This window comes from Theobroma cacao, chromosome 10 (assembly GCF_000208745.1).
Source record: "Theobroma cacao cultivar B97-61/B2 chromosome 10, Criollo_cocoa_genome_V2, whole genome shotgun sequence".
NCBI classification, from domain to species: Eukaryota; Viridiplantae; Streptophyta; class Magnoliopsida; order Malvales; family Malvaceae; genus Theobroma; species Theobroma cacao.
The window spans coordinates 5,580,814-5,652,902 of NC_030859.1; the positions used below are offsets into that span (position 1 = coordinate 5,580,814).

At 32.4% G+C, this 72,089-nt stretch overlaps 2 protein-coding genes across 2 annotated transcripts; both read right to left on the minus strand.

Annotated features, from left to right (window-relative positions):
- LOC18586551 (sporulation-specific protein 15) lies at positions 19,256–27,797 on the minus strand. The gene is made up of 9 exons (XM_007010016.2): positions 27,664–27,797; positions 26,356–26,553; positions 26,132–26,254; positions 25,497–25,534; positions 25,245–25,413; positions 20,781–24,641; positions 20,480–20,572; positions 20,189–20,325; positions 19,256–19,819 (listed from the first exon to the last, which is right to left on the minus strand). The coding sequence occupies exons 1-9, from the start codon at positions 27,742–27,744 to the stop codon at positions 19,582–19,584; spliced, it is 4,938 nt and encodes a 1,645-aa protein (XP_007010078.2). The 5' UTR covers positions 27,745–27,797; the 3' UTR covers positions 19,256–19,581.
- On the minus strand, positions 39,695–40,810 carry LOC18586553 (non-symbiotic hemoglobin 2). Its single transcript, XM_018129011.1, is given in 5 exon segments — positions 39,695–39,944; positions 40,049–40,119; positions 40,122–40,155; positions 40,397–40,511; positions 40,619–40,810. Coding segments are annotated over 5 exon segments (459 nt in total). The 5' UTR covers positions 40,714–40,810; the 3' UTR covers positions 39,695–39,800.

The following is a 72,089-nucleotide window of genomic DNA, read 5'->3' on the forward strand; positions in this document are numbered from 1 at the left end:
AACTTTTACCAATATTTCTTCTCCCTTTTTTTTATTATTCTTCCAATATATTAAAATAATTTATATATAATGGTCAAACTAATAATTTAATGGATAGTTAGTAATTTTTCTTTTTGAAAGAACTTTTCATTTCAAAAGTTCATTTTTTTCAAAACTAAAATATTGTAGAAAAAAAACTACCTACCCCCAATAATGATTTGGTAAGTAAATCGTAACGTATGTTAGCATATGACATTTATGTAGTCGTAACGCTTCTGAATTCATTAAATTTTGCATATTCACAGATACAAAAATAAATGACAAAATCTTAAGCATTTAAATTTAGTTTTGTTGTGTATGCCTATAAATTAAGTTGATTTCTTATTAAATCTTCAAGGGCAAGTGTGGAGTTTGTCTATGCATAAGGGATATGTTTTCCTAGATTTGGATGTTCTTCCTAGGTAAAATGTTCACTTTTGCTGATTCTTTTTCTTTCTTTTTAACTAAAGCACTTTATTGCTTTTTCGAAGAATGTTTATATAAACTTGAATAATTAAAAAGCTTTCCCAACAAACTAAAATTTAGCTTACCAGTTGTTACCTCTCCTTAAGATGGTTAAGATCCAAGATTTGAATCCCCTTCTTTCCCTTGAAGTTCCTCATATGTTCATATTTATTCTATGTGAAAACTTGTTAAAACTCAATTAAGAATTACTAATAATTCTTTTCTCCTTTTGTTTTCTCTCAAGTGATATTAAATGCTAGGAAGATGGACTTGCTTAATTTATTCTATGAATAAATATATATATATATGTATATATATATATATATACACATATATATATATATATATATATATNAATAAATAATATATATATATGTATATATATATATATATACACATATATATATATATATATATATATATTCTTCAACAATTTTGCAAGAAAGAAAATCGAATCAGTGATTTACCAGATATCGAAGATGTGATTGACGGGTAGCTTGTCACTAAGATCACTAGTGTCAAGAAAATCAAGGAGGTCAGAAAATGACAAGTCATGAAAATTAATTAATTCGTGGCTTTTTGTCCTGATTGGCACTTGTGATTTTAGTTTTATGAGGCTACTGCAGGGAATTTGCTAGCCTTTTATGTTTAACTTTTTGTATAATTTTGGTGATTTTAATATATATATATATATATATCTTATGGCTGAGAAAAAAATATATAAGTAAAATTTATTTAGCACTAAATTATGCATAAGTAATTCTTTCTTATCTCATTAAATCATTACTCCTTTTTTAATTTGTCTAATTGAAATACCAAGTCCAAACCCAATCCAACTTTCGACAATTGGGCTGTCCTCTTGGGATATTCATTTGTATGGAGACATATTAAATCGAGTTGTAACCATAGAAAAACGTTTATATACATATAGATTTTGATATAAATGTACTTTTTTTCTACTTGAAATGGCATAAATGAATTTATTTTCCACTTTTGGAAAAGAAAAATTCTAATTAAACTCTGAGTATGGAGATACATGAACTTATTATCAAATCAAATGTCCTACAAGTACCAATACTAACTTATTGTTTGATTCGCAAAATGTCTATCTGAATCTACTCGTTAAGTCACATAATAGCGTGATCAACATCCTTTCAACATCCACAGAAAGGTCATCAGTTTTCCTTTAAAGAATGAATCGAACAATTAGATTAGAGTGAAATTTCCATGCGAACAAGCCCTGCAAAAATATATAAAGATAATATAATGTGGTGTTCATGCTGAAAATCACAACCAAGCTTTGTCTAGACATGACAACAGTAAGCAACATGAAAGCACTTAGCAAAATGACATCAAAGTGCTACCTATATTAAAAATGCATTGTGCTTTAACTTCTCTTTGTCAAAGCTGACGACGACGAAGGAGCAAATGACGATGGAGAAATTAAGTATATCTATCTTTTGGGCACTGAAAGTGTAATAATATTAGGGTTTAAAGGCTTGGAGATTGGAAGGTTTAGCATTTCTTAGTGAAGAAAGGTAGGTCAAGAGGAACAATTACTGCTGATTATATGTAGTTTGAAAAACAAAATTTCGAGACTTTTTTATGCCTTGATGCTTATAGATTAGAACCCTGTCTTGTTCTTATAGCATGTTTGGTACAGGGAATAGCTTCTATTCCCATGTTTTTTTTTACCCTTGTTTGGTAAACAATTGTCTAAAGGAATAGATATTTTTTAGTATTAGCTATTCCTTAAAAATGGTTAAAACTCAAGCTTAACTAAACCCAAGCCCCTCAAGGTATTTGTTATTCCATGCATGGGGAATAACTTTCAAATTTGATAAAACTAAAATACCCCTTATAACTATGAAATTTTACAACCTTAACCATATAAATACTTTCTTTTCTTCTCATTTCCCTTTCCTTTTTTTCTCATTTCCCCTTCTTTTTTCTCTCTTTTCTCACATTCTTGCCTCTATCATTCTCTCTCTAACTTGCACTCATCACCATAAACAACCATGATAGCGACGGATGGTAGCGGCAACAACAATTCCATGAACCGAATATGGTCGAAAAAGCATCGATTTACTGCTTTCAGGCAAGATTCAACCAAGGAGTCATCGGATCTGGGATCCACAGCTTGATCTAGTTGCGAATAGCACTGGATATAGTGCTTCCCGACCAGATCCCCATAGCCAGATCTGGCAGCAAGAAGCTTCGATCTGGTGTCTTTATGGCCAAATCCAACCACATCTTGCACCAAATCGACATTTCATTACACTAGCCACATTTCTAGTGGCCAAACCATGGAGAAGAAGAAAGGAAAAAGGAAAAAAAATTTTTAAAAATAAAAAAAGTGAAAAATTTATTTATAAATTATAAAAAAATTTATATCTTAATCATAATAATGTTTGAATTATAAATAAGATATTAATATTCTAAAATATTAATGTTTACTTTTATTTAATTATTAATATATTAAATTTTTAACAAAAGTATAAATAAAAAATAAAAAATGTAAATAGACAAAAATAGAAAATTATACTAATATTTTAATAATAAACTATTAAATTTTAATTTTTAAAATTTAAATGAAAATAAAAATTAAATAATTAAAAAAAATTTTTTTATATTTGTCTTTCGATATAAATTTTACTAAATTATGTAAAGAGTATTTTGTTGTTTTAAAAAATAAATATTATTATAATAAAAAGTTTTAGTTTTTAATTATATATTATAAAAATTAATATTTTAAATTTGGAAATTAATTAAAATTATTAATATTTTAATCATAATAATATTAAATTATAAATAAAATATTAGTCTTTAAAATATTAATGATTAAATTATTTTAAAATATTAATATTTAAATTATTAATTATTAATAGTTTAATTAAATTATAAATTATTAATATTTAAAAATAAAATAAAAATAAATAATCATATATATAATAAAGAGTATTTTGCCTTTTTATTTTTCATTCCTTTCTTATTCCAAAGTTATTGTTACTAACCAAACATTGCAATAAAACATAATAATTATTTCTGTCTTAGTCCATTTGTTTTACCAAAAATCGTAATAACTATGCTATTTTATTTTCATCTCATTCTATTCCTACGTAATAACTATTCGATACCATTCTTGTCTATTCCACGAATCAAACATAACCTTAAGGTAATTATACCCCCACTGCATGCTATTGTAATTAATGGTAATATATCTCTAGGATTCAAGGAAAGCACCCAGAAAATTACAGATAGCAAATCTGGAATTTTCTCTTTTAGAGTTTCTGAGAAAAAGAGTTTTATTGAGAGAAAAGGACAGGGAAAGAATAATTTTTTTTAATCAATTAATTCTGACTTTCGATACTTATTCATAGATAAATTTATGACTATATATCAAAAGTTACCATTATTCATGGAAATATCATTGTTATTCATTAAAAGTTATCACTCTTGAGTTTTGAACTAATTAATACATTTTATCAAAAGTTATCTCTATTCATCAAAGGCTATTACATTTTAGTTTTGATTTAATATGTACCCATTTTAGTAGTCTGTGAAACCTCGACCTTCATAGACGTGTAGCGAAAGTAGACACAATGACCTGGGTTAGGGGTAGTTTTGTCATTTTCTTAGTGAGCTCCTAGAAATGGGTTTTTCTAACATTATTAAGGTCTAAGTAGGCCTAAGGAATAAATGAATGAGGTATATAATAATGAAATAAATGAAGAAAATTGAAATAATGATGATTTTTGTAGTAAGGGCAAAATAGTCATTTTGGACCTCAAGTCTAAATTTTTAAGTTTTCGTGAACTTGAGCACCTCTAATCTATTATGGACCTTTTCTTAGTGTCAAAAGAGTAAAAAGTCTAAACCAAAGGAAAAAAGAAGGCAAAGTCAATTATGTTGTAGTACCCCATATTTTGATACGGTGGCTAATAAAGTTTACGGATATCAATTGAAGTTGATTACTGCATTAAAAGGGTAATTCAGAAGTGAACCTGTGAAATCTCGATCTTCATAGACACATAACTAAAAGTATTTGTGATAATGCGAACTAGGGGTAATTTCGTAATTTTTTTGGGTAAGCTCCTACGAGTGGGTTTTTTTTTGCTATTAAGATCTAAATAGGCCTAAGGAATGAATAAGTGATGTTTATGATGGTATATAAATGAAGAAGATAAAAATAATGATAGTTTCCACGGTAGGGGCAAAATGGTCATTTTGCATCTCGGATCTAAATTTTTAAGTTTCGTGAACCTAAGTACCTTTAGACTATTATGGACTTTGTTTCGGTGTCAAAAGAGGAAAAGGGTTGCACAAAGGATGGGAGGAAAACAAAACCACCATGTTAAGGGCATTTTGGTAATTTCGGTGAAATTTTGGATTAACTTGAAGCATGAATATCTGGGCTCCAGCAGCTTCTCCTTCTTCTTCTTCCTCCCTTTTCATGTTTTTTTTATCCTCCATGGAAGCTTGCTTTGCAACTTCCATAACTTTCTCTCTCTAGCTTTAATTTTCATGCTTTTGAGCACTTCTTCATGGAACCTTTGTGCTCTTTCACTCTCCCACCTTCAAACCCTTAAAAGTCTTTGTTCAGCACTTTCTCTCACTAGTTGAAAGTTTTAGAGAGAGAAAGAGAGACTTGCCATAGTAGCTTGGAAGCTTTTGAAAAGGAATTCAACTACAAAAAACCACCAAGGTGAGTAATGAATTAGGTTAAATTTTCAAGTTGTTGATAATGGTTGATGATTAGAGTGGTGAGTTAATCTATTGTTGAGATTGTTAATCATTTTTAGAATGACTGAGTAAAGTAAACAAATAGCCACTTAATGGTAATTGGGAGCTAGTTAGGAATAATTAGCTGAACTTGAATTAGGAAATAGCTTTTGAGAGTGTATTAATGCCAATTTGGGTTGGTTGTGATGTTGTGTGTGTATAGGTTCCAACAAGGCCTCACATGTCCATTTGAAGCATTAGTTGAGGTTAGAGTCAAGCAAAAGAATCAACAAGACAGGTGAGTGAACTTGCATTTCAAATTTCTGTTGGAAAATAGAATTGTGTTGAGATAAATTATTTGCATGATTTTATCCAACTTTTCATTAAAAATGGGTGCTTGGGAACAAGCCCTTGATAAATGTTTTGATGTTGCTAAAATATGAAAAGTGCAAAAGGATGAATCCATGTGCTCCTATATTATATTGGTATGTATATATATATATGAATATATGTTGTGCATTGATGAATAATGTTGTGTGATAATATTGACCCGGCTATGTGCGAGTACGGAGTGCGCATAAGCCGATGATGATGATGACCCGGCTATGTGCGAGTAGGGAGTGCACATAAGCCGATGATGATGATGACCCGGCTATGACGATGAATGAAGTGGGGTGGTGTACTTGTTGATATATGTTTATATATGTATATGTGATAGCAAGTTTATGATTATAATATGTGATTGTTTTGAATGTTGATAACTTGATTATTGTCAATGTGTTCACTTTGATGTGCAATATGGAAGGGATGGATTTGTGGCATGTGAAAACCCCTTATTTGTCATTTACCTTGAATCTCGCTGTAGCGAGAAACTCTCAGGTGGTGGGGGAATAAACCAACCCTGTTTCTCGCTGCAGCGAGATTGAATCTCGCTACAACGAAAATAAATCTTGCTGCAGCGAGAAACTCTCAGGCTCTAATGTAGTGCTTTCACTTCGGTGAAGATTTTGACCACGTTCCCGTCCAAACTGTGGAAAAGTAGTAAACATTAAAGTGTTAGCCCTGTCTCGTAGCTTTCTAATGGTCCAAAAATCAGGTCAATTGGACTTCTGTAGCGAGAGATATGCTAGAAAAACTGAAACACATGCAAACTGACACTATTTCTCGCTGCAGCGAGAAACTTTCTATTTTAGTCGCCTGAATCTCGCAGTAGCTAGAATGAATTTCACTGCAGCGAGAAACTTGCTGCCATGCTTGCTACCTTGCTTGATTTTGACATATTTTTCACCCATTTAACTTCATGGGTTGATCTTGGGTTTTTGCAACACTATGAGGTTATTAATCAAAGTTTGAAATGAGGGTTTTTAGTAAGAAACTAAATCAATTGCATTGTTTTTGAAACAAGTGCATCATGATTTCCAAATTATTCCTATTGATTGCTTATTCCCTTGTTATGTTCACTCACTGAGTTTTATACTCATGTTTTTAAAATTCATGTTTTCATATTTGGAGGCAATTGGGACCTAGATTGAGTCGCACACATATGCTTGCCTTCTTGGTAGGTACTATAGCATCTCAATAGCTATACCTTCACCCACGGTCACTCCACTGACAGTCAAGAGTCTTATGCTTGTGTACATGTATAAGTAATGAAGACCACTAAAATTCATTTTAAAAATCAAATATGTATATTTGATTACTAAAGCCACTATGAAGTGTCAAATAAGTGATACTTTGTTAGCTTAATACAATTGTGATATTGGGTTACTATAAAATGTTATTGAAATATTTTTAGTTGAGAATTACAATATGGGTTTGAGAAAGGATGGTTTGGAATGATGATCGGGATTGCATAAATAGGCTTGTTTGGGCTTAGTGGGCTATGCCCATTGGGCTCATGTGTCGGTCATAGCTTGGAATTTGGGCTGTGACATATGTAATGGCATTTTTGTAAATAAGTGGAACTTTAGTCAACTATAGGATAAATATCTCATTTTTCCAGCACTTTCTCCTCACTTTCAGCAGCTTCTTCTTCTTTTTCCCATTTCTCTTCTCCATTTCACGTTTTCCATCTTCCATGGAAGCCTCCTTTGAAACCTCTATGATTTTCTCATGGTAACCCCAAATTTTATGTTTTTATATGCCTTGTCATAGGATTTTTCATGCTCTTTCACTTTGACACCTCAAGAACCCTCAAAAGTCTTTCCTCAATACTTTCTCTCACTAGTTGGACATTTTAGAGAGAGAGAGAGAGACTTTCCATAATAGCTTGACAAACTCTTGAAAAGGAATTCAACTACAAAATCACCAAGGTGAGTAATAAATTAGGGTTGATTTTTAAGTTGTTGATGATGGCCAGTAATTAGAGTTATGGGTTGTTTTATTGTTGAGGGTTGTTTATTTATCCTTAGTATGACTAGAGTAATGTAAACTAATGACTAGTCAAATGGTAATTGGAAACTAGTGAGGAATAACTAGTAAAGTTTGATTTAGAAAATAGCTTTTGGAATAATATTCATGTAAATTGAGTTATTGTGATGCTATTATGTGTGATAGGTTCCAACGAGACCCCACATCTCCACTTGGAGCATTAGTGGAAGTTTGAGTTGATTAAAGAATCAACAAAGACAAGTGAGTGAACTTGCATCTAAATTGTTTTGGGAAATGTATATGTGTTTGAATGAATTATTTGAAAATTTTATCTGTTTTTGCTTTAAAATATACATGGGGAACAAGCCCTTGATGAAATGTTCTTATATTGTGAAATGTGCAATGTGATTAGTTCATGTGTTCCTACATTATGTTAATGTGTATGTTATGTATTAAATGGTATTATTGTGTGATAATTATAACCGTGCGTGTGCGATGTGAGAGTGCACATGACGGTGCCAGTAGTGTGCGATGTGGGAGTGCGCATGCCGATGGTTTATGCCATGTGCGGTGTGGGAGAGCACATGATGTTGATGATGATATTGTAATGTGCGGTGTGGGAGAGCACATGATGCTGATGATGATATTGAAATGTGCGGTGTGGGAGTGCACATGATGACCTAGGTATATGCGGTGTGGGAGTGCACATGAGTTGGGGGACAGTTGGGATGATGCTGGTAGTTGTTTATATGTTTATATATGTTATATATAAAGAGGATATGGAAAATATATTATGATTGCATTGAATATTGAATGTTAAAATTTAACAAATGCTTTCCAATTGATTTTCACTGCAGCAAAAATGGATTTTCGTTGTGACAAGAATTCTTTTAATTTCATTGCCCTATTTCTCGCTACAGCGAAATTCATTCTCGTTGCAACGAGAAACTCTCGGGTGCTAAGGGCTTGACTAGCCTAGATTTTCACTGCAGCGAAAATGCATTCTCGTTGCAATGAGAAACTGTCGGGTGTTGAGTAAAATGCTTGCTCGAGTTTTCGCTGTTGCAAAATTCATTCTCGCTGCAGCGAGAAACTCTCGGGTGGTTGGTTCAAAATTTTTCCTGAAATTCGCTGCAGTAAGAATGCCTTTTCACTATAGCAAGATTCACTCTACCATGCTTGCCTTGCTTGGACTCTACCATAGTTTTCACTTTTTAACTTCATTGTTGATCATGAATCTTTAAATACTAAGGCACTAAATAATCAAAGGTTGAATTAAGGGGTTTTTCATAAGAAATTAAGCTAAATTGCATTGTTTTCAACATAAGTGCATCATGTTTTCTAAAACTTTTCGTATTGGTGCTTGTTCCCTTCTTATGTTCACTTACTGGGTTTATACTCACTCTTTTCAACTTCATGTTTTCAGATTCAGAGGCAGTTGGGACCTAGGTTGAGGTGTCCACATATATCCGTCTTTTTGGTAGGTACCATGGCATTTAGTAGCTGTACCTTCACCCAAAGTCACTCCGCTAGAAGTCAAAAGTCTTTTTGTTTGTGTATACGCATATGTGTTGTAAATCACTAAGGTTCATGTTATGAACAATACATGTATGTTTTAATTAATGATTGCCACTATGAGTTGGCAATGGGTGACATTATTTTAGGTTAATTTAAATGCAAGCATATGATTGTCATAACACACTATTAAAGTAATTATAGTTGAGCATTACGAAATATAACTTTAGGGTTGATGGATGAAATAATGGATAGGACTACATAAAGAGGCTTGCTTAGGCTTAGTGGGCTATGCCCATTGGGCCCTTGCGCCGGTCACGGCCCGAAAATTGGGCTGTGACATAGTCTCTTTCCAAATAGTTTCCAAAAGTAATTTGTTTAGTATTACATAGATAAGTATCCTCTCACCTTTCAACTTACAATTCAATAGGATTAATTAATTTCTTCAACAATTCACCACTTAGATTGTAACTTTAAAGAAAATCAAACATTTATAATATAATGCTTAGAAGAAAGATGCCTTTCGACTTGAATTTTCTTGTAGTGTAAGTAATTTAAAGTTTTGACAAAATAAATAGTATCTTAATCGATTAAAATCGTTACTCTTATTAGTAAAATTGAAATTACCACTCCCACGTTCATATAGGTAAGGTTCCTTTTTTAAACTTTTATTAATTTTAGACACGCCTTATAATTGAACCTTATTAAGAGTATGACACTCTTCATCCATCATATGTACTTTTTTAGCACTTAATGATAAAATTGAAATCTTGATGCTTCTTCCACTATCACTTATCAATAACTTGTTTTTACCAATTGAGCCTTTTAACCGATGGTAATTCTCAAGGAAAGGTTTGGAATCTGATATGGGTGACTCTAGGCAAAAGATCTTAGGCCCATCAGTAACAATGTTTTTCTTACAATGCCTTTAGTAAGTCATTTAGTCAAGGGATCTGTCAAATTATTATATATATGTTTTCACATATATAATTGTCATTACTCTATTAATAATTAATTTTTGATATATTCATGCCTCAACTTGTATGTCTAGATATTCCATTATATACTTTACCAAAAGCTCTAGACAAAGTAGATAGACTTCTATGAAACCCCATACCTTAAGTAGAGGGTAGAAAAATAATCCTACTTGGTGAGCAAGTCTAAAACGAGTTAATTGATTAAAAGATATTGAAAATTCTCCTTAGAACAACTCAGATTTCAAGATTATAAGTGTACATGCTCATAGGAAAAGGATATATGCCAAAAGGATGCTTTTCCAAAGTGAAAATTTACATTTTGGAACAGATGTATTGATACCTGATGAACAAGTATCGATACTTCCTACCCATAAGGCTTTGTAAAATGATTTTGATGAACAAGTACCGATACTTAAAACCCAAAAACCCAAGTATCAATACTTGTTGCCATTTGCCAAAAAAAAAGAGTAAAGCTGTATTTTCTCACTCAAATATTACCTTAAAAGGCATATTTTTCATCACTATACAACTTTGGTTGCCTCTCCACTATCTTCTCTCAACCCATAATAACTCTTAAACTCATTTACTCTTAAAATCACCATTTTTTAAGATTGGAAGCTTGGTTTTGGGTTTTCTAACTATCAAAGGACATGTTTTCAAACTTTAAGTATTCAACCTCCGTTTTCTAGCTCTGATTTTAGCTTTCTTAAAAAATTTTGTATTCTCTCAAGAAAGGTAAAGATTTCCAAAGGTTTCTCTCTCTAGTAGCTCACCCAAGTAAGGAATAAATTAAGATGTAAATGTTTATAACACTAGTTAGTTAAAGAACAATGGATTTAAGCTTGAAAATTAGTTTTAGATGAACTCATATAGTTTTGAATCAGCATAGGCTAAGTGATATGTGATTTATAGCCTAAGTAATGTTTGCAGTGATTGTTGAACACTTTAGGTACTGTCAAAACTCCAAGGATATTGCTAAAGTGAAGTCTTGCATATTGGTGGAGATCAAGTCTTCAAAGGTTAGTGGATACGCCTTTTCAAGTATTTTACTATATAAAGTTAAGCATGATTTACTGAGGTGTTTATCTTGCATGACTTAAATATCATTTGTATAACAATAATTTCGAAGGTTTAAATCCAAATATTTTCAAGGAAGTTTTTGAATCTACTACTTATGTAAATATCCTATTATGGATTAGTTTTAACAAAGGGGAACAAGTCCTTTCTAAATCTTTTTCTTCAAAATGTATTCAAGATAGTATGATGGTTATAAAGTGCATGTATGCTAGATGAGAAGTAGATGGATGTAGAGATTTCCACCCATAAGCCTATGATATGAATATCTGATATTGTACATGAGCTTTAAATATATGAATTTTGAGACTGGTATATTATGTAGTACCACATGTTTTGTATGAGTTTGATATGTGTATGAGCAATAGAGACCATATGTTTATGATATATTGGTGTTACCATATATGAGTATGTGAAATCATGCATGATTAGGAGGACCATATTAGTATGTGAGGCATCGTACCACACATAGTTATACATAGCCATGAGTTGGGGTGGAATCCCACTCATAGCAATCCAAGATAGTGGAGATTTGTACCCTATCCACTATGAGTCGAGGTAGACTACCAGTTAGAAATCCAAGATAGGGGGATTGTACCCTATTTGCTATGAGTTGGGATGGACTACCACTCACAGAAATCCAATATAAAGGGATCGTACCCTATCTACTTTAAGTTGAAAGGGACTACCACTCACAGTTATCGAAGTTCTAGTTGATTCTTAGAAAGAGTATAAAGGTTAGATTTTAGGAAGATTATGTATAAGTTAAGAATGAGAAAGTGATATGACGTAGTTGAGAAATTGATGGAATAGGGTTTAATCCAAATGAACCTTAGGCTACATAATTGTCCCTTAGTGTAAAAGGAATATTAGAGCTAAAAGGTGTAGAAAAATGCCCATATTTTTTAGTTTTATGAATGAAGTATTGATACTCAAAGATCAAGTATCAATACTTAAGAGACAAAATGCTCTAAGAAGAATTCATGTGTAGAAAGTATCGATACCTAGAGTTTAAAAAGCAATTTGTAGTAAATGTATCGATACCTCAGAAGTATCGATACTTCAAGTATTGAACAGTATATTCATTTCTTTTTCATAAGGTTTCCAATTGTTTTCAATTCTCATTTCATTCTAAATGTTTATGCAAGTTTAGCTTTAGTTAAAACTTCATGAAATGGATTTCAACAACATTTTTTACAAGAATTTGAAGGAAACTTATAAGATTTATAAATGTCATGATTATGCAACTTATGATTTATGCAAAACCTCTTCTCTTTGGCTTGTCTCCATTCCATATTTACTTACGGAGTCTTTGTCACTCACACGTTAGTTTCTCATGTTTTTGTAGATCAGTGATCGGTTTACCACTGTTATCACGAAGACGAGCTTTTGGTCTTCTTTTGCTAGGTTTTATAGCACTTAAAGCCTAAAGGGTCGAGTCATGTTCTACTAACAAGTCGGTCTTATTTTATGTTAAATGCTTATGGATGTTTCTTTTATGACAATGTAGCCAAGAGTGGCACTACGTCTTACATGTTTTAACAGATTAATGTTTATGTTGGCTTACGAGCCTAGTTAAGCACCTAGGGTGCATTTGCATGTTTATGATGAGATACTTGCATGAGTCATTAAAAAAAATTTGATTTTAATGTTTCATAGCATTTCTACACATCATGATGTAAAATTCCACCACGTTGTGATGGTGCACAAGAAAGCATGTTTATTATGTTGAATAATTATATGTATGTATGTATGAACGGCCAGTTTATGTATGAAAGTAAGTGGCTTGCTTGGCCTTAGTAGGCCATACCCACACAGGTCCTTGCACCAGTCATATCCCTAAAAAATGGGATGTGACATTGTTCAAAACTACTAAATAATATTTATATGTACATAACATAAATGCTTTTAAAAACCATATTTGAAATCATTCAACTTGTAGCCAAATCATTTGTATTCACAAATATAACATTTGAATTCGTATAAAATAGTGAACTCAATAATCATTCTTAGTTTTATATGCAGCAAAATAATTTAAAACATTGCGTCTACCCACCTCGATCTAGTTGTTGACTTGGCACACGATTGAAACATCGAACAGTTGCTCCAACTAAATCCTTAAAGCTTCAATTGATCCTATAATAACAACCATACAATCGTAAACAAAACTTTAACTATGAATCTAGGATTTTAAGGCTAGGCTACCATTAACCCTAACCAAATCTAGTCAAATCTAGGTTTTTGACTAGTTAATCTACTATTCAAATATAAACTTACGATATGTAGGCTTAAAGCTACCATTTCCTTACCTTAGTTGAACTTGTAGAGTGAGAAAATCAAGTTGGGTACAAAACCCTTGGAGAGAGAAATGTGAATAGTCTAGAAATGTATAAATCAAAGGTTTGAAACCAAGCTTAAAGTGTTTATAAGTTGAAAACCTTACTCTTGTATTTTCTAAAAATCGAAACCGAGCTCCAATCTTCATAAATGATGTCTTCAAAAAGGGAGAGGGTAAAAGAGGGGTTGAAAGCTGCACATTTGAGAACTTTATCACTTTCAAGTGAATGTGAGTTTCTAAAACTCTTTTCAAAACACTTTATGCACCATCAAACCTTATCAACAAATATTTTTTAGCAATCTAAAGTTGAAATGTAAAAGAGAAAATGATACAAAATATTTTATAAAGGTTCAGCCTCTTTGCCTACATCTTCTCCTTTAGCAAGCTAAGGAGTTTCAAATCTACTATGAAAAATGTCTTTTTAAGATTCAAGCAAAACATTTATAAAACCTTTTTAAGGCTAAGGTTTAACCTCTCTACCTTTTCAATGGTAAAGATATAACCAAAAATCTACCTTTTAATGGTTAAGGTATAACCTCTTTTAAAATGTAACAAAAAATGATGTACAAGCTAAGATGCCTCTCTAAGGCTAGTAAGCTCAATTAATACAGAAGATTTGAGAAGAAAATGATGAGGAATAACTAAGTTTTAGCTCAATAAATACAAGGCTTTGAAGACTATAAAAGCTAGAGAGAGAATAAAGATGTATTTAATGTTTGAAGCTTTGTTCTTTTCTTGATCTTTTGTTTTTTAAAGTTTCTTACATCTTAAAAGTGGTGGGAAGCTTCTATTTATAGTGGGTGAACCTTTTAGAGTTGTTGGAGTGAATTTAATGCAAAATATAGTTGTTTGCTGCATCAGAATTATGCCCAAAGGTCACTAGGTATTAATACTTTTGCTAAGTTATCAATACTTTTGTGACGAGTTTTTCAAAAACCATACAAAAGTATCGACACTTCCATTAAAAGTATCAATATATTCAAGACAGAAGCTTTTTGTCTTGAAGGTATCAATACTTTTAGCCCATGTTTACCCCTACTTTGGATTTTTTGTTCTCGGATTGACATGTATCTATACTTTTCCCTCAATGCTTAAAATTTTTGTTTAATACTAACAAGGTATCGATACTTCATTCATCGGTAACGATACTTGTTGCTTACCAAGCATGAGGTATCGATATTGTTGGTGTATGTTCAAAATCAAAGGTTATATAACATAATGAAAAGCTATCTTAGCTCAAAGGTTATGTCACATAAAGTGACATAGTGTGAGGTATTGGATTGGAGGCAGGTTTTCATGTGAATGGTTATGTCTCCTAGTAAAATGACATCCAAAGGTTATGAGACAAATTGAAAAAAACACCATAGCTCAACGTTTAAACATGAAAAGTTATTGTTTCAAATTATAACTCAAAGATTATGTTTTATGGAATGAATAGTTGTCCTTTCATAAGATGATTATTGAAACAATATCTTTATCCAAAGCTATGTCTAGCAAAATGTAAAGATGTCTTTTAGACAAAATGGTGTCTTAATGAAAGGGTTGTGTCCTTGAAGAAGAGACACTTGCAAGCCTCTATAAAGGGCTTGTTGCCAACCATTTTGACACATCAAATAAAAAACAAAATAAGAGCAGAAAAATCAAGAGCAAGAAAAGTGTTGTGTTCTATTAACGTAAACACTTAAGTTCCCATCAACTACAAAAGCGTCCAAATTTCTTATAATCTACTTGCTGCAGAAAGTAGACTCTAAGACTGAACAACTTTACAAACCCTCGGGTGTATCTAAAGGTCTATTTTCGTAAAGTGGAAGACAAAGTTAGACGTTGGCTTCATTGTATCCCTAAGACTATTCCCATTATTCCCCTTTGCATACCGAGTGGAGGAGGCGAAATAAGTCTAAAAGATAGCGTCTATTCAAAGGCTCGCCTTGAAGTCAATTTTCGTAATTTTTAAATTCCATCTAAACCCCATTTGCATCAACAATTTTAAGACTTATTTTTATCATATGATTTTAATAAAAATTAGATGGTGAGACTTTGTTAATTTTTTATGAAAAAGAAAAAATTTTCCAATGTACAATAATTATTTAATTTTAATAGAAGTTTTTATAAAAAAAATCAAAATTCTATAGAAAGGGAAAAGAGTCGCACGCCATCACTTAAAAATTAATCATAAATGACATATGAGGGAAAAAATTTATGGTAGCAAGTTTATATCAAAGGGACCGCCACCCCCCTCCATGGATGGGTTGCCATAAGCTATTGGAAAAAAGGCAAGTGGAAAGGTGATCTTCAAATAGCTCACTTATGGGGCTTAGATTTATAAAAAGCAAAGTCCTTGCCACCCAGAATAATTGCTTGGCTTAAACCATTGATAGGAGAGTATAAGTTAAATGTTGATGGTATCTCCAAAAATAATTTTCATAATGCTGCAAAGGGAAGGATTCTGAGGGATCATACAGGTATGTTGATCTTTAGATTCTCTAAAAATCTTAGCCTGAAAAACTCTATAAAAGCGGAGCTTTTAGCCTTACATAGAGGTCTTTTTTTATGCCAACAATATAATATATCTGAAATTTGGATTGAGATGGATGTTATGGTTGCGATACATATGATTAAGGAGGCTTTCATAAGAAAATGTTTGCAACATTTTTCTTATCGAATTTCACATATTCATTGAGAAGGTAACCAGGTCGCAAATAACTTATCTAACCATGGTTAGTCACATCAAAATCTATAAGTTTTTGTTCAGGCTCAAGGTGAGTTACGTGGAATCTTACGATTGGATAAACTTAATTTACCTTATATCATATTTAAATAAATGTAAACGAGTAGTACTCTTTATTTATTGTTTAAGTTTATTTTTCTTAGAATCAGGAATTCATAAAAAATATGCAAAGAAATTAATATCCTTATTAAGTATTCTTTCCTCATTATCCCATGAAATTTTAGAGGTACGGTTTATGTCCCTCTCTCTTATGTACATTATTTTATCTATTAACAAATTTATAACAGGATAGTTGAGCCTTACGAGAATTTTCAGCGTAAAAAAAAAGCTTTATATTAAAGGAAAAGTGACCTTTTTAAAAATCATAAAAAAATATAAACATCTTTATTTTATATCAGACACCCCCACGAAAACTTAGATGACAAGAATGTGTTATTGGTTAAAACAAAGGATTATCAATATTTTATAATCAAAAGAACAAGGTCTAAATAACTTAGTGAATTAACTTGAATAAAAAATCTATAGAAATAAGAGGAAAAGAACTCGGAGAAATTTTTGTATTTGTGTGTACTTATATGCATGCACATATGACATGATCACTTAAATTATGAATTTAATTTTTTAATTATATTTATAACTTAAGTCATAGTTTTTAAGTTTTTTTTCTTTTTTGGTCCTCCAAGGGATGGTCCAAAGGTTATATGCTTTTGAGTATCAGCACCACCTAAAAAACAAATCAACTTGATATTAAATATTTGGACTGCAAATAAAAAACAGAGCATCAATACATTGGTACGATGATCAATTTCTATTTTGTTTTTAATTCATAATTTATTATTAAAGTGAAATAGTGACTATTGTTTATCGATTTTTTATTAGTCAAATACCAATTAAATGTTTACTAATCTATTATTTTTTACGCAGGAGTGTACATACTTCTAAATCTCCGATTAAAAGAGAAAGGATAAAAAGATATAAATCTCACTCATAACTCTTTTTTTATTGGTTATGACAAGTAAAATAATATCTTATGTACCTTTACAATTAATTATGATTGAATATTTAATACAATTTTTCTTTCAAAAAAAAAAGATATTAAGTTCAAATGAATTTTATTTATATTTTTTTAATTGCTCCACATCTTTTTGAGGATCTGTTTAAAAATTAATTTTGCATAATTAGTGGCTAGAAAATTAGGAGCCAAACAATATAATATTTGCATAATTAATTGACGATGTGCCCTAATCGAAGATTAAGTTTTTATTTATACAATTTTCCAATTATTCAACGAATTGAGTAATTATTGACATGTTTCAATAAAGTTGCACACACAAGTAGATAATACAATTACAACCAAATAATTGCTACAATTAAATAAATTAAATAAGTCAAAAAATAGCATATAATAGAACAAAATCTAAAGTAAAAGTGAATCAAACTCATCAAACATGACGAGACTTGAATCCGAAATTTAAAAATTTTCATGAATCTCATGCTATTTACTAAATTTTAATTGGCATTATATCGGTTTTTATATGTAAGATTTACTCTAGTTAGGCATAGAATTCATTTAGTTTTAGTGTTTTTTATAAATTAATTTCTTAACCTGGACTATCTTTCATGTCCTTATACTTTAAATGTTGACTAAATTGGGGATTGAAAATAATAATCCACAAACTTGATCATCACGATACTTATATATTAATGACTTAGGCATATTATTAGTTTAACTATATTTTTTTTGATAAATAATAATACCAAGTTATTGGTATATCAATAAGTTTGATGCTAAAGAAAAATATACATAATTTTCAAAGTTAGATTGCATACTCCCTGCTCCCTCTCGCAAGAAAATAAAATTATCTAAACATTCATGACAAAATAAAAAATTCATCCATTTGTTTTGACGAAAAATATTCTTCGGAAAAAAATTTCAAGACTTATATTTGTTTGGAAAAAAATTTTATTTTAGATGTAAAACATTTTATGAGTCAATAAAAAAAAATACCCATTGATCATGTGAAGTGTCTTACGTCCTTAAAAGGCGTAAGACATTTTTCAAAATAAAGAAACCGCTCTTATTAATATTTAACTCAAAACATTAAAAAAATTTAAAAATATTAATATTTATTTGAAAAAAATTAACTTAAAATATCAATATTTAAATTATTCAATATTATTAAATTTTAAAAAATATTTTTTAGTGAAATCATTCAATGCAAGTAATATTTTTATTTATAAATTAAATAAATCTTACTAATAATTATAATAAAAGTTATTTCAATGATTATCATTTCCTGAATACACATTTATAAATATAGGTTTTGGATGTTTTACATAATTAATGAATATTTGATATTTTTATAGTGTTATGTTAAATAAATGAGAGATGAAAATTTTTTAAAAAAATTAGAGCTTACTTTCGTTACAATATGTGGTTAAATGCTTTCGGATATATTGATTTTCTCATTTTCATTTCCATTCTAGTGTGAAAACTAAATGCTACCATTGTTTTGTAATCAACTCCTATTAATCATTTTAACACTCCAATAACTCCACTGGTGATAGTGAAAAATATTTTCCACAAAATGATCCAAATAATAAAAAATATTTTTGACAATTTATTCAAATCATAAAAAACATTAAATTTTCTTGTAAAATATTTTATATAAAATTTTTTTTCCTCATCAAATTATTTTCTAATTACCAAACGGATCCTAATAAAACTAAAAAAACACAAAATATAATTTAATTACGTCATATACTAATTATCTACACAGTATTTTTGTTTAAATTTGTTAACTATATTACCAATTTAAACCCTAATATTTTCATTATTAAAAGAGATTTAATTTTTAAATTACGATATTTACACATTACACCATTCAGGTGCGAGCACTCGTAGCAAAACCTAATTGAACCAAATACTCAAATCCTACTCAAATCGATGTTCAGCCTGCATCAAACACGCTAGAATAGAAAACCTGAAAACAATTCCCTGCTCAATCTTTAAAGAAAATAAAAATTCATGTAAAAAACACAAGGAGAAGAAAAGAATCAATTGCAAAGGTTATGAAGTGGTTGCTGAATCTGTACCATCAAGGCTTGTAGGCCTTAATACTTTTCATTTTCTAGTATACCTACGACAAATATTATTAGGATAACATTTTTATATCTTATATTACAATTAGCCTTTTCTGAACCCCAAAAATCCCCTATTCTCAGCCCATGTAGGAACAATGTTTATGTTACTACTAATTTTCTTAGTAAAAATTCTATAACACCATATAGAAAAACACAACGGTGGAAGAGAATTGGTCAGCGTTGAGGCCAGCGCCAGAGAAAGAATACGACCGAAAAGTTATATCCATGATTCATGAAAACCACCTCTTTCGACCACTAGCGGCTTTAAGCTGCATTACGAGTTGCTCCCGCTGGTCTTCTACCTCCGCATATTTGAGGCTCATTTGGAAATACCGTTCACGTAATTCTTTCAACTCCGTCTCAAGCGCTGAGGAGGCCTTGCACTCGCACCCATCCTTTCTTGCAGCCCCTTCACCTGTTGACTTCTCAGGACCAGCTGAACGGTAACTTACTTCCTTTGACAACAAACTGAACACGAACAAAAAATACAAAGATTGTTAGCATTCGTACAGAGGGTAAGAATCAGATTGTCTTATATTTATTCTAAATATTCAGATCGGTGATGCAATTTCTGTAAGAATGAGTGAAGGACAAAATCATGTATAAAACTATTCACTGAGCATATATACCTTTACTTTGACAGCACATGGTTGTCAGGACACAATTATGGTAGCATGACGCAAACCATTAAAAAAATCTAAGAAATGGAACATGGAAAATTTGTAATTGGTAATTCCTTGTTAAATCGTAAAAATTATATATCCTATTTCAGATGTTAGATTCAAGAAGACAAATAATTCAACATTGTCAATTAGGAAATCTACCACATCTACCCACCTCTTAAGCTGGTTCTTATACATGTCATTTGCCTCTAAAGCTTCGGCAAGTTCATTCTCAAGATTCTGAATCTTTGACAAATGATCCACTCCTTTATCTTGAGAAGTTTCATTATTGCAGTTTTGACTCTTATCAATCTGAAACAAAAAAGAGTAATAATATAAGGTGCTTGAGCAGTTTGTTTCTTCCCAGTCAGACATAACCTCTACAAACTGATGGCCCAATCTAAAAGATTAAGATCACCTAGCATGGATTTTTAAAAAAATAAAAAAAAAAAACGTATACATTAACCTGTGTATGATTTTCCTCTAAATGATGTTGTACTTGGTTGATTCCAGTGAACAGCTTCTCACTTGATAGCAGGTTATTGTTCTCTTCTATGCTCTGCCGTTTCAGAAGCAAAAATTACAAATCCTTAAAAAATCTTTAATGAAGTCAAGTACATAATGAGAAAGGAAAATTCTTAACTCTAACTATCTGAGAGATTCAAATTATTATTGATAGAAGTATTAACTCTAACTGTCTGAGAGATTCAAATTATTATTGATAGATGTACTTGTATACTTGGAATTAGGGTAAAAAAGAGACTCACATTCTTGGACTCGCATTGATCCTGTTTAATCTGTTTCAGTTCATCTTCAAGAGCTTGAGTTTTCTTCAGGCACTCTTCTTTCTCCTCCTCAAGGTACTTTATCTTCCTCTGGAATTGGCTGTTTTCTCTTCTAATTTGGGCTAGCTCGTTTTTCAGTGCAGCTTCTTGAGTTCCCATGGCTTCTTTTGCAGTTAAATCACCCTGTAGCCGTAAGACCTTTTCTTCAAGGGCAACTTTCCTACGTCTGCAATCCTCTAAGTCAGAAACAGCTTCCTGACTATTAGAGATTTTCTGAACAAAAAGGGTTCTTTCAACCTTAAGTTCTTCATAGTCTCTGGACAGCATTTGGAAAGAAGCTTCCAGCCTTTCATTTTCAAACTTTGTTTCACTGATTGTTTTCTTAAGAGCTAAAATTTCATCCTGAAGGAGTGCTGTTTTCTGCAATTGGACCTTAAGGCTGGAGATTTCTTCTACTAACTGTTGATTCTGGTACTCAGAAGCTTTGAGTTTTAGTTCAAGCCCTCTAACGGTGCCTTTCAGTTTGTCTTCATTGGATTTGACATCTTCCAACAAATCTAATAGCTTTTCATGGTCTGCCATCAATATTTCTTTTTTTTGCTTTGCAGCAGCTAGTTCTTCCTTAAGCCCTTGTAACTCAGTTTCACATTCCACCTGCATGGCATTGAGCTTGCTCTCAGATAATTTAAGTTTTCCTTGGGCATCTTGTAAAGCAGCTTCAAGCATTGCTTTATCTGCACGTAAATGAGAAACTTCAAGCACAGCTTCTGACGCTGTTTTCTCCTTTACATCTTGGGTTGCAGATATCTGTTCAGTGAGGTGTGCAACCTCTCTTTGGAGGTTATCAACTTCAACTGTCTTCTCCAAGTATCTCTGATTTAACAGGCTCTCTTCAAGAACAAGTTTCTCTTTCTGTTTCTTGTTCTCTTGAAGAAGTACTTCTAGTTCCAAATTAAGGGCTTTCTCTTTCGAGGCTATTTCTTCAAGCATCATGGAATACTTTTCTTCAAGAGCTTCAACTTCATTAACCATATTAGAAAAAACTTTTTCAGATTCCTTCAGTTCTGCTTCCAAGACTGCACAATGCTCATGTAACTCCATCTTTTGCTTCCGTAATTCTCCATTTGCTTTCTGAAGCATGCTACATTCTTCAATAAGATTTTCAGTAGTAGCTTGTAGTTTGGGATTCGCAATTTTTAGATACTTACACTCTTCTTGTACTTCTAACCACCGCTTTTGCATCTCTTCCATCTTCTGTCTCATATCAACCTTTTGTGCCTCCATTTCATTTTCCAGTCTTTTAATCTCTTCTTTGAAATTCATTGCTTGAGATTCTGAATTTTGTAGTTCCAGACGATGAGACTCTCTCTCATCAGTCAGATACCTTAATTGTGCTTCCAAACCACATATCCGTTCTGATAACTGTACATTTTCTTCTTCTAATTCAGACAAATGAACTTCTAGTTCCTGCTTACCACTTTCAAGCTCCGAAGATTTCTTTACAAGAATCTTGTTGGCTGAAATCTGGGAATCCATATTGCTATTAAGTAACACCATTTCAGTTCGTAAATCATCCAAGCATTTAGCAGTAACAGCACCTTCTCTGAGCATGATTTCTATATTTTCCTCCAACTGGCTTTTCTCATTCTGAACAGAAGAAACCTGAGCTTCTAACTCTTTTTGCTGATGCCTTAAAGCCTCTAGCTCATCTTCCTTCAGCAAATTCTCAGATTTAAGCTTCTCTATCTCAGATATTTTTGCTGACAATTCCTTCCCTAGATCACTATCTTCTTTGCATGGAGAATTTAATTCCCTTAATTTAAAACCCTCCAATTTATCCAGGATGTCATCAGTACTTACTGCTGAGTCTTTGGCCTCTTTATAATATTCGTCATCACTGACAGCAATTTTCTCTCTGAAGAATTGTTTTAGCTGGGCAAAATTGTTCAAGATAATCTCAACTTGCTGTTTTTGACTAACCAAATCTGTACTTTTCAAAATCTCTGAGTCATTGGAACCACAAATTCCATGAGGATTTGCATGTGACTTGAGAGTGTACAGTCGCTTTATGTCACCTAAAGAAAGTTGAATCTGTTCATCTAACTCAGCAAGCAATTTTGACATTTCAACAGCAGCAGTTGATTCAGAAATTCGGGATTCTGTAAAGGCATGAGCAGGTTGGTCCTTACTCTCAATTTCTACCTGCTGGTAATGCTTTAATTGTTGTTGCAGTGCCACAATTTCAATCTCCTGTTCTTCTGCTCTGGCATGACATTCTGAAAGTTCACCATCAAGATAAGAAGCTTTGTCCTTGAAAGCTTCCAACTGGGGCTCAAGGTCAGCACATCTATTTCCAAGAACTACAGATTGAAAATGCAAGTGATCAGCAGAATGTACTTCAGTAGGATTTTTTTTATTAAGCTCATCTTCATAGTTGCAAGAGGTTACTTCTAATTTATGTCTAGAAGGAGAGTTCTTTCCTGGATGATCAGGTAAAAGAGAATTAGAGGTGGCACTATGATCTTTGCTAGATTCTTTAAGCTTGAAAAGAAGTTCCAGATTTTCATCAGTAAGCTCATTGCAATCTCTCTCAAGTTCCTGCACCTTCAGTCTTAGAGCTTCAATTTCTCTGATTAGATTAGTATTACCTTCATTTCCAGAACCCATTTCCTTTAAACCTTGACCATCAAGAGCTTCAGACAATTTCACTTCCAAATTAGTGATTTTTTCCTCTTTTTCAGCTAATTTGCCCCTCCATTCAGCCTCACAATCCATAAGAGATTGACTCCTTAGACCTTGTTCAATCTCCATTTCATGGTTCTTTTCTTCCAGACTTTTCTTCAGAAACAGAATAGTGCTTTCCAAGTTTTTATGTGATTCCTGCAGCTGCTGAAACTGGAGCTCAAGATTCCTGTTCTCTGCATGCAAATCTCGTCTTTGGTGTTCAACAATACCACTTTCCCTATCAGAATCAGAAGATTTTCTGGTCTGGTTTGTTAAAACTTGCTTGGCGGCATTTATTTGACTACTTTCTTCAAATCCAAAGTCATCCTTTCCTAATTCTTCAAATTCAGATTTTGTTCTGGAAAGGTTATTAATCTCTACTTTCTGTTTTTCTATGGTTTCTTCCAGCTCCTGAAGAATGGAAACAAGCTCAATATTTGATTCTTGAGTTTTTTTCAACTGTAAAGCTAAATTAGCATTCTCCTCGCTCTGAAACTTTATCTCATCTTCCAACTCCTTTTGAACATTTTCAGTAGTTTTGCTCTGAAACTTCAAATTATCAGCAGCGCCCTGTTTCATCTGTGACTCCTCCAACAAGATCTTTACTTGTTCGACCTCCTGCTTCAAGCTATCACATTCTGCCTGTGATGTTGAAAGTGCCACCTCAAGACGTTTTTGGTGTTTTGACTGGTCAGATAATTCCTTCCTCAAATTTTCCAGATCAGTCATTAATTTTCGAGCATTTTGCTCCCACATCCTAGCTTCTGCCCGAAGCTCCCCAATTGTAATTTCTGCAGCTTCCAAGAGGTCTTTAGATGAACCAGCATTACGTAGTGGAGAAGAGGGAACAAGGCGTGAAACCCGATTCAAGTCTTCTCTGTGATTATGAGGATGGCTTCCAGAAGTGGAGACCTTTGGAGTATAGGATGAGTGGTTTGACCTGGAAGAATCATTCAAAGAATAAGATCCTCGAGGAAAACTGGTTTGAGAACCTGTTGAATCTTGTCTTCCAATTAGACTGTTCATAATCCCATTTTGAGGGGAGTAATTTTCCCTGTTAAAGGAACCATCCAAGGAGTCAAAGCTATTGCGGGAGTCTGATGCTGAAAAACTTGGTTCCTGCACAAACATGAGGAGGTTTCATCAGCCCCATGACAAAACAGTGCGCAGGCAGTTAACTGAAAATGCTTCAGTTTCCTTGAAAGTCTACAAGAGACAAAGGTCCTTATGCAACTCTTTGTGCACTACATGGCTACTGTTGTGTTTCTATTTCTTGTCTAGTTTCAGGTATATTAACTTCATTTTTATAAGTTTGGGTTGACACCATAGAAGCACTGGATATGCAATGTTAAGACTAACTTTAATACTATGTTTTACCATGCAATCTAGATAAATGTGTAGAAAGACGTGAGACTTCGGTGCCATGCACATCAAGTGTTCATAAAGTTCTTAAACAACAAACATGCTGTCCGTGTAAAGACATCAACAAGAAAAGAAGCCTGGTCCTTAGAGTTAAATGAACCAAGTGTCATATTATCTGGAATTATCTATAAGTCATCATAACACAATATACAGGATTTATATTAACAGTAATGCATGTTGTTCATATTACATAATATTAGCAGCGTTAAAAGACGAAACACAACTGCAGAAAGGAAAGTTGATCAAAAAAAGTCTTAACATATTTCCAAAACAACTACGTTTGAGATCAAGGGAACATACCCTACTAGAAATTTCTCCAGGATGAATGGTACCCTCTAAATGGTTACTAGATGAAGATCCAACACTCCTGGTAAATGTACTATCAGAAACATCTGATTTGTTTTCCAATTCATCATACTCCAGACTCCCATCCTCCATATACGAATCTGTATGATTCCATTCCTCATCCCTTTCAAAGATGCAGTAACTTTTTTCACAATCATATAAAAACTGAATGTCAAACAATTTAAGGTTTCACGCATGATGGCCAACCTGAGTTTTTCTCTTGGTGTCAAGCACTGAATTTTAACCTGCAGACAACCATGTGGAAGCAGATGTTAACAACGACATCAAAGAAAAGTGAAAATTTGAGTTTCTAGTCCAAATCAAAAACATGTGATTTAGAGAGAAAATAAATCAATAAATTGTCTCGCAAAAAGGAGTGCATTGACTGGCAACCATGTCTCAGGTATAAAAATTTCAAAGGCTAATGCACCGTCAAAAAAAATTATTCGAATAAGCTTAAGGGAAGATTGGATCAATTTCTATGTATTAATACCGCCATAAAAGTAACTCAATTTTAAGCTATAACTAATTTTCTCTCCATGGATAAATTTCACTTTAAGAAGCACTGATGATGTGTATTTTTCACAACTCTTTCATTAGATGTTAGTATGGAGTGGTAAGGCATCTAACATTTAGGTTATAAAAGTTCAATTTGGCAATGAAAGCAACATACAATGGCAGAAAGCAATTCCAAAGAATAAACTAGTTTATCTTGTTCCATCTATTTAAAAGAAAAAACATATTTTTAAAATTAGGAAAATATGTTTTCAAAACTCTTATGTATCAGCAAAAAAAAGTATAACTATTAGGCACGTAAAACAGGAATCATCTTTAGATCTCACCTGTAATACTGTCCCGTGGTTACATTTCTTCAATGGCAATGAAAGAGGAATAGTACTTTTTGAACTTATGTAGCTTGCAAGGTTAATTGTTGCCTCTCCAAGGAAGCCGGACCTAGATGATCCCTACAATAATATCAGTTTAAATTGATTATTTTTAACCCGGGCATAAACCAAGTCCACAAAAATAGATAAAGCCTCACACAAGATAAAGGTAAAGCTCATACCATGGCAACAACAAGCTTAAATAAGCATTCATCTATCACTTCTGAACTATCACCCCGTACAATCCAAATAGACTCCGAAAAGGCCTCTGCCCATCGACAATTTCCATTCCGGACTGACGCTTTGCTTGACTTGGTTATGGTTTTGCCAGTATCCACAGAAATGATTGACACAAAAAGCTTGTCCCATCCTTTTGGAACCTTCAAGAATTCAATTATCCAAAACTGTATCAAGAATCACCTAAGCAAAACCAACAACATAACCAGACAAGACAAGCCCTAAACTATTAAAAATTTTAAAAGAAAACATAACATAAAACTAATATCTAATACTGTTTATATAAAAAAAATCCACTAAATAGTTACATTTGCTACATGCTTTACGCTTTTGGCTTAATTCCTCAAAAAATTTTAAAACCTAAGTAGAAAAAGGAAATATAAATCTATTTTTACTAAAACTAAGCATGTAACTAAAATCTAAAACAAATTTAAACCTAACTATTTCATATAAAACTATAATCATGTATTTAGATATTCAAAAAATTAAATTTTTATTATTTTAATTATTTAAAACAACTACTTGTTTTTGTATCAAAAGGCATTATTACTTTTTTGCTTACATAGATAAATCCATAAGTTGAAACTTTTACTAATAAATTGAAAATTTTTCTCACATTTTATCTTTTTATAGGAACCATCCACATTAAATCACCATTTCTTTCGTACAAAGTTGTAGAATATTTCCAAAAATTACGCAACAAATTCTGTGATTATTTCAACTCAATGTCTTCTGGTTCATCATTACGTAGCATTTGACTAGCTCAACTTTCCAGTCCATCGCGGAAAAAAAATTAGTGCAAAAAATGAAAAGACTACATAAATCGAAACTGAAACGTCAACTGATCTGACTAGAAAGAAAATCTAAGTTAAAAGTTTACCCGTTCTTGCCAAAATGCCAATCAAAGATCTTCATATATGGAAAGTAAAATTAAATTATTTAACAAATACCAGCTATCAATCAGAAAAAAACAAAAACTTTCCACAAACTCAAAAAAATATAAAAATAAAAAAGCACCGGCCAACCGCGCCATTTCAGCCATGATAAAATAAATAAATTTGCTGCGAATTGACGGTGAAAATATGATTAAAAATGGAAATTAAAGGAAAAATCAACGGAAAATGAAATAGAAAAAGAAGAGGTTGAAGTTTGGCAATGTAACAGCGGATTCAATTTCAACATTACAATGAAGAAATAATTTAGAAAACTGAAAATACGAAAACATTAGACAAAAAACAGAGAGAAAGAGAGACCTGAAGAGCTTGGAAGCTGGAGAACTTGAAATCGAATCTCTCTCCAGATTTATCAGACTTTTGCTTATGTAATCTGAACATTTATCTTTTTCTTTGCTCAGATTTTCTTTTTCTGTTTCAGTTATTAATGGAAAAAAAAAATTTTTTGGCGTTGAAAAAACTTTAGCCAAAAATAAAAACAGTTTCAGTATTCACATGGTCTCTCAAAGAAGAAAGAGTGTGTACTTAAAAGAGAAATTCATAAGAAAGGGAAGAGGCATAGAGAGAGAGAGAGAGAAACAGAAGGACAGAGCGCGTTAGCTGTTATTTTGTTTTGAAGTTTGTTGAATGTTCTTTGGAGCTTCATTTATTTATTTTAAATTTTTCTTTGTCTTTTCAATGCTAACCTTATTCTATGCTTTATTCATGACTTCATCCCTTTAACTTTTACAATTTCGATAAATGCCCTTTATCTTTTAAATTTCATTTTATTACTATTATTTATTACTGCTTATGTTTTCTTTTTTAAAAAATTAAAAAAAAGCATCTGTATAACAAAGTACATAGTTTTTTTTTTAAATATTATCCAAAAATAATGCTTTTTTTAAAAAAAAAAATAATGCTTTTAAATAATCAAAACTTCATAAATGGAAAATAGTTATTCTTAAATGTATGTGTTTTATATTTTAATTAGATATTCATTTTTAATCAAATATATATATATGATTTTAGTTTTCGGAAATTTTCGAAAAGACAAATAATAATAAAATGAAGCATTAGATAGTGGATTGAATCAAGATTATAATATCTTATTTGAACCTATAAAATTTTATATATTTATTAATTTAAAAATTATCATCCACATTACTTTTTATAAAATATCAGTCAAAGTATATTATCTTTAATATTATTTATTAATATAAATTTACTGATATATTTGAACATTAAGTTGGTAATGAGATTGGGAGGGACTAGTTAAAAATAACGATAACATTTGTCTTGTCTTTTTTTTTAAATAGAAAATGTTAATCAGTGTTTAGTGACAGAAATTACAGTGATATTTAATAAAAAAAATTTGTTAACGCATTGTTCCTCTTAAATTTGGTTAAACTAATGTATTAAATGTAAAAATAATTAAATAATATTTTAACTATCCTTAATTAGTATTTATAGATAGTTGTTAATCAGACTGTTTTTTCATTTCACTCAGAAAATAGGTCTTCTTTTTTTTTTTTGTATGCATTAAATTGAACTATTTAGTCCATAAAAGAGGAGTCAAACCTAATATCTGAGAAAATCTCGACTTTGAATTAAGATAGCTAAATCAGGAAAGAATCTTCTCTGCTATTTATAAATAATTGAGATATCTAATACTTTTGTTATATATTAAAACATGTATCTAATTTAATTATATAAGATCACAATTTATTCATATTATTTTCCTCTTTTTAATTAATTTTTATTTATTTTCTGCTCAATTTAAAATCATTTAAATTTTATAGAAATGGCTTTGATATATTTCACATTCAAATTTAAATATATAAAATGATGTTATATGATATTTAACACCAAAAAAGTAAGAACAAAATCATAAAAATAACTTTAAAAAATATATAAAAAAAATAACTTGTGAAAACAAAAAATAGTGATGAAAATACTAAACCCTAAACCTTATATTGAAAGCTTGAAAACAAGAAATAGGGATGGGAAAACAACAAAACTAGAAGACAATGGTGGGCTTAACCTAATAAACCAATACCCCACAAGAGGATACTCTCTCCATTATTAGGAACAAAAATACTTGTCATTAAGAGAATGAGTTAATTAAATGAAATTGTGAAAAAAGTATTGAGACAGTGACATGAGTAACATAAACATGCAGTTTTCTTTATGTTTTATTTAAATTCTGAAAAGTTTCATTCGGTAAGTATAAAAGAAAGACCCACCTCCCCTCTCTGATATTACTGACAATTTCAGGGCAACAACCCCATGTGGAGGGGTCAACAACCTGTTAAAGCAAGGTGGCCTTTTTTATTAACTTTGTTAAGGAGGACAACATTGAGACTGTCATTGGTTACTAAAGGAAATGAAAATGGAATTTTAACTTCTAATAATGGGGATCATTTTTATTTAATTCAATAATTCAACCTATAACCTTTTGCTTTGGTTCCATTATTTTACAGCTGTTTATTGACTTGCTTTGGCCACAATCTAATATGATTTTTGATGTTCCAACTTCCAAGCGACCTTTTTTTTTATGAAATATTTTAAAATATTTTTTAATTCAATGCATTTGTCATCGTTCAAATTTGATTTTCCTTTTGAGTATTTAAGTTAAATCTTTTTGAATTAGTGAGAACTGCGAATTTTTTGTGAGATTGAATTCGCACAATTCATTCTAAGAGATTCTATTTAAATAATAATTGCGTGTGTCGAATATGTTGTTCAACCATAACTATTTTAATTTTTCACTTCAAGGGTTAAATTTAAATTTTTATTTTTCCCAAATTAAAAAAAAAAAAAAAACTGTTGTTGCTATCAAAGTAAAGAATTATAGGATTTAAGTGAAAATAGCGAATTTAATGTTTCAATTTTAAAAATGAGTTAAATCAAAGATAGTTACTAACATTGTTAGAGAGTACGATACATGTACTAATGTGGAATTAACATCTTAATTTTTATTGACTTGTATTAATGTAAATTTTTTAAATATTTTTTTGGATGATGTAACCTTTTAAATAAAAAAAAAAAGTTACACGTGGCTTTTTCTTTTTCCAATGTCACCATGACTAAATTTTAATAAAAAACCCACACTTAAACATTTTAACTCATTAATTGGTACATAATCTTCTATCTAAAATAATAGAATTCAAATCTTCCTTTTTCATATCTTAAATCCTAACCAAAAGCCCTAATTTTGTTCTCCTTTCTTTTTCTTAAACCTAAATTGACATAACCCTAATTAATTTAATTATTGTTTACTGAACACCAACTGGTTAAAAGAAAAAAGTTTGCATAAGAAATTTATTTAAAAAAAAGAGATATTTTTAAGTCAAATTTTATATGAAATTTAGAATAATGCTCTGTCGCTTGACGTGAAAAATGCAAGAAATGTGGGAAAATTCGTACTTTCTAAGCATCCGAGCAAAGACTGAAAAAACAAGGTATAAGCATTTGGCAGAAAGAATTTCTTGGAACGTGAAATGAATTCAAAATTTTGAAATCTTCTTAATTTTCTTAGAAACCAAACAAAGAAAGAAGAAAATTTACAAAATTTGATGTTCTCATTTAACAGGCATAACTAATTCTTTCTCTCTCTTTTTTTTTTTTTTGGAACAATAAAGGTTTCATTATGACACAATTAGTTTGCGTTCTCTTAATATAAATTTTTTTAATAAAAAATTATTTTTATGACTTTTACGCTTGAATTGTAAAAAAAAAAACACTACAAATTAATTTTTTTAATTAAATAGGAATTGTAAGAATTATCTTCAAGAAATTATATAAAGAAAAGGAGATAAGGCTTTGGGCTAAAATTCTAGGAAAATTGTCAGGTTAGAATAGAAGTTAAGAAAAAAAAAAAGGACAGCATAACTACAAGGCAAAAAACTATAAATTCAAGGTAAAATTTGTGTGTGGATAAAAATGTCCATCTGGGCAGCAGGTCAACATAATTTCGAAAAACCATATAAAAAGTTATAATATTTTATCTACAAAAGAATAAAAATAAAATAAAATAACTAAAAAAAAAAAAACACCCTAGTTGTTCGTCTCTGGCAGCGCTCGCCCCAAAACCCTTTCCACCACCAACTCGTCTTTGAGGCAACTAGCAAGTTGCGAACACATCAGGTACGTATATCAAATTATCATCTTTATCAATGGAAATTGCAATATTGTATTCTATTTTGATTATATGTAACACTTTTGATGCAAGTACTTTATGGTTTGAGTTTTCACCCTTCCCCTTTGGCCAAGCCTAAACAAAATACTTAAAAGGAAAAAATAATAATGTCATTAGATAGAAATTGTTTTACAAAACTCATAAATACAATCAATATATAGTAATTGTTAAGTGCAAAATTATGGTTGGCGTTCATTTGTTTAGTATTTATTTTTTAGTAAAATATTTTATCCAATATTATTGTTGATGGTTATTTTTTTTTAATTTATTATAAATTTTAAGTGTTACGACAACGAATGATTAATGTGTTTACAGAGATATGATCGAATTTTATTCAAGGAGACTTCATACATGTGAAGAACTAAAGTCAAGAACTTTTGCTTGTCAAGAGGGGTATGCAACATCAATAAAAAGATTCGAGAAACGATAGGTATGTGACTATTGGCTGTGACAGAGAAGGAATTTATCGAGATAGAGATAAAATTCCTATAGAAAAGAAACAAAGAGCCTCATGTACACACCTTATTAATTGTCCTTTTGCTCTTCATGTGAAGAGACAAAGTGATGGGTTTTGGGTACTTCATTTGAGGAATGCTTCTCATAATCATGAGCCTTCTAGTAATATGTCGGCACACCCTTTTTATGGTCGCTTGAAAAGGGAAGAGATTGTTGATATAGAGAAATTGAGTATATCAGGGATTCAATCACGATAAATATTTTTTTTATTTCAGTAAAAAAATCCTAACATTTTAGTAGTGTCTAAAACCATATACAATTATGAACCCAAAACCATTATGTGTATCTTATATGAATAATTAAATTTAGGTTTAAACCTTGGTATGAATTTTTCACAATTATAAGACTGTCCAACTGCCTACAAGAACATTTCAGTGAAACAAGTAAATTTGCCTTGGATTTATAGTTTTTTGCTTTGAAGTCATGCTCTCCTCGGTGTAAGATCGAGGAATAAATTATTATTAAATGAAATATTTACAACTGCATAGCCAAATACAAAAATAAATCCACATGCGTTTTGGCGTTTCAATAATTCAATATGTTGCTAGATTATGAGCTGAGAGGTCGGCTAGATTCACCCTAGCGGTAGAGAAAAAGCGCACTTCCTCTATAAAAAGACACGTGTATACCCTTGATTGAAAATCTGGAGATCTTGACGTGGCCAATGGACAAAGCCCATGAGGATTGAAGCAAGTAGTTGAGTTTTTGTATGCAAGAGGGGGTAGCTAAGATTTTCGTTTTTGCTCACGTGTCAGTTTCATAACCGGGCTTTAAGCAAGGGAAGAAATGAGAGTGAACCTATGCAATTTTTTTTTTTTGTTGAAAAGTTTTTGCAATTTCATATTAAAAATTTGGAACGACTTGGATAATAGTATTTACTTAAGTTTCTTGTCTATTTCTCTCCAAGTAAAGGAAAAAAAAGAACAAAAATTGGTTCTTAATCATCATAAAATTTTTGTATATTTGAAAAAATAAAATAAGAAAAAAATTATAAATTAAATAACAAAAATATATATTAATATACAAAATTTAATCTGAAGTTATTGAAGGATAAAAAAAATTATGTAGTAGTTTTGTAACAATAAACCTATAAGAATTAATGAAATATTAAATTATAATATTTTATTTTTATATGTATGACTACTCAATAGGTTTTACCAATTCATTAGGTTTGAATTATTCAACCGTTTAAATGATTAAATTTTACGAAATTCATCTAAATTGCACCATCTAAATTTTAACCATTTTTAAATTTTACTATCAAGTAATATTATGAATTTAATATTATTAATATATTTCATTTTACAAAATAAAGACAACTTTAATAAGTTAGACCCTTCTAAAAGCCCAGTTAGCAGTTCTTATTTATGCTATCCCTTACTTGGTTCCTTTTAAGGTCCATAATCATCAAATGATATCAAGTGGATAGTGGAAATTAATTTAATTTTTATATATTTTATAATTGAAAACTAAATGAAACTTGAAAGTGAGACGACAGTGACTATGAATCATTTGTTATATTCCTTCATGTTATGACTTTTTCCATACATACCTTTTAAATTCTTCTTTTGAATTGAAGCATGTATTCAACTGTCTGATTTCAAATATTCCACGAAATAAAAGGTTTGAGTTCTTATTCCTGCTTCAGTACCCTTTTTCTTTTCTAACAAGGGTAAATCAATTATTTCCAAGAAGGGAGTATAGCTAGGGGCGAGTAAAAGAAGATTGGACCAATGATCTAATTGAATCAAATGTGGTTTAAGTAAAATGATTCGATTCAATTGATCCATTAAATCTATTGGTTCAAAAAGTTTGATTCAATTATTTTATTTAGTGGGTTTTCGATTTTAAAATTTTTAGACCAAACCGAATAAAAGATTGAATTTTTTTTTTATTTGGAGGAAGGGGGATTCAAACCTTGCTTTTAAGCAGAGAAATCATACACCAATCAATGAGTCAAATGCTCGAGTACGATCAAACTAATATTTTATATATATTATTCTTAAATTTATATAAAATATATATTTTTATTACTAATTTTTATTTCATATTTTATAATTATGGATAAAATTTATAAGTTTTAATATTAGATTTACCTAGAGAATTTACAAACTGAAGTTGAAAGATTGAAAGTCTCAAGAAGATTGAAGATCAAATGACAGATTCAGAGGCTGGTAACAAGGAGAAAGTGTCTTGTGCATGTCATGTGACTATTTATTGTAAATAGCTCCTTTTTACTTTCTACTTTTTTTTACTGTATAGTAATTATTCAGTTAGTTAGTAGTTAAGAGTGTTGACTTTACTCTTTACTTTTAATAGATTGATATAAATAGTCTGCTTGTAATCATTTTTCTGGTTCTAATGAAGAATGAAGCATTTTTCTTCTTCCTCAATATTCTTTTATTTTCCTTAATCTATGAACAAGCTCACTCGATTTTAACATGGTATCAAAACGGGTGACCTTATAGTGATAACTGCTACCGATTTAGGCAAGCATCTTGATCTTCTTGCTTCTTGAATCGGTGTTGATTTGTTTCTATCTCCTACTCAAAGGATAGTAGAAAATTTTATTTGTTAATTTCTTGATTTTAGGATTTCTTGTTTGTTTGATTTAGAGATTTCTGGTTTATGGAAATTTGGTAACAATGACGAACACCAAAATAAATTCTTCTTCCTCATTTAAAGATTTGCCAATGGCAAATCAATTAAGCTCAAGGGCTAGTGTTTCACCAAAGAAGAATCCTCAATCACCATTTTATCTGCATCATAGTGATCATCCTAAATCGCTAGTAACAAACCCTAAGCTGACAACAAATAATTACGTGCCTTGGTGTAGATCGTTGTTACTTGCCTTTTTTGTTAGAAATAAGATTGGTTTTGTGAATGGTACTATACCTAAACTAGAGCCTATGGATCCTTTATTTGAGTCGTGGAATAAATGTAATGACCTCATTGTAGCTTGACTTTTGGACTTTGTAACCGCACCTATAGCATCAACAGTTTTTTATATGGATAATGCCAAGGAAATTTGGAATACATTGAAATAGAACTTTGCACAACCAAATGACACTAGGGTATGTCATTTACTATACACTTTAGGCAATGTAACACAAGGGACTAGGTCTATGGTACCCTTGCCTTCAAATTGTCATGCTATAGGCTATAAATGAGTATATAAAGTGACAATCAAAGTTGATAGTAGTGTGGAAAGATATAAAGCACGCTTAGTAGTAAAAGGTTACAATCAAATTAAAGGCTTTGATTATCAAAAAACATTTAGCCTTATTGCTAAACAAACAACAGTTAGAGTTTTTCTAGCTATAGTAGCAATACAAAGATGGTGTTTAATGCATATTGATGTTAACAATGCATTTCTTCATGGAGATCTTTAAGAAGAAGTTTATATGGAGATACTACCTAGTTATTCAATTTAGAGGGAGTATTCATCTAATACAAAGCTAGTTTGCAAGCTGCACAAGTCCTTATATGGACTTAAACAAGCTTCTAGGTAGTGGAAATTTACCACTTGCCTTATCAAATATGGTTTTAAGTAATCTTTGTCAAATTGTTCTTTATTCACTTTGACTGTTGAAGATGGAATTTTTGGTGCATTGCTTTGTGTATGTAGATGATATTGTTATTGGTAGTACCTTTAATCAACTAGTAAATAGTATTAAAGAGAACTTAAGTTCTCAGTTCAAGTTAAAAGATTTAAAGGATTTAGGTATAGTCAAGTACTTCTTGGGATTAGAAATTGCTAGATCCCTTAAAGGGATATCAATTTGTTAACGCAAGTATGCTTTGGATATGCTTGAAGAATGTGGTTTACTAGCTGCTAAACTAGTGTCAACTCTTATGGATTATAATTACAAACTGTAGAAATCTGCTGAGGATAACAAATTGAAAGATCCTACGATGTATAAACAACTGGTTGGGAAGTTACTGTATTTGACCTTCACAAGACTAGACATTTGTTATGTTGTTCAAGTGTTATCTCAGTTTATAGATAGGCCTTCTAATGATTATTTATTTGCTACACTTTGAGTTTTAAGGTACTTGAGAGGAGCACCAAGGCAAGGACTCTTGATGCATTCACAATCAAACTTGAAAATGCAAGCTTATTTTGATAGTGATCGGGTAAGCTGTCCTAATACTCGAAAATTAGTAACTAGATATGCTTTGTTTCTTGGGAATTCGATGGTTAATTGAAAAGCTAAGAAACAATTGTGGTTGCCAAAAGTTCAGTTGAAGCTGCATATTTTTCCATGGGAGCAACATCTTTATGAGATAGTTTGGATCAAATTCTTATTGGTAGATTTTGGAATTTGTCAAACAGATGATGTGAAGCTATATTGTGACTATTAATCTGCTATTTACATCATCAAAAATCTTGTGTTTCATGAATGTTCAAAACACATTGTGCTCAATTTTCACTTTATTAGAGAAAAAGTAATTATAGGTTTCATAAAACCAATGTATGTTTCAACAACAGATCAACTTGCAAATCTTTTTACTAAAGCTTTAAAACTTAAAGATTTTCGTAAGTTACTTAGCAAGATGAATGTGTATAATATACATAGTTCATTTTGAGGGGGAGAATTAGATATATTTGGAAAACTTTTTAATTGAATTTGAAAGATTGAAGATCAAATGACAAACTCAAAGGCTGCTAACAAAGAGAAATTGTCATGTGCATGTCATGTGACTATTTATTGTAATAGTTACTTTTTACTTTTTACCATTTTTTTACTGTATAGTAATTATTTAGTCAGTAATTAGGAGTGTTGACTTTATTCTTTACTTTTAACAGACAAATATAAATAGTTTGCTTGTAATCGTTTTTTTAATTTTAATGAAGAATAAAGTATTTTTCTTCCTCCTCAATATTCTTTCATTTTTATTAATCTGTGAACAAACTCACTCAATTTTAACATTTAATATTGTTATTTGTAAAAAAAAAAAAAGTGAATAAAATTTGATCTTTTGGTCCAAAATTGAACTAACCGAATCGATTCGATATTTAGTCCATTTGATCTTCTTTTATGTTTAAGTCGGTTCTAATCGATTTTCTAAAAATATTTGGTCTATTTAGTCCTTAGATATGATAGACCAAACCTACTAAACTATCTAATTGCTCACTCCTAAATATAGCATTTGAATGATAAAAAATTATTATTATTATTATATTATTATTGTTATTATTATTAATATTTAAATCGATTATCTTTCAACCTAAATCAAAACCCTTCTCTTGTACGATTGAGACAGTTTCCAATTTTTTTTTTGTTTTTTGGTATAATTTCTCTAATACCATGTGTATATCCAATTCCAAATGTTTTCCTTATTCTAGCTGCTAAAAACGACATGATTAGAGCATCAACGCAGTGGAATAACAAAAATTGAAATAAAATAAAAACCATATCTCCTACTTTTGGATTACTTTGGTTGTTTAATACGAAGTTAAGCACCATATAAAATTAGAAAAAGTTTTACCTTTCCAAGTGATATCGTAATTAAATGGATTCCTTTTGGTGACAAAACGTGAACACTTTTTGTATGAAAGAATCTCAGTCACTCAATCACTTGGCCTCCAATGGTGCACACACGATTGCTATGGGCAGTTAAATTGAGATAACACTTGAACAATATAACAAGTGTTCTAAGGAGAGAGCTTTATGCCACGGGCTTGTGCTAGTAAGTGGACAACGATTTGTCCTTTTTTCTTTTTTGATTTCCAACAAAGAATCAAAGGAGAGGTTTTAAAAAAAATATAATAAACTTCTCAAGAGTGGCAGCACTCAAGAGAAAAACCATTTTTTTTGTTTCCTTCCCTTTAGAAAAAAAGAATGGCTATAATGTGATATTTATATATAGGTTTAACTTATTAAAATTTACAAAATAAGTCCTTAATATTATAACAATTATAATATTTAACCAATACCTAATTAAACTCTTTTAATTGGGTCCTTAGTAGTTAAAACCTAGAATTTGGTTTAAGTCTAACTTAAATCATCACACTTTCAATTTAATTCAAATTGCAACTTTTGTGTGTTACCCATTAGGTTCTGAATATGTTGGCAATAGAATTGAATTATAATTTTATTAATTAAATAACTTAAATAAATCATATTCAATTTTAAATTAACTAATTCAATTTCATAGACCAAAATTGGCATCTAACAATGTATTATGGCCACCCAATTGTTAGGAGAGTCAAAAGATTCTTTGGCAACCTTTCAGTGTATAGTTTATCAGTGTAATTCATTCTCTCATCATATATCCCGAAGATGATAAGAGCTTGATGTAGTGTTTATTCTTATTGATCTCCATATTTGTTCTTGTAGTTAGATCATTAACTTTATAGAGACTTATGAAACTCCTTTCATAATCTCAAGTCTCCTTGGTCAAGGACTTTAATAAGCTAATATCAACCAAAAACAGTTAGGATATATCTCCTGCATCACTTGAGATAATGATTCCTATCTTAACCACTCATTTGCTTTCACATGCTTCATGCTATACCCAAAAGCATCCTATTTTGGCATCCCTGATTAGGCTCTTGTAAGGATGAAATCAAAGCATAGCACTTCACACATAAGACAACTTGGTGTCTCAAGTTTATGGAGTATTTACACAACTGACACATGAGAAGTATTGCACAGACACTTGAGTGAAATACCAAATGCACTTCTCATGGCGGGTCATGTTCAATGAACTTGCTCTCCAAGGCATGCACCTACATTCTAGTTTCAAATATCTCTATACTTCAACTTATGAGATCGATTGCTTACTTCTCAAGTAAGGAACATAGAATGTACCAGTCTTTAGGTATCATTGATGTCTAGTCTCAATGATACATTGACCAAGAATATTTTGAGATTACGCTTTGATACATAAAAATCTTATAACTGCAACCCAATATAGTTCCCTTGCAAAGCATATTAATCTCATGTACTTCATCTAATTAGACTTATAACTTGTTATAATTAATGTCTTATTGATAAAGAAAAATCTTTAATCATTTAACATGAATGATGTTGTTGCATGATTGGAATTAAGCCTTAACCAATTCCAATTAGCTGCAGGGCTCATCCCAACAGTAGCTAGGAGACATAAGACGCTTGCGGTCAAGTCGCGGGAGTCATTGACTACACTTGTACTACATTCTGAACTTGTTTACAATTAATCAGGGTCTAAGCTTGTAATTTTCTTTAACAATTTATGATTGTAATTCATTATCCAATTTTCAGTTATATGAAATTTAACAATCACGAGAACATAAATTATCTCCATAGTACAAAGTCCTTGAAAAAATGTGGTATTTGTGAAAATTCAAGTTATGTGCTGCTGGATTTAATGCTTCTCCTGATAAGGTGATACCACAACATCTGCATTCACTGATATTGTTATCAAATATATCCCTCCTATAACATGTTAAGATTTATTAGAATTCTGGCAGATGAAAGCTGTGAAGAAGCTTATCAATGGAGGAAGAAGAAGAGAGGGGTTTTGAGAAAGGGCCGGTGACAATTCAAACGATGCTTTCCCGAAACTGCACCAGCCAAAATTATGCCCATGGTACATCGAGTCTTATTCGCATATAAATGAAAAAGAACAATAATTTAGACGGCAAAATTAATCAAATTGCTGATGGATTGAATAGATTTAGACGTTAAATTAACAATTTCTTCAATAACTTTCTTAATGTGGGCACTAAACTTTTTTTTTTGGTGGATGGAAATTAAGCAGCCTCTTCCTTCATCTTAGCCTTGATAGCTGCAGCCAACTGATCATAAGCTTCACCCCAGGCACTGCTCATCTCATCACTGCATTTCTCTTCTCCAATTGCCTCTTTAATTGTTCTCAAAAGTGCCTCTTTCACCACCTGAAACAGTGAATTGAAAATAGGAAATTGATTACTTTTATGGAATATTCAACCAACAGAACACATCTATATATGCAAATATAATGTGATTTGCTAAAAGGTACCTCAAAATGGGGACCAATGACACCATTCTTGAGATGAACAGAGCCCAGATACTTGAGAGTTGTGTCAGCCACCCGTTCACTCTAAGTTGAACGGCTGCCTCGCATGTCTTGTTTGAAGGATAACGTCAAATTAAGTATGTCGAATACATTAGATAATGTACCTATACGACAACTTGTTTATCAATTTTAGTTCAAAATTCTTATACCAATACTAGCAGGTCTGTTATATTTTTCCTTTTACCTGTCCATTGAGCTGAATATACTTTCAGTTGTTAATTTAATGTCAAAATGCTTAAATCAATAATTAGTATGAAGAAGACAAATTTGGAAATGGCAGACAGGGCTCACCATCTTGAAAACCTTGACAGCATGAGCCTTGAGCTTGGGATTATTCTGCGGTATCTCCTCTGAGTCTCTCAGAAAAGAAAACATACTCTTTGCAGCCGGTGCAATCTCTAAAATTCTACAAAACAAATAGCATTACACAAACTAAAAATTTCTGCAAAGTACCAAACAGTTTCTCTCAGAGAAATGGTTAAGAATAAACAAATTTAGTTATACATTACTTACAGTGTAAAGAAACGCAAGCTCAGTTCAGGAATTTTCTGCTTCAAAAGCTCCCATGATTCCTTCACCAACGCTTCTTGCTTCTCAGTGAAAGCCATCTCTCTCCCAATACTAAATAATTCTTCCCCTTTTGTTTCTTAAAGGTACGGAGGGAGTGGAGCTCTCTATGTATATAGATAGCTAGCTAGAGATATATCTACCTAGGGCAGTGTTTTTTTTTTTTTACATGCAAGGTAATATATATTAATTGAATTAGCTGTTATAAAAAGGAGTGGTGGTGGATATTTACATGAGAATGATATTTTATATTAGCAATTAATGCCGAATTCAGATATGACTTCATTTGCTATTAATAATATCCACATACAGCTAACCTTTTATTTGTCTTTGTTTGGATATCTTAGACGTGCATAGATAGATGAAAGATCATCTGACTGAAAATCTGTCCAAATAGTTGGCTACCGTCCCGATATCTCACTGATTTTCTGCCTGAATATATACATTTATTATTTATTTATTTATTTAACATATATACATCAATGATTCATGATATTGGAGTGGTTAAGGGATGCCACTTAACCCCTTTGAGAGAGAAACATGTAGCAACTTTATTTGATGGTCTTTTGAAGATATATTTGAGCCAACGATACTCCACCAATCAAGGCATAAACCATGACTTATTATTAAAAAAATGGTACAATATATATTATGTACAATTTTTTTATTCTTTTCAAATTCGAGGAAGAGAAACTTTGAATCAACTTATTTTAGTAGAGAAATATATATATCGAATGCATGTATAAAGTTGTGAAATACTAGGTTTGGGGCATAGAACCTTTTAAATCTTGGGCTTCTTAGATGGGCCAAAATTGTGTCAGTACAGTCTTGGATGTTGGATTTGCATTTGAATTGGGTTTGAGTTTTAAGCCTTCTTCTATATTTCTGTTGGTTTGGATCTTCAACTTGGACCAGCCACCTTAATTTAGAAAAGAAATATATATATATATATATATATATATATTATTATATTGNTATATATATATATATATATATATATATTTATATTGAAATTAAAGTAAAAAATTTGATCCTAGTGTCAATGAGAGATCTTGTTTCAATGGTAAGGTAGAATTGTGGAAATACTAAAATTATTAGATGTCAAGTTAAAGTTTTACTTCGTGGGAGTTTGGTCCAGCTCTATATATAGTTATATAATTTGTTTAGGTAATTCATTAATTATACTTATTTTGGACGTAATAATTAGATCATAAATGTTGAAGAATTGTTGGAATAAGATTACAATATTTACTCATGAATGTAACTCTTAGCCAAATGGTCTTACCACTATTAATTATTGGGGGTATTATAGAAGTCACCGGTCTAGTTGCTAGGCTGATATGACTTCCTTGATTTCTACTTTACCATCAAACAAAGAAGACAACGTTTGAAAATCTTTCAATATCATATTGAATAAAATTATGACAATTATATGTGGATAACACTTACATCATCTCTAATTAAGATCCTAAAACCATTATTATAAGAAGATTGCACTATACAAATAACATTATAACAAAGTTCACCTGTCTCAAAGTTGTTCTATGATTGAGAATATGGTGATGTTCATGAGGATTAAGAGGTTGCAATTAAGAAGATAAACAAGTACCAGCTATAGATCATCAAAAGCTTGAAACTAACAGTACCTTAATAATGTGTAGATAAATATGTAAATAACTAACGTTTTTTGTTAGATTTCTTTATTCTTGTTGATGGAATTTGTATCGGTAGGTAACAGTTTTCTTTCCCATTCTAGATGCTTCAGCTAGCAACCCATGTATATAAAATGGGGTACTGTACATATGACCTGTAATGAATGAAAAATACGATTCGTTCTCTCAATTATTCCTTATGTCTTCGTACCTAGCGGTCATCATTTGTCTTCTTACCCAACAACCATCATGGTATTAGAGCAAGTTGAGCAAGGGTTTATTCATTGAAATCCTCTCACAATAGTTTGCAAATTCATCAACAGATTTTGTATTCCTTTTTCCCTTTTTCCATATTGTTTGATCCTGTTCAAATTACTAGTGATTAAATAATTCTAGAAATCATAAGAACAGTGGAAGAAGATGAAGAAGTTTTGACTGAAAACAGAGCAAAAACCTTATTTTGGAACTCTACACAATCTCTTTATATTTCAGACTTTGTATAAAGAATTTGAAAAGTCCAAATCTATAGATCCTAAGATGTAGCCTTGATTGAAGTAAAAATGAAACTAACTTGAAGCTTAGCATAGGATTCAATATGAAAACCAGTGCAAAGCAACGATATAACAGACTGGAAAAACAACCTTGGCTTAAAGCCTTACAAAAAGAAATAAATGATACTGTATGAGTAAAGATTAAGTAACAATCAAAGAAAAACGACACATTTTCACAATGTTTTATAACAACAAATTAGTAAAGTAAAAAACAACTCCTGCTTGTTGTGTTTTATCACCAATGGCTACGTTATATCTTCAAACCACCATTATAGCCTGCCTTCTGGTTTGTTCCTTTTTTAACAACCATCTCAGCTTCACAATCACCTAGTAAAGATCACTTTTCTAACACACCTCCTTAATCTTTAGCTTTGCAAACACCCAAACCAGATCTTAAAATCTCAAATCTTTCACAGCTAAGTCCCTTGGTAAAAATATCAGCAAGCTGATCTTCAGTTGAGCAATACTTCAAATCAACCTCATTTTTCTTCACAACATCTCTCAATGCAAGAAATTTAACTCGGATGTGTTTAGTCTTGCCATGATGCATCGAATTCTTGGTAATAGCTATGGCAGACTGATTATCAATATTAAGCAGAATTCCTTTAGTCAGAACCATTCTCAAATTAGATAAAACTTTTCTTAACCACTGAGCTTGATTTGCAGCTACTGCAGTGGCTATATACTTAGCCTCAGTAGAAGATTGAGCCACAATTTCTTGTTTTTTTGAATTCCATGAGAACACAACACTAGCAAATGAATAACAATAACCACTTGTATTCTTAGAGTCATCTACTAAACCTGCCCAGTCACTATCACTATACCTAACAACTTCATAACTTTCATTCTTCAAATATTTGAGACCAAAATTAACAGTTCCTTTCACATATCTGATAACTCTCTTTGCTGCCTTAAAGTGATCTTGTGATGGAGATTAACCTTGAAAAAAGACAAGTTGCATACATGATATCTGGTCTAATAACAGATAAGTATAACAATGAGCTTATCAAGCTTCTATCTAGCAGGCTATCTGCATCACGAGAACTATCACATTTACTGAATTTAACTCATATAATGAGTGGTGTAGAAATAGACTTGCATTCACTCATATTGAACTTCTTCAATAAGTCTTTAGCATACTTGGCCTTATGTAGAAAAATTTTACCATTACTTTATTGAACCTCCATACTTAGAAAATTGGTCATTAGTCCCAGATTTGTCATTTCAAAAGCAAACATCATTTGAGCCTTGAAACCCTTCAAATACTTTTCATCTAGACCAGTTATTAATAGGTTATCAATATATAAAGCTACTATCAACTTAATTAAATCATCAACCTTCTTCACATACAAGGTTGATTCTATCAAGCTTCTGTTAAACCCTAAACCCCTAAAATGTTGATCAACTTTGTCATACCAAACTTATGGAGCTTGTTTAAGACCATATAAGGCCTTTACTAGCTTAAAACTTTAGTTTCTGAGCCTTTTACAACATAACCTTTTGGCTATTCCATAAAATGTCCTTTGTCAATATGCCATTCAAGAATGTAGACTTCACATCAAGATGACTAATCTTCCAACCTTGTTTAGCTAACAATGTTACAAGTAATCTTATTGTGTCAAGCCTGACAACAGGTGCAAATGTCTTGAAATAATCAATGCCATAAGTTTATGCAAACCCTTTCACAACTAGCCTAGCTTTGTACTTATTCATTGTACCATCAAGATTCAACTTAGTCTTGAAAACCCATTTAACACCAATAAGATTTTGATCCTTAGGCCTCTTTACCAAATTTCAGGTATTATTCTTAAGAATCATACTTATTTCAGTGTCCATTGCAGCTTTCCAATTAGCATATGCACTGGCCTCAGTAAAACAAGTAGGTTCTGCAACAACAACATTACATCTATTATTAACGTTAGCTAAGGATCTAGTTCTTGTGACAGCTAAACTTTCATCTTCAATGTCTTCAGTCTCACTGCCTTCATCATCAACAATTTTATCAGACATTTCAACCAATACAATTGTCTCAGCTGTATTTTTCTCAAAATTCCATTTATGCCCTTCATAGAAATCACTTCTTTATTGATGAACAATCTCTTAGTCTTGACATACAATAGTTTATATCCCTTAAAGACTTCACTATATCCTAAGTGATTTGCTTGTTGAGCCTTGGAACCAATTTTGAACTTTTCTCATCAACAACCTTAGCAAAGCAAACACATCTAAAAACCCTAAAATGAGACACTGTTGGTTTATCATTATACCACAGTTCATAAAGAGTTTTTGATGTTAGAGCTTTAATAGAGGTCACATTTAGCATATAATTTGCAGTACTCACATAAAACCTTTTAGGTAAATCCATTTAAAACAACATGCATCTACTCATCTTCGTAAGAGTTCTATTTTTTCTTTCTGTAAACCCATTCTGATAAGGACTATGTGACAGTTAATTGATGTCTAACTCCCAAACGCTCCAAATACTTCTCAAACTCTGATGAAGTGAATTCTGAACCATTATCACTTATCATTGTTTTGATATGCAATTTTGCAAAGTTCTCCACTAATTTCTGAACTTAATAAACTGTTGCAAAGTATCAGATTTATGCACTAGAAATAAATCCAGCATAACTTAAAATCATCAATGAAAAGTATACGTCTACCCAATTTTATAAGAGTTCTGTTTTTTCTTTCTGCAGTCCCGTTCTAATGAAGACTATAAGTGATAGTTAATTGATGTCTAACTCCCAAACTCTCCAAATACTTCTCAAACTTTGATGAAGTGAATTCTAAACCATTATCACTTCGTAGTGTTTTGATATGCAATTCTGCAAAGCTTTCCACTAAATTTTCTAACTTAATAAACTACTGCAAAGCATCAGATTTATGCACTAGAAAATAAATCTAGCAGAACTTGGTAAAATCATTAATGAAAAGTATAAAATACTTACTACCTTTCAAAGATGCTTGTTTCAAAAAACCACAAAGATCAAGATGATTTAGTTCTAATTTCTACTTAGCCTTCCACCTCCTCTTTTTAGGATATGGCTTTTTACACTGTTAAAATTACCATGTTCAAATTACTAGGATTAAAGAATTCCAAAAATCAAAAAATAGTGGAAGAAGAAGTTTTGACTAAAAACAAAGGAAAAACTTTATTTTGGAACTCCATACAATCTCATTACCTTTTCAGACTTTATATGAAGAATTTGAAAATTCAAACTCTATAGATACTAAGATGTAGCCTTGATTGAAGTAAAAATGAAACTAACCCAAAGCTAAGCACAGGATTCAACATGAAAACCAGTGCAAAGCAATGGTATAATAGACTGGAAAAACAACCTTGGCTTAAACCCTTACAAGAAGAAATAAACAACACTGTATGAGTAAAGACTAAGTAACAATCAAAGTAAAATGACTCACTTTTACAACATTTTATAACAACAAATATAGTAAAGTAAAAAAGACCCCTACTTGTGTTTTATCACTAATAGCTACTTCATATCTTCAAACTACCATTATAGCCTGCTTCTAGTTTGCTTCTTTTCAACTACCATCTCAGCTTCACAATCACCAAGTAAAGATCATTTTTTTAACATGTCCTCATCAATAATTCTCATCAATACTTTTTAGACCCATTTTCTCATATCAAAATTGTTCATCCTTCATTAGTAATTTCCAAATTATGACTTCTTTTCAATTAACCTCCTTTCAAACAACCTTCATTTCAAAATCTCTTCTCTTACCGATTAAAGACCCAAGGTCTCCATATTTTCTCTATTACATGACCATGGGATTGTGGTCATCAACCCCAAGCTCACTTCAAGCAACCACTACCAGTGGAGTCATACATTCTTGTTGGTTTTATCGATCCGCAACAAGACAGGATTCATTGATGGTTCAATCAAGCAATCAAGCTTGATTGATGAGTTATACTTTTCATGGACTCGCTGCAACAACCTCATCGTAGCGTGGTTGCTTGAATCTATTTTTGAACCAATAGCCACCAATGTTTCATACATGAACTCAACAGTTGAGATATGGTAGACTCTCAAAAATCGCTTCTCAGAGCCAAACAACACCAGGATATGTAATCTTTAATATTCTTTGTGTAATATCACACAAAGTACGCGCTTTGTTGACTTTTATTTTATTGAGCTGGATGGAATTTGGAAAAAGCTAAAAAACTGTCATCACTTGCCTCATTATGAATGTGAGAAGTGCACACAATCATGTTTTCAAAAGTATATTGAGTTATGGGAGAAGGATAGAGTGTTTAGATTACTTAATGAAAGCTTTTAAGCTCTTAGGTCTCATGTTATAATGATAAAGCCATTCCCAAGCTTAGATGGGGCTTACAATCTAGTTTTTAGGGAAGAATCACATAGGTTAATCTTAATGTAGAGTCAACTTCTATTAGATACAATTGCTATAGTAACAGTGACAGAAAGTTAAAAAAGATTTAAGAATGATGTTGTATGCTCACATTGTGTAAAAAATGGACATGTCAAAGAAAAATGCTACCATATTATTAGTTTTCTCTTGACTTTAAGTTCACAAAAGAGAAAGGTAATTTTAGAAGGAAAGCAATGTCAACTATTGCAAGTTCAACAAGCCAGTCACAAGTTGAAAACCAAGAGGATCAGGAAGATAGTCTTGTACCTAATTACTCTTTGACTAAAGGATAGCATTGATGATACACTAGTAAAACTAGCAAACCATGCCATAGCAAACTTAGCTCTCAAAGGCAACAACTCACAGAATCATACAAAAGTTCATCATCATCAACAAAATCATGCAGTAGTTAGTTCCTCACAACCTTTTATTGTCAAGTCTAAAGTTTGTAGTATCATTCTAAAATCTCAACCTTCTTGTAATCATAATTGTTTCTCTACATCACATAACATCAATAATGGTTTCTTGTTGGATTGCAACTTTTGGATTGTGGACATTAGGGCAATTGATCATATAGCCTATTCATTACATTGTTTCACCACTTTTAAGTCAATTGAAGGAGTCTTTGTCGAGCTATCTAACAATGTTAGGGCACTAGTTACACATATAAAGACAGTTCAAATCATTCCTACTTTGTTATTAGACAATGTTTTATAATTTTTACCCTCTTTCAAGTTCAATTTAATTTCAATGAGTTAATTGTCTAAATTTGAAATCATTGTCTAATCTTCACTAATAAATATTGCATCATTCAAGAGACACCTTCATGGACAATGATTGGTGTTGCTGAAAGGAAGGTAGGCCTATATTTTTTGTAATACAAGCTGCTTGGTAAAAGATCTTAAAGACTAGTTTTTGCTTCTACAGTTGTTACAGCACCAGTTTGATAATGTGCCTGTCACGACCCAAATTCTGGGCCATGACTGGCACATGGGCCCAATGAATGTAGCCCACTAAGCCCAAGCAAGCCTATTTATATAACCTGTTCATCATTCCATCAAAAGTTGCTAAAGTCACATTTCATAGTTTCAATTCAATATAATGCTAATCCTTCCCAACTCATAGTGGCATTACCAATCAAAATATACATATATTGTCTAAAACATACATCTTAATAATTTACATCGGGTTTGTCTTTACACAACAAAAGGGATACTCGACTTTCAGCGGAGAGACCTAGGCGAAAGTGCAGCTATTGAATGCTGAGATACCTACCAAAGAGACGAATCTACGAGGAAACCTCGACCTAGTTACCGACTGCCTCCTAATTTGAAAACATGAAGTTAAAACAGTGAGTATAAACCCAGTGAGTGAACAAAGGAAGGGAACAAGCAAACGATAAGAAAAGTTTAAGAAATCATGATGCATTTATTTTCAAAACAATGCAATTTAGTTTAATTCTTATTAAAACCCCTCATTAAACCCTTAATTGGTTAATCACTTGATGATGAAGGATCCATACATAACAAAGAATTTGAAAAGTGAAAACTTTAGTAGCATGCAAGCAAGTCAAGTGAAATGACAAGTCCTCGCTGCAGCGGAAAGGCATTAGCTGGTCGAGGGTTTCTCTCTAAAACCCCTCATTTCAAACTTAATTAATTAATTCCTTGATGTTGGAAGTCCATGATCAACTATGATGATGAAGAAGTGGAAAATATGGCAAAGACCAAACAAGGTAGCAAGCACAACAGAAGGCTTCTCATTGTAGCAAAAATTTCCTGTAGACATCTCGCTGCAGTGAGTTACAGGGCATTTTCCAGCCTCCTAACCCGAGAGTTTCTCACTGCAGCGAGAAACAAGACACCAAGAAAAAGTTTTCATTATATCAAGAAAAGGCCATTCTGCTGTAATGATAAAATCAACTTGAAAATACTTAGTAATTTTCAAGGTTCAACATGCAAGATTTCACATACATTACAACCATATACCATATTCATGAACTTTCTATTGCGCATATATATATATATATATATATATATATATATATATACATACATAACCACCAATACCATTACCGCCTCAACCAACTCATGTGCAACCCCCATATCGCGCACATAGTTGGAGTCATCATGTGCATCCCCCACATCGTGCACAACTAATACTGCCCTGTGCATCCCCCACATCGCCCATAGGCAATATCATCATCCACACTCCCGCACCCGTCATCCACAGCATGTGCTCCCCCACATCACGCACATGCCTGGTTATAATTACAAACAATATTACTATCAATACATATCATATATATTTAGATATATATATATACATAACACAAGGCACATGGATTCATCATAGTCGCACTCCACAATGCAAAACGTTTCATTAAAAGCTTGTTCCCATGCATATTTTAGAGAAAAACAGATAAAATATTTCAATGGATTTAATCAAACACATATGCCTTAATCCAAAAACATTTTAATGCAAGTTCACTCACCGGTATTTGTTAAATCTTAACCTAACTCCAACTTCCTCTAATGGTCCAAATGGGGCAGTGGGGCTTCATTGGAACCTATCATCACATTAGCATCACAATTAACTCAATTCGCATAACTATAAATTCTAAAAGCTATCTCTTAACTAGTTTCCAATTGCCATTAAGTGGCTATCTATTTTCACTATCCTAATCACTCTAAAATGAATAAACAACCTCAACTACAAAACACTCACAAGTCTAATCACTAGCAATTCTCAACACCTAAAAATCAACTCTAATTCACTACTCACCTTGGTAGCTTTGTAATTGAATTTCTTTTCAAAAGTTTTCAAGCTATTATAGAAGCTCCCTCTTTCTCTATCTAAAACACCTAACTAGTGAGAGGAAGTATGGAAGTAAGACTTTTTAAGGGTTTTAAAGTGAGAGAGTGAAAGAGCATAAAAGGTTCTATGAAAAAGTGCACAAAAGCATGAAAATTGGAGCTAGCTTGAGAGAAGTTATGGAGGTTTCAAAACAAGCTTCCATGGAGGATGAAAGAAACATGAGATGGGACGAAGAAGAAGAAGAAGCTACTAGAAAAATGATAGTTATAGCTAAAGCTTATCTAAACTCTACTTAAATTACGAAAATACCGTTAACAAGTTGACTTTGTCTTCCTCCAATCCTTTGTGCAATCTTTTTACTCTTTTAACACTGAGACAAATTCCATAATAGTCTAGAAATACTCGAGTTCACAAAAACTTAAAAATTGAGACTCGAGATGAAAAATGACTATTTTGCCCCTACCTTGGAAATCAACATTATTTCTATTTCCTTCGTCATTTTATCCTTATTTTCATCATTCATTTATGCCTTATGCCTACTTAGGCCTTAATAATGTTTGAAAGCATACTTTTAGGGGCTCACTAAGGAAATGATGAAATTACCCCTAATCAGTGATATCACGTCTACTTCTAGCCACGAGTTTATAAAGATCAAGGTCTAATAATGACATTAGGCTTTAATCTTTGGCACAATAGGTTAGGGCATGTGCCATTAAGTAGAATGAAATAAATTAATCAAGTTTGTCGTAATATCTCCTATAAGGAAAATTCAGTTTGTTATGTTTACCCTTTGGCTAGACAAAAACGTTTACCTTTTCCAGTACATGTGAAACTTTCCAAATCTTCATTTGATTTAATACACACTAATGTTTGGGGACTTTACTATATTAAATCAATATATGGACATCAATTTGTCCTTACCATTATTAATTATTTCACAAGATTCACATGGGTTTTTCTTATGAGATTTAAATATGATGTTTCATCCATTATACCTTCTATCTCTAATATGGTAAAGAACCAATTCAATAGCATTATCAAGAAGCTAAAGTCAAACCATGGGACAAAATTTAACCTATTTGAATTTTATGGCTCTAATAGAATAATACATAGTTTATCTTGTGTATAAACACCTAAACAACATAGTATTGTTGAAAGAAAGCATCAACATTTAATAATTTGTCTAGATCGTTGTTATTTCAATCATTTTTACCTACCAAATTCTAGGGACATGTTGTTTTAGCACCAACTCATTTAATTAATAGAGTTCTAACAAGTGTTATTAATTATGACAAAACACCCTATGAGATGTTATATCACAAAATTCTTTCTTATTTTCACCTGAAAGTCTTTAGGTGCTTATACTTTGCTTCAACTTTTATAGAGATAGAATAAAGTTTCAACCTAAAGCTAGAAAGTGTATTTTTCTAGGATATCTAGTGGGAGTGAAGGGATATTGACTATATGATCTAGTTAATCATCAATGTCTCATATCTAGAGATGTAGTATTTCATGAAAGCATCATCCCATGTAATACTGTTAATAATATCAATGATTCCACATTAAACATTACATTAAGCTCACCATCGGATCAATTTAATATTTCTTTTCTAACTCTAGATTTTTCAACATTGCATACTGATCATGTAAGTCATAATGATTCATCAAACACTATTGATTGCACTTCATCTACACCTATTTTTACTTCAAGTTCACCTTGTCTTCATGATATAACTAATGATGATGAGTCTCTCTCTGATTCTACTAATCATGGAATTTTCTTTCAAAATGACCATTATACCTCTAACACAAAAAATACCATTTTAATCTATGATTCTTCTCACGAACCAACCCTAAGGCAAAGTACTAGAACAAAGAAATTTCCCAAGTATCTTGAAGTTTATGATCACCCATTATTTACTAATCTTGCATTGCTTAAAAACATCATTGCACATCCTATACAAAACCATATTTCCACTGTAAAACTCTCTACTGCTCATTAAACCTTTACCACAGCATTATCACAAATTCTATAACCTACCTCTTATCATCAAGCGATTTAATTTTCTGAATGGAATAAGGCCATGAACATAGAATTAAAGGCCTTAAAGGAAAATATGACATGGACAATCATGCCTTTTCCATTTGGTTTTCAACCCATTGGATGTAAATGGGTTTTCAAAGTAAAATTGCTTGCTTATGGAACTATTGAGAGGTATAAAGCTAGGTTGGTGACCAAGGGTTTTACTCAAAGTGAAGGGTTTGATTATAATGAAACATTCAGTCTCATTACTAAACATACTACAATTCCAATGTTCTTTTCTTTAGTTGCTATTCATGGTTGGCATTTATCACAACTTGATATTAACAATGCTTTTCTATATGGTGATTTGTATGAGGATGTTTTTATGGATTTACCTCAGGGGTATATGGTCAAGGGGGAATATGCATCTAATGCTAGATTAGTTTACAAGCTTCATAAGTCTTTGGATGACCTTAAACAGGCATCAAGGTAATGGAATACAAAATTCATATAATGTTTGATGAATTATGGATTTGTGCAATTTAAAGTTAACTACTTTTTTGTAACCTTGATATCTAGGGACAACTTCATTGGTTTATTACTCTATGTTGATGACATAGTGATAACTAGCTCAAGTCTAGACCTTACAATGGGTGTTAGAAATCATTTGCAGAAATGTTTTAAACTTATGGACCGAGGAACACCAAAGTACTTTTTAGGCTTGGAAATAGCAAGATGCAATAAAAGCTTTCTTTTGTGTCAAAGGAAATATGTTATAGATTTATTGAATGAACATGGAATGCTAGGTTGTAAATCTGTTACAACCCCAATTGATTATAATTGAAAGCTAACAAAGACTAATGATGCATAACAAATATCAAATCCTAGTAAATACAGGCAATTAATTGGAAAGTTTATCTATCTAACCTTCACAAGGCCTAATATCACTTTTACAATGCAGTCTCTTTCACAGTTTATGGACAAACCAAGTGAGACTCACCTATAAGCTGTATAACGAGTATTAAAATACCTAAAGGCTGTACTAGGACAAGGAATCTTATTTCCTACAAATTCTTTATTGTAACTACAAGTATATGTTGATAGTGACTAGGTAGGATATTGTGATACCAGAAAATTTGTCACAAGCTATGCAATGTTCCTTGAAAGTTCTTTGATCAACTAGAAGTCCAAGAAACAAAGTGTTGTTGCTAGAAGCTCTACTGAGATTGATTATAGAGCTATGGCATCAACTTCTTGTGAATCGATGTGGTTTGTTTTCTTGCTGCAAGATTTCGGAATTATGCATACATTAACAATAAATTTCTATTGTGACAACAGATCAGCAATCCATATATGCACGAATCCAACCTTCCATGAAAAAACGAAGCAAATTGAGATGGACTACCACTTCATTAGAGAAAAGGTACTTGTTGGACTTCTAAATCCAAAGTATGTATCTACTAACCTACAACTAGTTGATTTGCTTACCAAAGCCTTGTAGCTAAAACAGTTTAACTCTCTACTTGACAAGATGAGCATTCAAGACATACATGCTCACCTTGAGGAAAGGTTTCAAAGCAGATCTGTGATTGAGAATACTGTGATTCTCATAAGGATTAAGAGGTTGCAATTAAAAAGATAAATAAGTAGGAGCTCTACATCATCAGAAGCTTGAAACTAACAGTTCCTTAATAATGTGTAGATAAATATGTAAATAATTAACATTTTCTACTAGATTTCTTTATTCTTGTTGATAGAATGTGTAACAATAGGTAATAGTTTTCTTTCCTTTTCTAGATGCTTCAGCTAGCAACCCATGTATATAAAATGGGGTGCTGTACATATGACTTGTAATGAATGACAAATAGAACTCATTCTCTCAATTATTCCTTGTGTTTTCTTACCTAGCAACCATCATTTGTCTTTTTACCCAACAATCATCAAGTTGCACAAAGCAATAAAAGAAATTTAAGATAAAGCTTGGTTTTTTCCTTTAAGGTAATTGCTATAGAGGTGACATGACTCTTGGTTCAACACATTTCGTTGGAGTCAATATAAAATATAATTATTCTTGAAATTTGATTTAAAATCATCTAAACACATTAATTACGGACAAGTGAGTTGTTAAATCGAAGATTTTCATTTTACTAGTTGTTCATGAAATGTTCATGAACTAGTGGGATGTAGCAAATGGCTTAATAATTGTTAAAATTATCGATGAGTTTTTAATGAAATTAGATAATATAATATGTGTGTTAATTTCAGTTTTGCTAATAAGAATAATGGTTTAATTGATTAAGACATTATTTATTTTTTTTAAATTTAAATTATCTACATTATGAGAAGATTTAAGTTAAAATTTATCCTTTTTTTATGCATGAGATTATTAGTATTTGATTTTATTTAACATTACGATATAAGTGGGGGATTATTGGATAAATTAATCATATTAGATTGTAAGTTAAAGATGAGAGGATACTTGTGCAAATAGTGTCAAATAAATTACTTTCAAAACTATTTAAAGGGAGACTTATAGAAAGGTACTTATTGGATCAAAATTCAAAGGTGGTTACCTTTGATGAATAATAATAACTTTTGATATAATAACTTTTGATCAAATCAACAGGTGTATATAAGTTCAAAACTCTAAGTTATAGCTTTTGATGAATAATGATAACTATTTGCCGAATAGTTATAAATTTATTTATAAATTGACACTGAAAGTTTGAATTAATTCATTTAAAAAATAGAAAGAGAAGAAATATTCTTCTCTCTTCGTCTTTCTCTCTCAATTAAACTATTTTTTCTCTAAAACTTTAAAAAGAAAACTCTTTTAGATTTTTTGTTGTTTTAAGTTTTTTGAGCTTTTTGTTGAACTCTACTGGCATATATTGCCATTAATCTTGGAGCAGCATAATGGGGGCATAATTATCTTAAGAACAAAGTAGGGTTTTAATCTATCCACGTCAAGGCACATATAATTCTCTAACTTTTATTCTTCAAATTATAATAAACAACACTAGTTATATCATATATGTCCATGCATTCGCATTAGGTTTGTCTATGTAAAAAGCACTTCTATTTTTAGTTATTAAAAGAATATATATTTTGTAATAAAGTGACTTTGAGGGCTCATAATCTATGTTGTTGGCTCCATTAGTTTTTAATGATAATAAAACATTCTCATTCATTTGTGTCTAATATCCTTACTTAAGTATGTAGGACAAAATTATATGCAAATAAATGATCAATCATTAATATGCACATATCAAAGAGCATAGAAATAAGAAAGTCATAATTGATCAACAAGATAGAAGCCCCTTAATCAATTAATGAAGAGTTAGTCAGCTAAGATTTAAATTAAAGATTGACGGGCTGAAGAGTATTGAGAAACAGAACCAACTTAGTCGACCAAGGAATAAGTTAGTCGACTAAGTGCACACTACCAGAACTGCCAGAAACTGAGAACAGAAGACAGAGATGACTTAGTCGACTAAAATATCGGTTAGTCGACTAAGAGCATTCTGGCTACAATTTTGAGTTTGAACTGAAAGACAGATTAACAGCTAGAATCAACTTCCAACTGTTTCCAACATCCAAAAAACTGTCAAACTGCCATCAAAGTTGTTTATTCAAGTATAAAAAAGAGTTCCAATGGCTAGAAAAGGAGAAGAGAAGGCTTCCAAGCAAAAAGAGCTAAAAAAACCAGCAAAAATCTCTCTGCACTTTACTACACTCAATGCCCATCTTTGTAATTGTGTTTTGCACTTTAACTTGTACCACTTAGATCAACTTTGTGATCATAGGTACAATTTTAGTTCATTTGTCTTTATGTTCTTAGAGTAAAAGGGTCACTCTAAGGGGTTCAATCAAGCTAGGATTGCTTGTTTAGATAAAGGTTCTAACTTAGCCATGAAAAGTTAGGTGTTGGGTTATAGTAGAGCCCGAAAAAAACTATTGTGAAAGGTTTTGGCTGAGCTTGGTAAAAGCCATTGTAAAGCTTGGTAATTTCATCATTCTTAGTGGATTGTTTGGAAAATCCTTAGTTGAACAATCAAGGTAATGGATGTTGGTCTTAGACAAAACCATTATAAATAGTTGTGTGTTTGTCTGTTCTATTTTTAGTTTTTATTCATCTTTAAGTTCTTTCTTTTATTGTGCATTTGTCTCCAATTAGAGGTCAATTTTTGAAAGAGCCAAAAAGTGCTATTCACCCCCTCTAGCACATTTATTTGAAACCAACAAGTGGTATCAGAGCTAGTTCCTTGTTCTTAAGGTCTAACACCTTTTGGGAGGATCCAAATGGCTCTCCAAAAATACATAGTTGCTAAAGGATAATCAACAAACAGACCACCTCTGTTTGATGGCTCTAACTATCCTTATTGGAGCACTAAGATGTCAATATACATTAGAGCAATTGGTTATGAAATGCGAGATGTCATAACTGATGGACCCTTTATTTCCTCAATCTTAAATGTAGTAACCAATGAGATGATGCCTAAGTCAAGGTCTGAATGGACCGAGGCTGAAACTAAGAAAGTTCAAACAAATTTTAAGGCTATCAATACATTGCACTGTGCCTTGACTCCCACCGAATTCAACAAAGTATCAAGTTGTACAACAGCTAAACAAGTGTGGGATAAACTTAGAATTATCCATGAAAGGACTTCTCAAGTCAAGGGGTCCAAGATAGCCCCCTTGACCCATAATTATGAAATGTTTAAGATAGAGTTTGGTGAAGTTATCACCAGCATGTTAGAGAGATTCACAAATATCACAAACAAACTTAGTTAGCTAGGCAAACCAATACCCGAGCATGAGATTGTTAAAAGACTTTTTAGAAGTCTACCAAAAAATTGAAAGCCTAAAATGATTGTAATCCGATAAGCCAATGACCTAAATGTTATTACTCTAGATGAGATTTGTGGTTCTCTCCTTACTCATGAGCTAGAACTCAAGGAAGAAGAAGAAGAAGATAGGAGGGAAGCAAAAGTAAAGAAAAAGAGTATTGCACTAAAAGCCAACATTCTTGAAGAAAAGCTGGAAGAGCTATCCTGTGATGATGATGAAGAATTAGCACTAGTTGCAAGGAAATTCAGAAAGTTTATGGGTAAAAGAAACCATAGATTGGCTAGAAAAGGGTTTAGAAAAGATCAAGGTTCTTCATGGAGAACTAGAGACAAAAATGACTCCAATAAAAAGGATGAGCTGACCTGCTTCGAATGCAAGAAGCTTGGACATTTGAAGTCCGAATGCCCATTACTGAAAAATAAGTCTTCAAAGAAAAACAAGAAATCAAAGAAGGCAATGGTGGTAGCTGTTTGGTCAGACAATGACAAATCAAGTTCTGAAAGTGAGGAAGAAAAAGCTGAAGAAAGAGCAAATTTGTGTTTGATGGCACAGAACGATGAAACTGAGGTATCCTCATCCCCTAGTGATATTTCTATTGATGATTTACAAGATGAGTATGAGTGCCTTTATGATGAATTTGAAAAACTCTTTTCAAAATACAGGATTTTAAAGAAAAATACTGCATCCCTTGAAAATGATTTAAAAAAGATAAGAGAAGAGTTCAATTTTGTTGTTGAGCAAAGAAATTTTTTGCAAGTTGAGTTAGAATACTCAAAAACAAATTTTGAAGTTTTGAAATTAGAGCTGGACAATAAGTCTGAAGCTTTGCAAAAAACATTTACTGAAAACACAACTCTTAAAATTTTGAAAAATGAAACATCAAAAAGAAATGCATACTACAAGAAAAATTCTACTAATGCATCATCTAAGTGTTGTATGTCACGACCCGATTCTCTCTTCGAGCCTGTGACAACCGTCGCGATGTCCCGATAGACATACCTTACTCAGAATGTCAACCGAAACCTCGCAAGGCTCTAGCATCAGTTATCCGCCTCCCTTGTGAGCAACAGTTACTAAATATAATGTTTTAAAGGAATATAGACTATTTTCAAATCAAAGACAATCAAAAAGTAATTTCTACCGCACATGGGTATTTTGGTCATTTTACCTGAAAATTTTGAAACCTACTAAAATTATAATATATAAATGAAAAATATACATTTCATATCTAAAAATAAATTTAGATATCTAAATCATCCATTTAGAGTGAAATTATAGCTAATCAAACTAAATAAATATATTGAATAAAATATTTCATTTTCATATAAAACAATATTTATAAAATTCTACGTAAACAGTTAATGAAAAGTAATTACAAAATAAATTTGTATATATAATAGCACACTGTGCCAAGGTATACAAAAATATTCTACAATGACATGTGAGCCCAAAAATAACAAAAATAAACACGACTGTAAACCTACGATTTCTAAGGGTGCGAATCCAAAAGCAAACCCTCGACAAAATTGACGGTCTACAGATTGCCTTGAGCCTGAAATGGGTGAAGAGAAGGGTGGTGAGTTTTTATAAACTTAGTGAGTAAGCAAAGTTTATCTATAACATCTAAAGCCGAGTAAATTGAGACAATTAAAACATCTCATCATAATATGATTCATAACATTAAAACTCATTTCAACTAATATGAAACAGTTACATTTCATAAAAAAATCAACAAGGCTTATGACTTTCTTAAAAACTTGGCTCGTGCCAAAACTTATACTCGGTGACACCTTGCGCTGGGCATCCAACCGAGTCTGCCAAGGTTATTAAAATAACATATACACATAAAACATGTTTTTACATTTAAAATCACAGTCGTTCCTTGGCGTTGGCTGAGTTTCACCCTCACGTGGTGGTTCGGCGTGAAGTGAACTCTAAACTACCTTAGGAGATACCCTCCGCGCTTCTCCTACTAAGGTAAAATATGACAGAGTTTACCGTGCCCCTCTAATAGGTCGGTCCATGGAAACCCGCCCACTGCAGTAAGCTAATCAATTACCCCACCAAATCAATAAAAATTTAGACAGTATGACATGGCTAATATGATATTACCCAGCCTATCAAGGTAAAACAAAACAGTTCATATATTCCACACAAACACAAATCCAGCCATTCATGTCGTCACATTGTCATTAGCCATCAATTCAAACCATATGTCAATTACAAATCTCGTTATGCCGATACATTTATTACAAAGTAGGGTCGACATAACTAACAATAGTCAAAACATATATATAACACAAGTATATAGTCTCCACTTACTCAATTTCCAAAACCAGGATTCAATTTCAAACCAAATTATGAATCTCATTTCATTTAACCAACACTTTCGTTATAAAACATAATAGTTTACAATTTAAGTTCATTCTTCTTTAAAATCATAAAAACGAGTACAAACTACTTTAGATAGTTAAGATGAAAGTCTGATTACTCACAATAACGGGAGTACTCCTACTCCTGGTCCTCGAATACGATATCCTTGCCCTTACCAGAGGGCTCACCACCTATACCTATTACATAACAAGTAATTTAATACATTTGTCCCAAACTGTTATAAAACTATTCCAGGCTCTATATGAATACATGAAATTGAATGAGGAATGTTCGAATAATCACTTAAAGATGGTGTTCTACGTAGGTTCAATTGTTATTGGACTGAAATGGTATTCGACCTAACTCGCACTATACACTGTTTAATTAGCCAAAACATCTGATTCAACTCCAAATAGATTCATTGCACTTTTGGTACTCCAAATACACCCAAAGTACCTCAATAAACTTGATTGTGACTTAAATTATCACATCTGAAACTCATTCTGATTCCGAACTAACGTGCTAATCAGTGTCAACACAGTCCAATAAGTCCGTATATATCATTAGAATCAAATCCAAGTCCATTTACCATGATTTTCTCGTTGTCGGTCAAGTCGTTTACTAAAGGAACTATACTTTTCGATAACCATTGTCGATATCCGACACCATAAATCATCAAATACGAGCTAAATAATATGAAATATAACAAAATTCATCATCAATATTTCCCCTATTAAATTCGACCAAGGAGGGTTTAGTGAAGGACATGTGGTTTTCTTGCTTGTTTTTCATACCGAATGTGACAAAACACTAAAAACACCTAGATAACATGAATTCTAACAAAAACCATCATCAAAACTCCCCCCCCCCCCCCTTGATTCGGCCAACATGACTTCCTTCATGAAAGTTTGGGTTTCAACCATAGAAAATGAAAAAGAAAGCATGGTAGAGGTGAATCTTAAGCTAAAATCGCGAAATCTTACCTAAGATCGCTTCATTTTTCAGTAATCGATGAATTTCTCTTGAATTTTCTTCCTCAAGGGTTGTTTCTATTCTTTCCCCCCTTTTCTTTGGCTTGCACGGCAATGAAAGAAGAATTGAGAGAGTTTATGTTGGTTTATAAAGAAAATTATAAAAGAATTAAAGCTGACACGTGTCAACGTGTGAATGGTTCATGGTTAAAACTTAATTATTAAGCATTTAGTTACCACCACATATAATACCTTAATTATCCAAAGTATAAAAATGATAATAGGTGAAATTCATAGGCTTGACAAGTGTCACGGTGGTGGAAAATTTCAAAAATTCCAATTATATCCTCATGGACACGTGGAATAACCGGTTTGCCCTTATGCTCAGAAAAATGTCGAAATTGAAATTTTTTTTTCACTTCTCAAATTCAATTTATGCTCCAATTAGTCAAACTTGGTCAAAAATCTCGTCCAACATTCCAATTTTGCCCTCGAGTGGCAAAATGACCATTTTACACCTACGTTATAAAAATTCTCGATTCGATTTTAAATTAATCATCGAACTCCGAATCACCATTTTAAGACATTCTAAGGTTTAATAACTTTCAAATACATCCTAAAATCTCTATTTGGACTAGTTCAAGATTTTAATCGACTTAATTGTACCACTAGGTACGATACCGACTTTTAACGATTTTGTTAGGCATCCAAGTACGCAGACATGCTATCAAGTACATGAATGACATGGCAAGTACATAATAGAGTTGGGCTTGACATTATATTTGCAACAAAATTGGCCATTTATCTTATGATTGCAATAGAAAAAGAAATGTGTGGAAAATAAGAAAAATATGGGTTCCAAAAGGATCCTATGTTGTTGCTAACAATCAAGGACCCATCAAAGTATGGGTACCTATAAAGAAAAACTGAAATTTTGTTTTTGTAGGTTGAGCTGCACTTAAAGGAGACATGTTCAAGGGCTCAACTCAAGAAGAAGCAGCCTTGGTATATGGGCAGTGGTTGCTCAAGACACATGACAGGAGATGAAATGCTATTTGCTAAGCTGGACAAAAGAAAGGGAGGAATCGTATCCTTTGGTAATGATTCAAAAGGTAGAATCCATGGTATAGGAACGATTGGTAAGAACTCTCAAACTTAAATTAGTCATGTGTTATTAGTTAAAGGCTTAAAACATAATTTATTGAGCATTGGTCAATTGTGTGACAAAGGATTTAAAGTATGCTTTGATTCAAATAAGTGTGAAGTAATAAATATAAGCACAAATAAAGTCTCATTTATAGGAAGAAGATTAAAGAATATGTATGTTGTATTTCTTGAAGATCTTGAAATGAATTGTGAAATGTGTTTAGTGGCAAATGTTGAAAATGATAACTGGCTATGGCATAGAAGACTAGGAAAACAAGTTAGAACATCCTTTAAGACTAAGAAGATTGTGTCAACAACTAGACCTCTTGAATTGCTGCACATTGATCTATTTGGTCCAATAAGTACAACTAGTCTAGGAGAAAAATCTTATGGCTTTCTGATAGTTGATGACTACTCTAGGTTCACTTGGGTTTATTTTCTTGCTCATAAGAGTGATGCTCTACCAGCATTTATAAGTCATTGTAGGAAAGTTTAGAATGAAAAAGGACTAGCCATAGCTAGTATTAAGATTGATCATGGAGGAGAATTTGAAAGTGATGAATTTGAGAAATTTTGCAATGAAAAGGGGTTGGATCATAATTTTTCTGCACCTAGAACACCCCAACAAAATGGAGTTGTAGAGAGGAAAAACCGAACCTGAAAAGAAATGGCTAGAATTATGCTATATGAGAATAACCTATCAAAATATTTTTGGGTTGAGACAGTGAACACAGTAGCATATATACTTAATAGAGTCTCAATGAGAGCCATGATATCAAAGACTCCATATGAACTTTACAAAGGTAGGAAACCTAATATTTCACACCTTAGGAGTTTTGGTTGTAAGTGTTTTGTGTTAAACAATGGAAAATAATCCTTAGGTAAGTTTGATGCAAATAGTGATGAGGCAATTTTTTTAGGATATGCATTAAACTCAAAGGCTTATAGAGTTTTCAACAAAAGAACTTTAACTGTTGAAGAATCAATCCATGTAGTTTTTGATGAGTCCAATACCTTACAAAGGAAATTCATGCTGATGATGATGATGTAGAAATCCTAGAAAAGCAAATGGAAGAAATGAGCTTAGAGAACAAAAAGAATAATGAAGAAAGCACACCTAGAAGAGAAAATGAAACTCTACCTCTAGAAAATTTGCAAAGAATAGAAATTCAGCATAGTGATCTTCCAAGGAGTTGGAAATATGCAAAAGATCATCCACAAGAACAAATCATAAGTGATATTTCACATGAAGTTAAGACTAGGAAAGCAACAAGAGAGACTTGTGAGTTTTCAGCTTTCATATCTCAAATTGAGCCTAAAACATTTGAGGAAGAAGAAAAAGAAGAAAGCTGGATATTGTCCATGCAGGAGGAACTTGATCAATTCAAAAGAAATCGTGTATGGTTATTAGTCTCTAGACCTTTAAACCACCCTATTGTTGAAACAAAATGGGTGTTTAGAAATAAGGTAGATAAGCAAGGAAAAGTAGTTCGAAATAAAGCTAAGTTAGTAGCCCAAGGATACAACCAAGAGAAAAGTATTGTCTATGATGAAACCTTTACACCGATTGCTAGGATTGAAGCCATAAGGTTTTTGCTTGCTTTTGTATGCTTTATGAATTTTAAATTGTACAAAGTGGATGTAAATAGTGCATTTTTAAATGGATTTATTCAAGAGGAAGTGTATGTTGAACAACCACCAATATTTGAAGACTTTGAAAAACTAGATCATGTTTTCAAACTTCACAAAGCCTTATATGGATTGAAACAAGCTCCTCGAGCTTGGTATGAGAGGCTTTTGAAATTTCTGATTGAAAAAGGATATGTTAGAGGCAGCATTGATACTATATTGTTTATTAAAAGATACTTAAAGGATTTAATTGTTGTTCAAATTTATGTGGATGACATTGTATTCGATGCAACTAATGAGGCTTTATGCAAGAACTTTGCTAAAGAAATGCAGGGTGAATTTGAGATGAGCATGATGAGTGAGCTGAAGTACTTTCTTGGCCTTCAAATCAAACGAAGTGAGAAAGGGATCTTCATCAACGAAGAAAGATGCACCCAAGACATGCTCAGAAAGTTTGATATGCTAAAGCTAAAATCAATTTGCACACCAATGAGTCCATCCACCAGACTTGATTTAGATAACAAAGGAAATTGATCAAAAGCTCTATAGAGGTATGATCGGATCATTACTCTACTTAACAGCAAGTAGACCAGATATTCAGTTTAGTGTGTATTTGTGTGCCAGATTTCAATCACAGCCTAAAAAATCACACTTAACTGCTGTTAAGAGAATTTTTAAATACCTCTTAGAAACATAAACCTTAGGAATATGGTACTCTAGAGAATCATTATTTAATCTTGTAGGCTATTCGGATGCAGACTTTGCAAGAAGCAAAACCAATAGAAAGAGTACTAGTGGAACATGCCAATTTCTAGGAAGTATGCTAGTATCCTGGTCAAGTAAGAAACAAAATTCTGTAGCACTCTCTACAGCTGAAGCAGAGTATATTTCCTTAGGTAGTTGTTGTGCTCAGATTTTGTGGATCAAATAACAACTAAGAGATTTTGGAATAACAATACATAATGTGCCAATTTTCTGTGATAACACAAATGTAATCAATATATCTAAAAATCCTGTGCAGCATTCTAGGACTAAACAAATTGAGATTAGACATCATTTTGTTAGAGACCATGTAGTGAAAGGTGATATTAAAATTGAGTTTGTGAATACTTTGCATCAATTAGCTGACATCTTTACCAAACCTCTAAATGAAGATAAATTTTGTGAGATTAGAATAAATTTAGGGATGACTAATATGCAGGAGATATAGGTAAATTTTTAACTCATTCACATAAAACAGAAGGCACTTAGTCGACTAAGAAAGGTCTTAGTCAACTAAGAGCATTTTGTCTCATTAAATAATAAAACTCAGTTAAGTTAAAGGCAGGAGGAATAAAATTATAAGAAGAAACTGCCTACCAAGAAATAAAATAGAAAAGAAAAACCGCCCAAACCAAAAATAAAATTAGGAGGCAATTTTTGAATTTTGAAGGGGGAGTTATAAATTGCACTTAAATAGGGGAAGTCAGACAGTTTTTCTTTTGGAATTAAACTGCTCTCAACCCATTTTCTTTACACCCTTTCTCTGTTGAAACCAACGTCTAAAACCGAAACTCTCAACTCTCAACCTTTCGAAACCTTGAGTCTAAAATCCTCTAAACCAAATGATGAAGTCAGGAAAATCTCAAGAACATTTGGAGAAGAAGAAAGGCAAACGGCCAATGGAAGAAAGTCTGCAAGCTAAAATACTGAAGAAAAAGAAAAGGATTGAGTCGAGATCTGTAAGCAAAAAATCTGGAAAATCAAAGATCCACAAATCTGAAAAGAAGAAAGAAAAGGGCAAATCGCACAAGAAAGGTACTTCTTCATCTTCTAAATTCAGAAATAAAGTACATGAAGAGATATTTAGGAAAATAGAGAATGCAACCATCACTTGTGGAAAATATATTGACTAGGAAAGCTTTAGTGAAATGCCTAAAATCTTGACAAGTCTATCAGATTATTTTGAAGAGTTAAAATTGAAAAAGTTTAGTACATTTAGAAACTGATCATACAATGCTAATTTAGTTAAAGAATTTTATTTGAGTATAGTTGTTGACAAGGATGAATTGGAAGATCCTGATGATTATTCTGATGAGGGTTTGAATATGTTTTTAAATGGGAAAGAATTCACTGTTACTGCTGCAGATTTAGGGGAACTTCTTAAAATAGAATATAATGAGGGAGAATTTGAATTCCCTGAGAAGTATGACCCCTCATCCCTATGGGAAGTTATCACAGGGAAGAAAGAAAAGTATTCCTCTAAGAATAATGTCGAGCTGATCACAAGTCCTCAAATAAGGATTCTGCATTACTTTGTTGCCACCAATATTCATGGCAAGAGTGGAAGCTTAAGTTACATTAGCCTCCAAGATTTATGGCTAATGGAACATGCTTTTAGTGGTGTTGCACTTAGTTTGGGAAGGTTTATGATTGAAAGAATGAAGGGAGCATGCAAACTGGAAAAGATAAACTTGCCTTATGGAAATATCATATCTTCTCTAGTGCAGAAGAAAGGAATTCGGAGTTCAAGATATGAGGCAGACAACGTCAAAACCAGTGACCAAACCATTTATCTAGGAAGCTTGCCTAAAATGGGGTACAAACTCGATGGAGAAAGATATATTAAAACCCCTAAGGCTGGTCTAGGAAAAGAATCCTCCTTACTTGCTCAACTAGAGGTAGCACCATCTTAATTCTCAAATGAAGTAATTTTTAATCTGTCAATGAGAATTGATGGGAAGCTCACAAATCAAGGAGCAAGAATTCAAAAAATTGAAGAAAAGTTAATAGAAATGGAAAGCAAAATGAAAGGAAAAGAAAAAATGCCATCTGAATTAGTTGCTACAAACAGCTCTGTAACTCCTAGCCTGGCTCCAACAGGATAGAAGGCTGAGGTGAAAGCTAAAGGTCATGAACTTGAGGTAGAACAATCGAGAAAAACCCCCTCACCTGAGCCTCAGGACAAGGAAGAATCAGTACAAGGAATCGAGGAGCTTGGATCACTTAATGAAAATCCTCCCTCTGAACCCCAACCTCAACTAGAACCTCAGCCATCTCCTCCACATTTTGAAGAGGTTTCAATCATGGGACTTTCCATCAAATGGTTTAAGAAGAGCAAGCTGAGAAAAAGGTAACTAAGGCAAAAGTTCAGTAAGCAGCATCTGTATCAGCTCCTACTACAAAAGGGAAACTTGGAAAAGAAAAAGTAAGGGTCGCTACTGCTCCCCAAGTCAAGTCCAAAGCACCTAGCATGGGCAAGAAAACAATGGCAACTAAAACAAAGTTCATCAAAATGAGGAAATCATCCAGATTGGCTGAGAAAGCCAAGCCAGCACCAATCTCCTCTCCTCAAAACCCTCTTGAAATTTCATCCCCTGAACAGTCCCCTAAAAAATCACCACCTCAACCCTTTCCTCAACCAGAATCTTCTCCTCAACCCCTCAATGTCAAGTACTATACTGATGATGAATCCTCTCCCTCATCCTCTTCTCAAGATGATTAGGAATTGATGATGACAAAAAAGAGGAGAAGTATAGCAAGGACTTTAGGGGAGATAGGAAGTAGAAAATGTCTAGGGGCAGTTTCGAAACATTAACTATTATTTTGTGGTAATTTGCTATTTGTGCCATATTGGAAATTGAACACTTAAATTTAACCTTGTTGTTTATGCTTTTGTTTGTGAAATGGGATGCTAATATGTTTATGTTACTTGGTTGTTGATCATTAAATATCTGATGATGTCTTACTATCTACGGTATTTTAACCGCTGTTGATAAAAATCTGGTGTTATACTGATATTGGGATAGAATGCTGATGCTTGATTGTCATTATGACATTGTGAATGAATTTTGTTTGTGAATATATATGGATGCTGAGTATATTATATTTGATGAATAATTAATGGCAAAGACAAAATCTGGTAACAATATATTGTTAACAGACACTGGTGAAATAAAGATGAAAATCTGTCAACATTCAACTGCTATAAATCACTTTATATTTCTGGATATATATATATATATATATATACTCTGAATGAATAATGTCATTTTCTATATGACATGAATAAAATTTGTTGGAATGAATAAGCAAAATATGCACACACTAAGGGGGAGCACACATTTAGGGGGAGCAATCCCCTTTTTTAGCAGGATTAAAAAGAATAAAAAGATACTATGCTGTTAATCAAGGAATGTTTTGTCATCATCAAAAAGGGGAAGATCATTGGCTCCATTAGTTTTTGATGATAATAAAACATTCTCATTCATTTGTGTCTAATATCCTTACTTAAGTGTGCAAGATAACATTATATGCAAATAAATGATCAATCATTAATATGCACTGTCACAGCCCAAATTCCTGGGCCATGATCGGTGCAAGGGCCTAATGGGCTCAGCCCACTAAGCCCAAGCAAGCCTATTTATATAATCTTATACATTAATCCATATTTCTTTAAACTCCAAAACGCGAGCAGAGGTTAACAGGTTCTTTAGCTCTTGAAATCGATTCTCACAAACATCATCCCACTCAAACTTAATTCCCTTACGAGTTAGACGGGTCAAAAGAGCTGCTATTAAGGAAAATCCCTGAACAAACCTCCGATAATAACCGGTTAATCCGAGGAAACTACGAATCTCCGTCATTGTCTTAGGTTGCTCTCATTGTAAAATTGCCTCTATCTTCTTGGGATCAACATATATTCCAGCTCCCGATACTACGTGTCCCAAGAATACCACTTTTTGTAACCAAAACTCACACTTCGAAAACTTTGCATACAACTGTCTTTCCCGCAAAGTCTGTAATAGTATACTCAAGTGGGTAGCGTGCTCATCATTATCTCTCGAGTAAACCAGGATATCATCAATGAACACAATAACAAACTTGTCCAAGTAAGGGTGGAACACCCTGCTCATGAGGTCCATAAAAGCTGTCGTTGTGTTAGTTAACCCGAAAGGCATGACCAAGAATTTATAAGGACCGTATCGAGTCCTGAACGCTGTCTTGGGTACATCCTATTCTTTAATCCTCAACTGATGATACCCATACCTCATATCAACCTTAGAAAACACTGTAGCTCCCTATAATTGATCGAAAAGATCATCAATCCTAGGCAACGGATACTTGTTCTTAATGGTCATTCTGTTAAGCTGTCGGTAATCTATACATAACCGAAGTGTACCGTCTTTCTTTTTCACAAATAAAATCGATGCTCCCCACGGAGATGTACTAGGGCATATAAAAACCTTGTCCACTAACTCTTGTATTTGTACTTTCAACTCCTTCAACTCTGTCGGAGCCATTCTATATGAAGGAATAGAGATAAGGGCAGTACCCGAAAGTAAGTCAATGGTGAATTCTAACTCACGATCGGGAGGAAGTCCTGATAATTCATCAGGAAATACATCAGGGAACTCACTTACTACGGGGACATTCTCTAACTTAGGTTCCTCCCTCGATATAACAATCACGTGAGCCAAGTATGCCGGATATCCCTTTCGCACCAATTTCAAAGCTTTGAGGGCCGAGATTACACAAAACAGTAATACTCGATGCTCCCCCGTAAATACAACTTCTGCTCCCTCTAAACTCTAGAGAATCACTTCTTTCTTAAAACAATCCACCTTTACTCGTTAAGTGGACAATCAATCCATACCCAAGATCAAATCAAAGTCCCGAATCTCCAAAGGGATTAAATCACCCATAAATTCTTCTTCCCTAACTTTAATACCACAGTCTCTATAATACGTATTTCTTACTAACCGTTCACCCAAAAGAGTATGCACTATAATCTCTTCCTCTAATGGTGACAGGTTCCTATCTGAGAATGATGCAAATGATATGCTCACGTATGATCTATTGGAGCCCGAATCTATCAAAACATGTGCATCTCTATCAAACACAATCATAGTACTTGTCACTGTGCTAGGTCGAACTCGGGCTTCATCCTTAGTCAATGCAAAAACCCTAGTCAAAATCTGGGGCTGCAATTTGAAAGATGGCTGCTCTGGGGTATTACTCCCCATGCCTGACTGTATCATTGGGCCCTGTCTAGACTGTGATCCCAAAGTGTCTGTTCGTGATATACTAGGACGAGTCGGAGGAGTAGAAGTAGTTACTGTACCCCATCTCAACTGAGGACAAACTCTCTTGATATGCCCCTGTTGCACGCATTGAAAACACGTTACAAGCTTTTTACATGACCCAACATGAAATCCTCAGCAATTACGGCATCTGTCCAATCCTCTTGAAGTCCCCCCTGTCTATTCATCACTGGCCGATCGAATCTAGAAGATCTCAGCTGTGACTGCTGAGATGGAGGTCTAGTGGATGCCACAAACGCTGAGGTAGTACTTCCTACAGTAGATGTCGAATCTCTACCTCTCTTTGAAGACTAACCCGGGAACGTAGGCGGATTTCTTCTCTTTGCAAACTCAGCTCGGATTCGTCTATTCTCAGTGACGAGCTTCTTAGCCCATAAGGCCATCTGCACAACTTCCTTATATGACTCCTTACCAGTCACTATCATACGCTCCCGTATTTCATTACGGAGTCCCTTCTCAAAATAGTTTACTTGGTTTTGCTCCAATCTCACCAACTCAGGTACATAAAGCATCAGCTCATTAAAACGAGTTTCATACTCCTCAATGGTCAGGTTCCCTTGTTTCAAGCTCAAAAATTCTCTCTTTTTCTCTTTCTGATGGAAATAAGTGTAATATTGACCATCGAACTCTCGAAAAAAATTCGTCCAAGTCAGCGGTATAGGAGAGCGAGACTTTACTAAATTCCACCAAGTACGGGCTCTCTTCTCAAATAACCGTGTAGCCACCTTCAATTTCATCTCATCATCTAATCCTATATTTGTCAGTGTCTCCGATACCTGAATAATCCAATCCCTAGCTGCGGTCGCATCCAACTCACTAGTAAACGAGACGCAACCTAACTGTCTAGCTTCCTTCAATTTCTTAGAAATGGAAACATCCGGTGTCTCAGGTGGAATAGGAGGTGGTGGTACTAGGGCTGTTACAGGAGAAACAGTGGGTGGAATTGAACCAGCCTGAACCTAGCCCATAAGAGTAGCGAGAAAAACCGTTAATGCCTGAGCTGCCTCGGGTGACATGGTAGGTACGCCAAGAGTAGCAACAGGTGGTAGAGGAGGTACAGGAATGTCAGTAGACTCAGCAGTAGAAACTGCTCTAAAAGAAGACACAGTCGACTCCTCGTCTATGGAATCCGACCGACTCTGTCTAGGGCGACCTCTTCCCCTACTGATAGATCTAGTGATAGGTGGTAGCTCACGTCGAGGAGGCATAATGATCTACAAAAAGAATGAAATTGATTTAGACTACTTAAGACTCTATATGCAACTACATGCAACTAACTAATCTTAATTGGGCCACACTGACATTGTAAATTATTTTAAAATAACTTTAAATCCAAGAACTTTAAAAATCAAAAACTTTTTTTCAAAACCATAAGCTTTTAAATCAAAAGCTCTGATACCAACTGAATTGTCACGACTCGAAACCTCCCTGGGGCCCATGACAACCGCCGCGACATCTCGATTGATACTCATTACCCGAAATATCAATCGAAACCCCGCAAGGCTTACATATCAGTTTTAAATAATTTTCAGTCGTTTTCGGCTCAAGTAAATCAAAGACCAAAATATAGTATTTTTATATAAAACAATATTTATAGAAACACGTGTAAGTAATCTTTTGTAACTTAGAAGTAAAATAAATTCATACATACAATAATTTACAAAGTTATAATGTACAATAATAATTACAATGACAAGTGGCCCATAAATACACCAAGTGTTGGCGATAGAAACCTACTATCTGTGAGATAAAGGGGTCAACTTGAATCCTCGACAAAATCAGTATCTACAAGCTACCACAAGCCTGAAATATTTGGAAAGGAGGTGGGTGAGATTTTGCAATCCCAATGAGTAAACAGACATTATCATAAATATCTAAAGGCGAGTAAAATGGAGGCAAGTTTAAACAACAAATTACAAACCATTTCATAAGATTTTCAATTTATTTCTTAAACCATAAAATATTTGTAATTTACCAAAACAATTGTTAAGGCTTCTGACTTTTATTAAAAACAAGGCTCAAGCCAAAACTAATCCTCGGGGATACCTTGGCCGAGGCATCTAACCTAGTCCGCCAAGGTTGTTAAGATATTTACATGTGAAACACATTTTTTATTTTTAAAACAAGCCGTTCCTTGGCGTTGGCTGAGTTACACATTCACGTGGGGGTTCGACGTGAAGTGAGCTCTAACACTACCCTGAGAGTTACCCTCCTCGCCTCTATTACCGAAGCAACTATATAATCGGGTTTACAGTGCCTCTCTAATAGGCAGTCCACGAAAACTCGTCACTGCAGTGACTAAACCCACCAATTTTAATAAAATTTCAATAATATAACGTAGCTTTTATTTATTTACCCAGCCTGCATAGTAAAAGACAACTTACATAAATTCTCAATGCAATTATAATAAATAGCCACATATACCCATATATCATAAGCCATTCATAGGAAAATATATATTTCAAAATAGTTGGCAGCCTCCAATTACTCAATTTCATAATCAACATAATATATTTTTATTTGTCACATTTATTTCTAAAACATCAAAAATCCCATTTTAATCTCATTTTCGTTTCATAAAATCCATGAAGAGCATTTAAAAATAAACTCTAGATAATTTACAATAATAATAGGTTTACTCATCGTTTGTACAAACTAAATGCTTTCTAGGTGCCCCGATCACTGTTCGTCGGGTACGACTTCCTTTCCTTTACCGGAAAGCTCTCCTCCCCGACACATTGCAAAAATTACACAATTCACCACATTGATGCTAAATCACTATATAATTGACTTAAATCCTATACTAATGCATGGTATGAAATGCAATAGCTTTAAACGGCTTAAATGCGGTATTAACCTATTTTTGGCACTTTACCCAATAAATTGCTAATGCGCTCCATTTTAGCTCTAAATTGTCCCATTTTCT

What these genes read in the sequence shown, in the direction of transcription:
- LOC18586551 (XM_007010016.2), bottom strand. Translation starts at nt 27,744, where the DNA reads ATGTTCAGATTACATAAGCAAAAGTCTGATAAATCTGGAGAGAGATTC. An exon ending in ACCACGGGACAGTATTACAG is followed by an intron (nt 25,535 to 26,131) that starts GTGAGATCTAAA and finishes GGTTGTCTGCAG; the next exon opens with GTTAAAATTCAGTGCTTGAC. An exon ending in ATCAATGCGAGTCCAAGAAT is followed by an intron (nt 20,573 to 20,780) that starts GTGAGTCTCTTT and finishes CTGAAACGGCAG; the next exon opens with AGCATAGAAGAGAACAATAA.